The 72089-nt window shown below is 36.7% G+C and overlaps 2 protein-coding genes and 1 non-coding gene across 3 annotated transcripts; 1 reads left to right on the top strand and 2 right to left on the bottom strand.

Annotated features, from left to right (window-relative positions):
• The first annotated feature begins 34187 nt into the window (after nucleotides 1–34187).
• On the top strand, nucleotides 34188–34295 carry LOC147516520 (small nucleolar RNA R71). The gene has a single exon (XR_015214638.1). It is a non-coding gene; the product is annotated as a small nucleolar RNA R71 (small nucleolar RNA).
• Nucleotides 34296–52317: 18022 nt separating this feature from the next.
• LOC147516519 (polygalacturonase-like) lies at nucleotides 52318–54483 on the bottom strand. The gene is made up of 5 exons (XM_086594584.1): nucleotides 54311–54483; nucleotides 53770–54054; nucleotides 53319–53608; nucleotides 52870–53101; nucleotides 52318–52785 (listed from the first exon to the last, which is right to left on the bottom strand). The coding sequence occupies exons 1-5, from the start codon at nucleotides 54440–54442 to the stop codon at nucleotides 52534–52536; spliced, it is 1191 nt and encodes a 396-aa protein (XP_086450710.1). The 5' UTR covers nucleotides 54443–54483; the 3' UTR covers nucleotides 52318–52533.
• Nucleotides 54484–55105: 622 nt separating this feature from the next.
• Nucleotides 55106–56797, bottom strand: LOC147516518 (uncharacterized). The gene is made up of 2 exons (XM_086593303.1): nucleotides 56401–56797; nucleotides 55106–55281 (listed from the first exon to the last, which is right to left on the bottom strand). Exons 1-2 carry the CDS (start codon nucleotides 56795–56797, stop codon nucleotides 55106–55108), a joined length of 573 nt encoding a protein of 190 aa, XP_086449429.1.
• Between the last annotated feature and the right edge of the window lie 15292 nt (nucleotides 56798–72089).

Below are 72089 nucleotides of genomic sequence, written 5' to 3'. Positions count from 1 at the left end.
TTTACCAATGCATGCATACAAAAAGCATAAGCCTTTGCGTGCTGCTATCTTGCAATTGTCGCTATTCTTCAATGTCTTGTGTTCAAAAGTTATTCGCCGTGAGACGCTCGAGATCATGAAAAAATGTGCTGTGGAAACTTTATGTGTGTTTGAAAAGTACTTCCCTCCTTCATTTTTTGTTCCCATGCATGATACACCTTGTTGTGCACTTGGCGGAGGAGGCACTAACTAATGGACCTGTTCCATTTCGATGGATGTACCATTTTGAGCGGTATGTGATATATATATATCTCATTTTACGCTATTCATATATGAAATTATTGTGTGTCTCTTATTTATTTTATGTAATAGGATGATGAGAATATACAAAGGGAACGTGACGAATAAGACACATGTAGAAGGGTGTATCGCGGAACGGTACATTATGGAAGAATTAGTAAGATATTGCATGGAGTACATGCCTAAAGCGAGAAAAGGAAGCCATAAAAGAGGAAAGTTCACTACTAATAAAAAGTGGACAAGGTACATTTTGTCCAATTTGCAATACGAACAAGTGCGCAAATTGCTTTTGCAACATTGTCCTCAAAATGCTGAATGGGAGGCGTAAGTAAAATCTGATTTTTTTTTCTTCATTACTTTCAGATATTTGACATGTAAATTTATTCAAATCTAAATTAAGATGTTTAAATTAAAGGAAGTACCAGTTATACGTTGAACCCTATACAGGAAGTACCAGTTATACGTCGAAAAAGGAATGTAGCAACTGAAAAGCCATTGGAATACGTTCCTTGGTTAAGACAACAACTACAAAATCAGAAGATGATGAAATTGAAAAGGCTTGCTATGGGTCCGAGCTTTGAAGTCAAGTTGTATGACAAATATGAGCACAATGGATACATGTTTTGTACCGCAGGGTCCGAAACGGCCAAGTCAACCTAAAATAGTGGGGTTTCAATGAATTCTTTTACTAATTTTAGAGCAAGTGCGAAGGATCGGAACCTCGTGAAACAAGCTACTTATTACGGCATCATTAGGCAAATACTAGAAGTGGATTACTCTGATTTCAAAGAAGTGGTCTTCTATTGCGATTGGGTGCTTATTGGAGATAAAGTAAATGGATGTGTGCTTGATCCAGAAACAAATTTAGTATTTGTTAACCTTGGGAGGTTCCAAGGAAAATATAAGGAAAATGACGAGCCATTTATTCGTGCATATGAAGCTTCTCAAGTTTTATATTGCAAGGATCCAACAAGGGACAATTGGTAAGTTGTCTTGGATGCTCCAAAGAGGTTAATTCAAGGTGTGGATGCGTTAGGATCCTTTGGTTTTTTAGGCAAGATTGAGTGAAGAGGAAATGATATCAGAATTAGTAAATGACATTGTGGAAGAAGTAGATACCACAGATGGTTCTTGGGTTTAGATTGTTTTTTTTTTTGTTGTGTTTTGTCTTTTGTGTTTTTGTGTTTTTGTTATTATTATTTTATATATATATATATATATATATATATATATATATATATATATATATATACAATCAATTCCTTCAAAAGAAACTTAGAACATAAAATATATGGATATATATATATATATACATATATTTTATGTTCTAAGTTTCTTTTGAAGGAATTGATTGTCAGAATTAGTAAATGGATGTTTTGTGTTTTGTGAAGAGGAATTGATTGTCAAAACTAGTAATAGTAAATGGATGTTTTGTTTTAAGCATGATATTAAGTTAAATTGCTATGTTTTGAGCATGATATTAGGTATAGATGTCGCATCCAACATTTGATCAAATGCTAATGTCAAAGGAGCAATCTAGTGAGTCTGAGCATGAGCATGAGCCTGAGCCTGAGAGTGAGATTTTTAATATTTGGAAGTCTTATCACTCTAGTTTATTTTATTTCTACTATGTTTATAATTAAGAATCTACTATGTTGTTATGTAGCCCCACCTCGTGTGAGAATAGAAGTTCAATTCAATACTGATGGGAAGGCGATTGGACCAAATGCAGCGAAATATGCTTCACGACTAGGGAAGTTTACAAGACAACATTGTCCTCCACTCTACTCTGAATGGACCCTTGTTCCTGTAGAAGCGATAAATCTTTTGTGGAATGGTATCTTGGTGAGTATGTCTTTCATTTGAAATTTTATATATATATATATATATATATATATATATATATATATATATATATATATATAGGCTGATTTCTAAATCTGTTTTGGTAGAGCTGGTTTGATGTCCCAGTGGAATATCGAAGCCAATAACTACACAAAGCAAATAACATGTGGAGGAATTGGAAGTCTTGTCTTCGGAAGCATTGTCACCAATATGATACAATCCTAGAGAGAGTGGAATCGTAAAAGTGGTGTGAAGAAAGAAGAGTGGGATCTATTTGTTGAGATAGAGTCAACTGAGCTCGCATGCCTTCGTAGTGAAAGGGGGAAATAAAACAGAGAAATGATGAAGAATCCACACACGATGGGTAGGCGAGGATCAGCCATGACTGTAGATGAAATGGTAAGTTATAGTCAATTAGTACTATGAATGTCGTGTAGGCGAGGATCAGCCATGACTGTAGATGAAATGGTAAGTTATAGTCAATTAGTACTATGAATCCTTAAATGTTATTGCATTTTCTCTGTAGATTAATCAGGTAAGATCAATCAGGTATACAGAAAATGCTTTAGCTCATTCTTTTTTCTTTTGTTATTTCTTGATCATAAATAAGCAGATTGCTTGGTTTGTTTGTCTACCATACTTTTGTCCTTCTTTTAGTTGAGTAAGATCCAAGTTTTAACAATTAAACATATAGGTCACAGTTGTGGATATTAGGACATGTGCCTCTAGATGTTCTCCTTCATTCTCTAGTCGACAGATGCACTTAGTATATTGGAACAAGTATGAAATTCTTCAATATTATCATTTATTCTAAACTATTGAAAAAGCTATGTATTTTTTTCTTTTCCTTTTTGGATACAAAAAGGATGAAGACATTCTTCTATGCCCTTCCTTTATTGCTTCTAGTGATTTGATAGAATTTAGTGCTTGCCCTTGAAGTTTACCTCATTATTATGACACTCCGAAATAGTCTCATGCCTATATTTGAAATCAAAAGTAGTTCAAGCTAGTTAGTCAATAGGTTCCTACACTCCAAATTTAATTATGAACCTGTGATTCTTTACAATCATTTTGTGTTATACTAGATAGATCGTGATACTTTCTTGAGCATCCAAGGCGGAGATTTGAGTTGTTGGTCCGTTGGGTAACATATGACTCTGGCTTATATTAGCTTTTGCTTAGGTAACTTTTGGTTGTGTTTGTGTGCTGGTTTTGCAAGGAGAAGGATAGTAGATGCTGTGAGAGGTAAATATGACAAGAGGTCCTTATATGGGACAGTTTCAAGAATTGACATTGGATCGATACTGTCAAATGGTTGGCAGAGTTACATTCATCCTCATTTCCTTTTGGTTTGTAGAGAAATGCTATAACATTCTTAAAATTTTTAATGATATGTTATTAATGCTAGAAGATGTCTGATTAGTAAACTAAAGCAAAGTAAAATATTCACTCGCTGAGTTTTGATTAAACTACGGCTATTCTATGATCAGTTGTATTAAGTGTTATTGTGGAACAATTTTTGTTTTATTTTATCTTACTGAATTCCTGTTCGCAGAAGGATGCATTTTTGTATGAGCTATATAACTGATAGCTCTTATTCATGTGACTAAAGGGATGATATATTCTTATTCATAGGTTGTTAATGATCCTGCTAATCCCCCCTCCCGAACTGATATATTCGTGGTGACTCATACTAGAAAGAATGGAACATTTGTTTCAGAGGAAGTCAGACAGAAAATGGTATGAAATATATATTTACTATTCTTATATTCAAGGGAAGTAAGTTTAACTGATTTTACTTTTGGCTCGCTTTATAGATAAAAATCAATGAAATTGTTGCTCGTGACCCAAGTAGCAAACACAAGGATTTGGACCATGACCCTATTACAGAGGTGTGTTTCTTGTTTAATATATACTTTTTATATATTAATTTTACAATTATTCTTCTAAAATTAATCCCAATGTGGGTAAAAATGAGTTTGTAGGTCTTTGGAAAGGATGGAAGGGGTCGAGTACTAGGCTTGGGTAGTGGTGCCTCCAAGACCACTCTTATGGCTGCAGCTCTTTATAAGAGGAAAGCCGAAGAAGCGGAGAGATCAAAGTTTGAATTCCAAAGCCAAATAGATGATTTGAAACAACAGGTGATTGATGGGAAGAAGACACAAATGGAGATACAGTCACAAGTGAATGCAATGCTCGCAATGGAAGGAATTAATCAGGGAGCACAAACGCGAATCTCTACGAACTTTCCATCTGATTAAGTATTTGGTTAAAATTAGTGTACCATTTTAACTTGTAAATTGCAAATCGTAAAGATGCTATCACTACATAATCCCACTCTGAAATACTTAAGAACACATACTCTAAAAACTGTAGTCGACTGGCCGGGATAAGGGGCCATTTGTAAGCCAAGGATGATGCCAAAAACTGACCAAGGTTCCGTCTCCAATTTGATAGCGAACTACATCCATTACATCATCTCTTATTAGGATAATATACCAAAACCGAATCAGAGTCTTTAGGCCTGTTCACCTGCCAAAGAGAATTCCGGCGAAGAAATTTCCTCTTAACCCAAGACAACCAGAGAGGCTTATTCTGGGTATAAGATCGAGAGTATGAAACTCTCTTTGTAGCAGAAGGAGAATAAAATCTTTGAGGAAAGCTTTAAGTTATCTTTCGACTTCTCCTGCCTTGTCTTTCTCTTTCTGGGGAAAGTCCCCCAGGGTAGTCTATAGCTCCTGTTAAAGAAAAGCTAGCGGAATGTATAAAATCAGCTTCTTGAGGAGACACTACTAAAAAGTTGATGTGTCGGTTTCCTACATCCCGACACACCAAAAACCGACACTAGAACCCCTTTTTTTAGTAGTGAGATAAGTCTTATACTAAGCCAAGGAAGAAATTTATTAACAATCTAGCAATCATTGAGACAAAGACTTAGCGCATGAGTGGGATTAGGAGGCTTAGGCACCTAAGGGGCGTAGCATTCGTTACCCTGCGCGGAGGGATAGAGGAAGCCTATGTCTAATATCTAGTAAGGGAAGGAACTTCTTATGTAAGAACTGAGCGAGATTTGTTTCTAATGGAAGTTGGAATGTGGATAAAGAATGAATAATTTCGTACTAGAAGCTCTTTGATTACCGAAGGCGAGGAACCTTCCACTCTCAGGCCTTATCCAAACTAATCAAAGAGAGTAGGCGGCACCCTCGGTCGCCTCTAAAAGTGTTTTGAGAAACTCTATCTCAAGGTGAGTAGAGAGCATGTATTCATCCATATATATACTTACAACGTTGGCTATGTTTCCCTTAATATAAAAATTGTAATCTCTACAATAAGAAAATAAAATATACAATAGAAATATGCTAGGAATATACATAGATTATATTACCTAGAATCTTCACGAGATGAGTTGGAATTGTCATCTAGAATATTCATTCGATGAGCTGGAGTGTCAACTCTTTCACTCCCCCTCAAACTGGGCGTAGGAGATGGTATGAGGCCCAATTTGTTTCGCAATAGTAAAAACTGATTTTTGAGAAGTGGTTTAGTGAATATATATATGCAAGTTGTTGTGATGAAGGAACAAATTGTGTGATAAGTCGTCCATAGGCAACTTTCTCACGGACGTAATGATAATCTAACTCAATGTGCTTGGACCTTCCATGAAATACTGGATTGACAGTCATGTGCAAAGCACTAATGTTGTCACAGTGAAGAGTTGGTGGTTGAGATAGTCAAACACCAATGTCTCATAAAATATATGATAACCATGTCAATTCAGTAGCTGTGGAGGCCATCAAGCTCATCGAATGAAGATTCTGATAGGTTTATATACTAAAAGCATTACTTTTGTATTAACACTAATTCTTTATATTTTGAATGAGAATCATATGGGCAAATGTTATGCATATTATATATGTTATTAGTTATATGCATGTGTCTAATACTTTATGTTGTAGATGATATGGTGTGTGGTGACACACAGAAGATCATATCATCAGTACCTTATAAAGTATAAGTAATCGTTCACAACCTAAATAGATTTGGACAAACCATTGGTATGGTTGTAGTATAATCTGGTATTAGTCTATCTTGACTATATGATTACACTAGTACACTTTGTGTGTATTGAACAGGACCAAGTGAGGTTGTTTCTCTTTTTACTGACTATATAAGAGAACAAACACCTCTGTTATTATGGATGCTTGTCCTCTTAATCCAGATATAATAATGGGCACTTATGTGCATTGTACATTGTTTTAAATCATCAATGAGTGAGATTCATTTGTGAATCAACAAACTCAATGGATTGGGTAATGACATTGTATGTAAGGTGTGATGTTGATTATAGAAGGAATCTGTGACCCGCAGGAAGTTGGGTTGATGATGTCTCCTTGAGGAGCTTAAAAAGATTGTCATGTAAACCCTGTAGGTGGATTTATTCCGACATGACAATGATGTTGAGTGGTACTACTCAAGGACATAAGAAGTTGATTAATGCAGTTGTCAGTAACTTGACTTAATCAAAGGACATTCGATATCTTAAACACGGGGAGATCCATAAGCATATAATATGGAGCGCATAAACATTGACACGTAATTTGGGATTAGGGAGGTAGTGCAACAATGGCCTTTAGTTGAATAAGCCATTTGTTGAAGGACTTGGGCCGTGTGTTCTGGGCGAACATGGGAAGCCCAAGCCCAACTTCTCCTCATGGTCCCTATTGTAGCCTATATAAAGAAAACCTCTTTCTCTGGCCATTTACTACACAAGAAAAATCAAGGTTTGGCTCAAGAAAAATAGATCTAGAAATCGGATCCATTTTTGAGAATGATAGAGGCCAAGTGAGAAAGGAGAGGTTGGTAGATCGTTACCCACACAACGTCTACTTTGTGCATAGGAATACAACAGAAGATCAAGAGGTTGATTCGAATTCATAGCTATTGGATTCTCAGAGTTATCTTAACCGGATTTACAGGTATGTTTTCCAATCCAAAATCGTGAGAACTATTAATTCCACTGGGCGTGGTTTTCACAGTTTGTAGAAATATTCATTCTAAAATAACGGATCCTACAGATTCTAGCTCATCGAATGACGATTCTAGATGACAATTCCAACTCCATGTTGAGCATGTGCCCTGTATTTAATATTGGACATATTTCCTCCATGTCCTTTGTTAGAGAAAATTTCACCTTGGAAGAATCCTTTTCATTTGGAGTTGAATTTGTTTCTTCCATTTCCAATTTTTTTGTTCTACACATTATTTTTCTAGCTATAGAAAGCCATATGAGAAGCACCAGATTCTCCGAAACCATGAATCTTAGTTCGAGCATCACGGCTTTGGAGGAGAGGGACAACATCAATGTAGGAAGGCACAAGAGGTTTCAACATAGTTGTAACAAAATTTTCATATTCTGGGCCAAGTCCATTTAAGAGCCAAAAAACTTTACTGCGATCATCAACAGGTTTCCCAATAGCTACTAAATCATCACAAATTCGTTTGAACTTACGAATATAATCAGGTAAGGAATCATTACCTTTGCGAATTAAGGTCATTTCCTGTGTAAGAGCGAACTCTCTCTCTTGAGAGCCATGAGCAAATGCATGTTCCAAGGCCTGCCAGACTTTGGCAGCAGTGTCTAGTCTAACAACAAGGCCTAGAACATCTTCAGACAAAGTAGTGGTGATCCATCCTTTTAAAAGACGATCTGATTTCTTCCACGCTAAATACTCGGGGTTTAGCGCCTTTTTCACTTCTCCGGCAGTAGTGCCTTGTGAAGAAATGGTAAGCTTAGGTGTTGGAATTTCTCCCGTGATAAAACCTTAGAGATCCTGACTTTCAACCAAAACCAACAGTTGAGTACGCCATAATAGAAAATTGGTCTGGTTTAGTTTCAAGGAAACAAAATTTCCCACATTTAGAGTAGATGGGTAAAGGTAGGTATTGGATGTGGTGGCCATTGAAAAAAAATAGGATGAAGATGATTCTCTCTTTACTCACCTAAGCTCTAATACCATAAAAGTGTTTTGAGAAACTCTATCTCAAGGTGAGTAGAGAGCATGTATTCATCCATATATATACTTAAAATGTTGGTTGTGTTTCCTTTAATATAAAGATTGTAATCTCTACAATAAGGAAAGAAAATATACAATAGAAATATACTAGGAATATACATAGATTATATTATCTAGAATCTTCAACAGATGAGTTGGAATTGTCATCTAGAATCTTCATTTGATGAGCTAGAGTGTCATCTCTTTCAACCTCTACTTTGGAATTTCCTCACCTTCTCCATACAAAGGAGGCCGATCTGAACTTGCTCGGGAACTAAGTTGCTAACTTGTTAGAATGAGGATCTTAGTGCATAGGAAAGCAGGAGGATCATGAATGGTCCAGTAATTTATTTTTGAACATCCTATTCTGACTGTCATTGGCATTGTTGTTTATGCTCTCTTCTAGTGGTTCAAGCTTCAGTTAGTAGTCATTTGGTGTTGTTCCATATAATATTGTTAAGGCTTGTTTGAATGAAATTCATGGTTAATTGAGTAGAGAGGATGTTGATATATTTTGTTTTGTTTAAAAACAAACAAAAGAACAAAAGGGAATATGCTTTCTTTTATATGTTTACGTTTGGTGAGCTGTTAACTATTGTCATTCTTTACTCTGTGTCCTTTATGCTCTGAAAGTTTCACTTTCTTGTCTGTGAGTCTTTTTCTTGTACTAGTGTAAGTTTGATCTTATGAGATTAAGAGAAGTAGAGGTAAGTAGATGGTGAGGGGTTAGATTATATGCCTAGCATATTTGATTTCTTTATTTTTCTTTTAGTGTTTGGGATGTTGTAAATGACTTGGTTTCTTTTGCTTTAATTCCCTCTTGCTTATATATAAAGCTGCCAAGTTTACTTGTTCATTGTTCAGTCTACAAGAAATTATCAACTATAAATATATAATATTGCTATATATTTGTTATACAACTCTTGATTTTACACATGAAATTGCTAGTTGGCATGTTTGTCATATTGAGGTTTTCTTATTACTTCATATCTTGTTTGTCACAGACAACTGGTCATTCATTGTCTAGGCGACCAATGGTATCACGTTCTACACAAACGTGTGAGCTGCAAAGAATGGGGGGCAGAGTGGTTGCCATTGGAAGAATGCTTGGTGATAGAGAGGATGTACCTGAGAATGCATATCGGATTATAGTGGATGAGATCTTGGAATTTAACGCTGAGTTGTTTGGTGCTAGAGGAAAGACCTTTAGTGACATTGATGTGGGATCTTCTATTACATGGCCTAAAGCCTTTACTAATATAATATAAACTACTTTCTTAAGTTATATAAAAGACTTGGCTGTGTACAAAGTTGTAAGATAGGATTTGTTCAAGTTGTTGGATGGGATTTTTTTGTTAAAGTTTCAAGTATCCAATGAAAATATTTTGGTTTGATTTAGGTTCTTGTTCTTGTTTTATATTTTGTTACTTTTATTTAGTTATAGCTTTACAGGAATATATTTTGTTTCTATCAGGTACAAAAAATAAAATAAAAAAAAAGATGCTAAATATATAAATGATAGCAAGAACCACTGAAATATTTCTCCTATAAACAACGGTTTGAGTCTGTTGTTCTATTCTAAATATAGGTGGGACGAATTTAAAGGGAAACATGGACTGACGACCGTCGTTATTTTACAAGTGTTAAAAGTCATCGTTGTTTTTTAAACTTTACAAGTGCCCCAAGCAGTCGTATTTCAAAAACTACAGCGGTTTTTATGACGGCCCTAACAACAGAATATAACACATATTTTCTTCTTAAACAACAGCTATGGGTCGTTGTTTCTTGACTGCTTTTTTGTAGTGGATTTTCCCTTCTCCCTTACAATTGAGACACCTCACACTTTACTTTACGCTTTTGCTTTTTGATTTCTTCTTGATCAAGATAGGTTTTAGAGAATGCCATATTTTGAGATAAGGACATCCATCTCTGGTCTTCTGAGTTTAGGGCTTCGACATTTGACTTTGACTTTTTCAGCAATTTTTCATAGCGGCTTCTGGTCTTCATAATAAACATGATTAAGGCTCATTTTGGTGCTAAGACGCAGCTTTTATGATAAGTGGTCTGAAATTCTCTATAACTTGAAAAATGCAATAAAAGCTATAAGTTGTCTTTTCATTAAACGTAAGAAGGGCTGTAATGCAGTAATATAAGGATAATAAAACGCACATTTGGGAGCTGATCACTACCCCTAAATAGCATCTTGCTTGTCCTCAGGCAAGGATAAGAGAAAAAACTAAGATCACAAATGAGTGATTTATTATAAGTTATACTAATCTCGTTTCGCAGAGTGCGATTGCATTGACCATATACAACAAGGCCTTAAACCACTATGAATTCCCTAGTGGACGAGTTTTAAACCTCGTGAGAGTTTTCTAGTGAAGGTACTCACAAACTTCTTCTATTTAGTACAATGGATATTGTTTCCTTATTTATTCTTAGAAGTTCATACATCTCATTAGGGAGGAATAAGGACAAGCTCCTTTGAACTTAGAATAACATATGTACAGTAATTTAATCATTTAAAGATAAATGTGCAAAATATGAGTAATAAAATGCAAAAGTAGAGTCGTTTCCGAGACTTTTGGAGAGCGTCCTTAAAGTGAGTTCTCATAGGGGTGTGCTACAATCACAACTCTCTGATGTATTCACTAAAGGTTCATTCTCTCAAGTGCAGTAGGCACTTATATATTCCTCGTATACTCAAATGAAGTCCAAAGAAACCAGGGTCGATTGATCACGCTTGCTACTTACTATCACACCATCCTATTCCTAATTGAGCTAGAGGTCTTTTATTAGGAGTTATGGGGATAGGGTGATGATTTAGAAAGAAAAATGAAGGGAAAACAAAATATGATAAGTTGAGAAACTTGGTTTTCAAGATACTTGTAACCAGAGAAGAACCTCGTTTTGTTCTTTGCTTCCGAATTGTGATACATTCTTTTAGCCCTTTGGCTTTGTGACTCCATATGATTTTGAATTTTGGGAGTTCTAACTTTTCTTTTGTTTCTTTTTGTTTTTGATTATGATATCGTCTCCTTTTCATTTTGAACTTTTGGGAGATTCGATTTTTGACTCATTTGATTTTTTTTGGAGTTTTTGTTTTTGATGAGTCTTTCTTTTCTTTTCTTTTTGAAGAAAATAACTTATCTATATTTGTACAAGGTCTCTCTTCTCTTTTTTTGATATCCACCCAGTTCTAAACTTATCAGTTGGGTAAGCTTTTTATTGTGTGTTGTGACGGGTTAGGAATTTTTGGTGAAGAATAAAAAAACTTTTTAGAAAAGGTTGAAGGCTCAAGAGGGGTAATTAGAGGAAAACTATCTTTTTGGGGTTTTAACGTTTATTTGGCTATATCGATAAAAAAAAAGAGTCTAAATTCTCTCTTATGATATGGTGTGGTGATCAAGCAAATGGACGTGTGGTCTTTCTATCCGGACATCCTTTCTGTCATCAGTCAATAAGCATTCAGATGAGGCTTTTAGCTATATTCTCATAGGATATAGAATGTAATTGTTCTAACCTTGGTCTCGGGAACTTACTGCTATATATACAAACAAATGTTGATGCATGTCATTCATGAAAAGATGCAGAAACTATTGTACGTATATTAGTCTAAGTACGAAGAATGAATCCTTACTCTATTGTTATAATGAGACTTCTAAACTTTTTATTCATCATAGAAAAAGGAAACAAGATTTTTTTAATATTAAACAGAAAAATATTTTTGGTCTATTTCGAAAAAAGTTTTAGAAAGGAAGAAATATACTATTATATCTACTATATAGAAAATGTCTAGTTTTTGCAAAATGTTACTATATCACCCCCAAATATAACTATGCTTTGTCCTCAATGTATGAAGAGATAAAAAAAGAGATTACCATAAAACATGAGCAAAAACGGCGATGCACCTGTATTCTGTTCTTCATGAAGAAAATACACCACCCCTAAATAAATTTTTGGCGAGAGTTGTTTGATATAGAACGAGAAATACATGGTTTATTATACTAGGGATAATTATTCTACTATGAAATCTTTTTGGGTTTTTGTATTTTTGAAAACATATAAAAATGCAGAAAAGAAAAATGGAAAATTTTGGCATGATATATCTGTTTTACTTTCTACTCATATACCAAATTCCACAAGAAAATTAAAACAAGCATATATAATATTAAACATATAATTAAACGTCATAATAAAGAAAATAAACAACAATAAAACATAATAAACTATCTATACAAACACTAGGGAGCTGCCTAGTCAGAATCCGTGTGAGACTCGTCACGACGTCTAGAAGATCTTTTTCCTTGATGACGTCGGGTCCTAGCGTGTCTATCACTACACCTTGATTACTCTATTTGTTTAATTCTCGTTTGGAGATGCTTCGCCTTTTTTTTTTTAGTTGGTTTTCTTAAGCAAAATATATCTCTAACCATATAGAGATTTTGACAAGAAGATAAAATTATACATGAATCCGGTATTATTTTGGTTACTCTGGGACGTATAACTTTCATTTTTATATCCTCTAGTTTTGAAAACTATGGAAAGATGTTTTAAGAAACTCATACTCAAAGCTGTGATTCTAGATGCTACTACTTGAAAACAAACCATAACAGATAATCTTAGGCAACTTTCGTGTCGGCTCTATGGCAAACCCAATCTAGACAGACAGAGCTTCAGCTACGCAAGTTGGAAAAGTTACTGTGCAAGACATAGAATGTCCTGACTCGGGTGAATAGCTCGGTGATATAGGCGACCATAATAACTAAAGCTAATCTCAAACCGGTTGTTCTAGGGGTTGGTCTATGTAAAATTCATTGTCAGTTTTGTTTTTGGAAAAATCACAAAACTATTGATGTATCGAAAATCATCTATTATAAGCGCGGTGAAAACAAACAATTTTATTAAAGAAAGAAAGAAACATTTGTTTTGGCTTTTTAGTTTTTATGTTCCTAAATTACTATGACAGAAAAATATAAACTATAAAACTACTAAGAAAACAAAAGTGATCCTCCCAATAGAAGGTGCTTGAAATTAAGTGATTCTAAGTAAGAACCTACGTGGGGTTTGGCTTGCCCTAGATTGTGCACTTCCTTGTTTTGCAAGAAAGAGAATCTAATGAAGATGACTAACTCTATTACTAGATAATCTAGTCTATCCTCTCCTACTCTCTAGTTGACCCTATTTGGTAGCTATTCCAACCAGAGAGAAAGACGAAGCTCGAAACAATTAGAAATCACCCATAGAAGGAAAAAGTTTTCGAAATCAAGGGCTCCAGCCGCTAACCATCCCACGATATAACATGCCTATAGAAGACGAGACATGCTAAACAACCATAAAAGACAACCGTAAAACACTATCACTCAATCCTCATCACCCTATGCTTTGTTTCACATCTCTTCTTTATAGCGGAAAGACTACTCAGCGTCAAAGGTGAATATTGAAAGAAAAATGCTTACGTAAAAATAGAAAACGTAAAAACATAAAACAGGGAAATGAAAATAAAGAAAGGAATTGTAAATGACAGGAATAGAAAAGCTATTCTAAAAACAAATGTAAAATAAAGAAAAGAAAAATTGTATACTTGCTCCATAGGGGTACACTACTCAAACAACGAGTAAAAGTGCAAACGTGGAATGCACAAGATATACTGTGGACTTAAAGCTCTGACACTTACAACCACACCCTATAAGTAGAGAGATCCGGTTACCTTATTGATGTATTCCCTTTAAAGAAAAAGATGAAATAGAATGGGAAAGGAATACATCGGAAATGAGGATTTAATCCTCGCAGATGGGATGAATAAGAAAGAGTTTTTAGCGCTCTAACTTCGTTCACGTCACTTGTTGCTTCAAAGGTTGTGTTTGTCGGTTTAGGATTTGGAATAGCTTGTCCTCGAAACATACCTTTTTAGGTTTTATCTTGGACTAACAAGTTCAAAGATTGTTGCATGGATGCTAGGATTTAGGTTTGTTATTGCATGACAGATAACATTATTTTGGTGGACTTATCTGTTTGGACACTAGTGTAATGAGAACTAGGTCTCTTTGGTTATTGATAGGTGGGTTTTGATAGTTCTGGTTAAAATGGGATGGAACCAATGCTCTGTTCAGATTGTAATAGGTCCCTTGTCTGAATGTATTTGGTGGTTTGTTGAAATCTGGAGGTGGTTGGTTTTGTGGAATGTTTGTCCATGCGAAGTTTTGTTGTTGTCTCTATGATGCATTTGGTACATTGAAAGCACATACTTCTTCTGGCTAAAGTGATGATAGGTTTGTGATCAAGAGACAGGTGGTGATAAGAGCCCAAAACTGTAGGTTCAACCCCTTAATAGTATTATATTTAGGCCAATTATGTTTATAATAAATAACAGTTAGTAATATTTACGTGTTTTTGTGTATTTCAGGTCTTGGAATCAATTATGTGAAGAAATACATCACTTTTGCAAGAGAAAGGAGTCAAATTACTTGCTAGAGAAATTATATGATTAAAGCTCAAGTTTCAAGGAGAAAAAGCCTTTTTAAAGCCTAGTCAAAGTCAATACGGGTAGAAAAAGAGCAGAAAAGTCAATAGAACTTCCGTAGGTCGTATCTTTGGACACAGACCTCGGAATTAGGCCAATTATATGTCAAAACGACCAGCCCAGAAAGAGTCTTTTAATGGTCTAAGTTGTGACCCAATCTAAGTAGTAAAAGTGGACGAAAAAGGTGTTGCAGTAAATTCCCACAGAAAAACCCTTTTTAGACTTAAGTAGTTAGGCTTTGGGCTTGATTTAGTGGCCCAAAACACAGCTCCAAATCCCATGCACGAAATTGTAAACCTAACCTTCTCCTATATAAAGAGGATAAAGGAAAAACTCTATTCTCTCTCCCTCCCATTAGTTAAAATAATTTAGCTCTCTCTCTCTCTCCCTTTTCTTTAGTTTAGTATAGTTTAAGTATTTAAGGTTTATAATTGTAGCCTCCATAAAATCTCCATTAAAAATACCTTTAAATTATTATTATTATTCAATTCAATTGCTTCTCTTTCTATTATGTCTTCTTCTCATTCTTTTATTCATGATAGTCCCATGAATCAAAGTTAAACCTCCATTAAAGAGAGTTTGAATGAAGTTTTGATGAGAACTTGATTTGTTAGTATATAATTGTTGGTTAGAACTTCAAGTTTAGGTTTTTCTTGACTTAGAAATAAGAAAAATTTAATCTAAACTAGAGAATAGTGAGTTTTGCCATGAGAATGGAAAACAAACTTTCTCTCATGATAATTAGTTATGACTAGAGATACCATAATTGATTAGGGATCCTTATGATAGGGTTATATACTAAAATCATTACTTTTGTAATAGCTCTAATTCTTTATATTTTGAATGAGAATCATATGGACAAATGTTATGCATATTATATAAGTTATTAGTTATATGCATGTGTCTAATACTTTATGTTGTAGATGATATGGTGTGGACACACAAAAGATTATATCATCAGTACCTTATAAAGTATAAGAAATCGTTCACAACCTAGATGGATTTGGACAAACCATTGGTACGGTTGTAGTATAATCTGGTATTAGTCTATCTTGACTATATGATTACACTAGTACACTTTGTGTGTATTGAACAGAACCAAGTGAGGTTGTTTCTCTCTATACTGACTATATAAGAGAACAAATGCCTCTGTTATTATGGATGTTTGTCCTCTTAATCCGGATATAATAACGGGCACTTACCTGCATTGTACATTCCTTTAAATCATCAATGAGTGAGATTCATTTGTGAATCAACAAACTCGATGGATTGGATAATGGCATTGTATGTAAGGTGTGTTGTTGATTATAGAAGGAATTCGTGACCCGCAGGAAGTCGGGTTGATGATGTCCCCTTGAGGAGCTCATAAGGATTGTCATGTAAACCCTGCAGGTGGATTTAATCCGACATGACAATGAGGTTGAGTGGTACTACTCAAGGACATAAGAAGTTGATTAATGTAGTTGTCAGTAACTTTACTTAATCAACGGACATTCGATATCTTAAACACAAGGAGATCAACAAGCATATAATATGGAGCCCATAAACGCTGACATGTAATTTGGGATTAGGGCGGTAGTGCAACAATGGCCTTTAGTGGAATAAGTCATTTGTTGACGGACTTCGGCTGTGTGTTCTGGGCGAACATGGGAAGCCCAAGCCCGTCAGGAGGCCCAACCCTAATTTATCCTCATGGTCCCTGTTGTAGCCTATAAATAGAAACCTTTCTTCTTGGCCGAAATTCACTATTCATCTTGATTGAAAAGAGAGGCAAGGAAAGATAGATCCAAATCAGTTCTAGCTTTGTGAGAAAAAAAGGGTTAGTAGATCGTTGCCCACACAACGTCCAATCTATTGAAAGGAATACAACAGAAGATCGATGGGTTGATTTCGGATTTCATAAAGCTTGGATTCTCAGAGTCATCTCAACCGGATTTACAGGTATGTTTTCCAATCCAAAATCGTGAGAACCATTAATTCTGTTATGCGTGGTTTTCACGATTTGTAGAAATATTCATTCTGAAATAATGGTTCCTACACATTAAAGATCTAATCTTTATGTTTGAACCTTGTGTTTAAATGTAAAGATTAGGGTTTCGCAACAAACTCTATGCTAGCATGTTAAGTATTAATTAAAGTGGATTTCAATCTCTCTCTATTCTTCTTCATATTTTATTCAAGTCATATTCAATTGCTTTAATTAAATTAGTATAAGTTAAATTCATATATTTAGTTTCGTAGTATAAATTCACATCCATAAATATTGCTCTCACTAATGTTTCTTTGTGTTTGATTAGTTGAATTCGTTTAAGTCTGGAGAGTTAAGAGTGGAACGATTCTGTACTCTATATATTGCATGAATATATATGTGAGAGTAGGAAATAAATAATTGATAACATAAGAATAAATTAGAGAAATTCCATTATTGTTTTTACGAATTATCAGGTGGCATCTATATGATTTAAGCTTAAACAGAAATTGCATGGTGAGGTATTTATGTTCATGATATGATGAGGGGTTTGGCCTTTTTGTTTGTTTGTGAGGGCATCTATCTTTCTTGTGAGGGTTTTGATTAAAGTTTTGATTTCAGGATCAGATTTCACCTCAAAAATACCACTAGCCTTAAATATACTTGGTTGGGCTATTCTGGAATTGTTTATATTTCCCTAATGGGTAATCTTTTTAGCTTGGTTTTCTAGAAAGGTTAAGGCTTCGGTTGCACCTCTATCCAAAAAATTACCATTACTCATGATGTCGAGGGTTACTTTGTGTTATGGGAGAAGACCTTCGAAGAAACATTGGACAACAGTGAATTTTTCTAGTTTATGGTAAGGACATGAATGGAGTAGGTCAGAAAATCTATCCCATTCTTTGAAAAATGTCTTACTCATACTTTGTCTGAAGAACTGTATCTTTCTTCGGCGGAAAGTACTTTTTCATGAAGGAGAACACAACACTTTCCCATGTATCAAAAGAATCGGGCTTCTGAGAAATAAACCAAGCGTGACTCTTACCAGCTAGAGTGAAAGGAAACACTCGTAGCTTAACCTGATCGTCGGTGATGCCCGGATGGTGGAAAGTATTACATACTTCATGTATTTGGCTTAAATGCTCATACGGTAACTCGTGTTCTAACCCGTGGAAGATGGGTAGAAGATTGAACATGTTCGGTGGAATGCAAAAATCGCTCATGAGCGGTGTGAGTCATATACAAGATGAAAGTCCATCTTGCAACGGTGTTTAGAAGTTGGAGAGAGGCTCTTCAGCTTGCACTACTTCATCAGCTATCTTAGTAGATGGAGGACTAGAAATAGGAGATTATCGATGATGACGTGCTCTCCTACGTGAGTAAGTTTTATTCTTGCTAATACCAGTAGTGTCTGAACACAGTATCATGCACTTTTAGCAAGACCCCAAAACTATCCTAACATGCGCAAACGATGCAAAGTATGCTCAAGCAATCGAAATTCATTTTTGCAAGTATGGAGTTTTGAAAACTTTGCTTTGGTCTATAATTTACTATGCCCTATTCAAGGGAACAATTGGGCGCGAGACTAGGATGGCTCTACTACACGTCTCAGAAGAGTAGGTAGTCACTTCACCAAGTGGTGTGCTACCAAGAATCTCACTCACGATAAATCTGGGGGAGGGGAGTGAGAAAGGTAGTTAGTCCATCGAAATCTGGTAACTGATTACTCTAAATCCTCGTGGTTATATTTTTGTCATTTTCTGGAGGAGCGCGACTACTTAAGGCTCTAGTTGATTGATTTTAACTCATTTTTTTGGTCTAGGGCTCAAAGAATCAAGCAACGTCCAATTTACCTACATTGGTGAATGACTTCCCAATGGTTGTTATGTGGCTCGGGTTCAGCCTTATGCGTGAATGTAAATTGTAGTGTGGAAATTAAATTTCAATCAATCACATAAGCATGCTTGAACACACAAGGTATTCTCTTACGTGGGCTTCGAGGAGGTTTATAATTTATCTCTCAAACCGTGCTTACACGCAGCTTGAAGAGAAGGCGACGTCGATTGGCGCGTGATCTGAGAATCCGGCCCAACCTTTCGAGCTTTATCCTGTTTTAAATTACAATAAATGTTTCTTTAATAACTTTTTAAGTGGACTTTTTAATAATTAAACAACTTTACCTTCAAGGGCCCAAAACTTAAAACTAAACTACTACTATACTAATCTAATAGATTAACTAGTTTAGATTGATTATCTAGATTAACTAGAGTTAAATGGACTTAGAGTGTTGATTACCAAGTTTATTCAAAGTGTGCAAGCGATGATTCATGACTTGCCTCGGACACTTGAACTTCCCAAGGCAATGAAAACTCTAATCTCTTGGTAAGTTTACAACTTCAACCAAGTTTCAACTCATGTTCATCCACAAAAATCAATTAAAAACCATTTTTTTTTCTTTTCTTTTTATCTCTAACTATTACAAACAAGTTCCACTGATTTATCCTACTTTATTACAAAATCCAGGTGTGGAGTTCAACTACACATCAAAAATCAACTGGAACTGGAAAAAACTGGACACACGTGTATGGAGGTGCCTGCGCGGTCGCCCACCGGCTCCAATGAAAGTTCATTGATTTTCTTCCACAGCTTCAGCTCCTCTCCAGTATATTGATCTTGAACCTGAATTTGCATAAAAGTAAGTCAGTAATGAAAAACAATGAAAATTAAAAAAATAAGAAATAGAAAGGTGATAATGGTGCTTCATCCTCAGATGCTCAACCAAGTACTCTTGCTCATTCAATCCATGACGGAGATGTCATTTAAAGTAGACTAGTTTAGAGTATCTCAAAGTTTGTTTTTTATGTGGTTCATCCTAAATTGTTTAGAGTTTGAATGTTGGGAGTTTGAAGGAAGAAGGTAGACTCTTAGTATATAACTTGTTTAGTTTTTAGTTTATGAATGAAGAACATTGAAAACTTAGGTTGATGAAGATTGAAATAACTCAAAACATTGAAATAAAGTGATTGAAACAAAGAACAACAAAAGAAGATTGATTGATTGATTGAAATAAAGAAAAATAACAAGATTGAAATGAAAATGAAGAACAATAAAGTAAAAATGACTTGAAAAATAAATGACTAGAAATTAAATCCTACATAACACTAGATTAAGTCTAGGTGCATTCTCTCTCCCTAACTTTTGGATTATATACCCCTACTTTATGTCTTATACTGATTTACCCTTCTCCATTACAATTGAGACACCTTACACTTTACTTTATGCTTTTGCTTTTCCTTTTGCTTTTTGATTTCTTCTTGATCAAGATAGGTTTTGGAGAATGCCATATTTTGAGATAAGGACCTCCATCTCTGGTCTTCTGAGTTGAGGGCTTTGACCTTTAACTTTGACTTTTTCAACACTTTTTCATAGTAGCTTCTGGTCTTCATAATAAGCGTGATTAAGGCTCCTTTTGGTGTTAAGATGTAGCTTTTATGATAAGTGGTCTGAAATTCTCTGTAACCTGAAAAAGGCAATAAAATCTATGAGTTGTCTTTTCATTAAACGTAAAAAGGGCTATAATGCAGTAATATAAGGGTAATAAAACGCACATTTGGGAGCTGATCACCAGTAAAGAGACTTTGCCCAATATACGAACACAAGAGTCAATCATTTCAGTAGTAGAGAAACCCGATATGTCCTATTGCCTATCAATTGAGGCTCATGAAGGATATATACTACGAACCTCTCACTCTTTTAGACAATTCAAACATGACGGGTTATTGCATAAGTTTCATGATGAGTTACACAAATATTCTCTTATCATTATGCATCTTACACTCTAAATACGTCATTTCATTTTGTTTGGGGGTGTATGCTTTCATATGTTTTTCTATAAAGATCTCTAACTATTTAGACAATTAGTATATTGTTAACAACATATCATAGTCTTGGGGAATCTGACTTAAAATGACCCCATGAATAGTCTTGAATATATGAATATAAAATATTCTTGTTATGTTTTATCGATGCATTCCATGGGAGTGCATCCTTAAGGTAACCGGACCCTCCCCTTGGAGTGTGTGGTTGTAAGTGTCGGAGCCTTAGTCCACTTATATCTCGTATATTCTTTGTGAAACATTTTTTACTCGTCATTTGAGTAAGTGTGACCCTGTAGAAGGAGTATACAATTTTTCTTTTCTTTATATTACATTTCTTTGTCAAAATAGTTGTTTTTCTCCGTTCTCATTATGAAAGATTCTCAATACACCAAGAGTTATGTGAGATTCTAAAACTAAAAACACGGGTAATGGATTCCACATAGACCAACCCTTAGAAGTACACAATCTCCATTCTTCTAAGGGTGGTTTGAGGATCAGTTATGTGTTGCTAAAGGTCGCCCATATCACCATGCACTTTCTGTCTCAGCTTAAACCACATAGATACCAATTGTCCCTTACTCAACAACATATTATCACTTTACCTAAAAGAAGTTTGTACTTTCAATTTACCAAATGCATCGTGGATGCAACACCCAAATTATACATGGAGTACTAATCCATAAACCCAACCACCTTCAGGGTTCACTAATCACATTAAACCACCAAATACATTCAAACAAGGACAAGGTACCTACAACAATCAGAATAGAGCATTGGTTCCATCCCATTTTAATCAGAGCTACCAAAGTCCACCAAAGAGACCTAGTTCCACCACCCACTAGTATCCAATCAGCTAAACCCTTCCAAGATATCTTGCGCAGTAAATCCCCCAACTCGCGTACCTGAAGCTTTGTCTGTCTCGATTGGGTTCAATAAAGAGTCGACACAAAAGTTACCTGAGATCACCAATTATGGTTTGTTTTCAAAAACTAGCATTAAGAATCACGGTTTTTGAGTACGAGTATCTTAAAACATCTCTCCATAATTTTCAAAACTATAGGATATAAAAATGAAAATTATATGCCCTGGAGTAACCAAAATGATACCGGATTCACGAATAATTTTATCTTCTTGTCAAACCCTCTATATGGTTATATGTTTCCTAGGATATGACGTGGTGATCAAGCAAGTGGACGTGTGTTCTTTCTATCCGGACATCCTTTGTGTCATCACTCAATAATCATTTAGATGAGGCTTTTGGCTAGATTCTCATGGGATATGGAACTTAATTGTTCTAATTAACCTTGGTCGCGGAAACTCACTGCTATATACAACCGAATGCTTATGCATGTCATTCATGAAAAGATGCATAAACTATTGTACGAATATTAGTCTAAGTTCGAAGAACAAATCCTTACTCTATTGCTATAATATGACTTCTAAACTTTTTATTCATCATAGAAAAAGGAAACAAGACTTTTAATACTAAACGTAAAAATATTTTTGCTTTATTTCAAAAAACTTTTTTAGAAAGGAAGAAACATACTACTATATCTAATATAAAAAATGCCTATCTTTTGCAAAATATTACTATGCCACCCCCAAATAGAAATATGTTTTGTCATCAAAGTATGACAAGATAAGGAAAGAGATTACCATAGAAACATGAGCAAAAACAGTGATACACCTATATTTTGTTCTTCATGATGAAAATACGCCACCCCAAAATAAGTTTGGGACGTGGGTTGTTTGATATAGAACGAGAAATACATGGTTTATTGTACTAGGGATAATTATTCTACCATGAATTTTTTGGGTTTTTGTATTTTTATAAAACATATGACATGCAGAAAAGAAAAATGGAAAATTTTGGCATGATGTATTTGTATTACTTTCTACTCATATACCAAATTCCATAAAAAAAAACAAATAAAACAAACATATATAGAATTAATATTATACTAACGTCATAAAAAAGAAAAATAAAACAACAGAAAATACAATAAAAAAAAAGTCCAACTATATGGACACTAGGGAACTTCCTAGTTAGAATCCATGCGTGACTCATCATGATGTCGAGAAGATCCTTTTCCTGGCTGACGTCGGTCCTAGTGTGTCTATCGCTACACGGGAGTGCATCTCTAATGCTCTGCAATGTTCTTGTGACACTATGCTGGAAATGTCACTGCTCCTGCTGGAAAGACTACTGCTCCTCTCTAAGGTTCTGCTGGGCCGTCCTGATAACTTGTTGACCTTGCCTAAGGTGGTGGATGTGCTGGTGCAGAATCCTCTGGCCCTCATGGAGGAAGTGAATTCCTTCCATGGGATGAGTGTACTGTCGAGTGGCACCTTCAGCAAAGTAATCCACTAGCTCGATAGGGCGTTCTTGCCCGGTGGCTCTGGCTGCAGGTGGATGCCAAAGTTTCTGGATGCAGTGGGTATAGATATGACCTATATAAGTGTCTCTTACCTCCATTAAAGCATCTATAGCATCGAATCCCCTGTGATGCATGATGATCCTGGTGACCAACACTGATAGAGGGGCAGTGGACCTCCTGGGTTTGCAGAGTTGCTCCCAAATGAAGGTGACAATGCATATCGAAGTTGTTCTTCTGCTCCTAAAGAATCCATAGGATGTGAACCATTGCCTTCCCGATATCAGAAGGCTTGGTTAAGCTTATCAAGTTGAAGGTTGTCCACTGAGATACCGCCAACTAATTCCTTTGTAGCAACTTCTGAAACGCGCAGTGTGACATAGGGTTTTTCCTACCCTCGAGAAGCGTTTCTGCCATTATCACATCGATGGTCTTGTTGTCTGGGGACTGTTCCGTCTAAATATGAGCCTTCAGAGGAATCCCTAGAACTAGATGGTTGGATTACTCTCATCAGCTCTGCTCGGTGTGCAGGTGGCTGGCACATGAAAACTTTGAAAACTGAATTTTCACTATGAGGTTGAAGACTGGGACAGGTTGGTGTTTGATAGTTCGAGCACCAACCTTCTCTCAAAGCTTGTCTCTTACGTGCGCATAAACTCTTATCCAAACTAGAAATGGTTTTTGGTATCTGTTCATATCTCCAGTTACACTCTGGGAAGTGCTTGTACACGATCATTGAAACTGATCCATCTAGTCTTGCTAGATGGAGGGTTTTTGTTCATTACAGAAGACATTTTTGAAAGTTTTTAGAAAGAGAGAGATTGAGAAGGGGGAAAGATTTAGAAGGGAAAATATTTTTAGAAGAAATAAAAAAAAATTGAAAATTTGTACAAGTTTGAGTCTTTTAAGGTCAGATTCTTGAGACAAAAAGAAAGGTGAAGGCAAAAGATAAAATTAAATAGAGAATGTATCACTTTGGGTTAGTCTATTTGTTTAATTTTCATTTGGAGACGCCTCGTCTTTTTTTTTTAGTTGGTTTTCTCAAGCAAAAGATATCTCTAAGCATATAGAGGTTTTGACAAAAAGATAAAATTATACGTGAGTCTGATATCATTTTGGTTACTCCAGGGAGTATAATTTTCATTTTTATATCCTTTAGTTTTGAAAACTATGGAGAGATGTTTTAAGATAATAGTACTCAAAAGTTGTGATTCTAAATGCTAATTTTTGAAAAACAAACCATAACATGTAATCTCAGGCAACTTTCGTGTCGGTTCTGGGGCGAACCCAATCTAGACAGACAGAGCTTCAACTACGCGAGTTGGGGGATTTACTGCACAAGACATGGAATATCCTAACCTGTGCGAATAGCGCGGTGATATCGGTGACCTTTAGTAAGCAAAACTGATCTCAAACCGCCCCTAGATTGCGTTGTTCTAGCGGTTGGTTTGTGTAGAATCCATTGCCCTTTTTGTTTTTGTAAAATCACATAATTTATTGATGTATCGAGAATCTAGCATTAACAGAACAGAGAAAACAACTGTTTTGAAAAAGAAATGTAAAATAAAGAAAAGAAAATTTATATACTCGCTCCACAAGTTCACACTTACTCAAATGACGAGTAAAATATATTTTACAAAGAATATGCGAGATATACGTTGACTAAGGCTACGACACTTACAACCACACACTCAAAATGGAGGGTTCAGTTACCTTATTGATGTATTCCTATTAAGGAAAAAGATGGAATTGAATGGGGAAGTAATACATCGAGGGAAAGAGGATTTCATCCTCGTAGATAGGATGATAATGAAAGAATTTTTAGCGCTCCCGCTTCGTTCACATCACTTGTTGCTTCAAAAGTTGTGTTTGTTGGTTTAGGGTTTAGAATAGTTTGTCTTGGGAACACACCTTTTTAGGTTTTGTCTTGGGCTAACAAGTTCAGAGATTGTTGCATGGAGGCTAGAATTTGGGTTTGTTGTTGCATGACAGATAGCATTATCTTTGTCGGCTTATCTGTTTGGACACTAGTTTATAGTGTAACTGGAACTAGGTCTCTTTGGTTGTTGATAGGTGGGTTTGGTAGTTCTAGTTAGACTAGGATGGAACCAATACTCTGTTCTGATTGTTATAGGTACTTTGTCCTTGTCTGAATGTATTTGGTGGTTTATTCAAACCTGGAGGTGGTTGGGTTTGTGGATTATTAGTTCATGCAAAGTTTGGATGTTCTTTCCATGGTTAATTGGGTACATTGAAAGCACATACTTCTTCTAGTTGAAGTGATGATAGGTGTATGATCAAGGAACAGGTGACATCTATATGATTTAAGCTTAAATAGAAATTCCATGATAAGGTATTTGTGTTCATGACAGGATGATGAGTTTGGTCTTTTTGTTTGGTTGTCAGGGCATCTATCTTTCTTGTGAGGGTTTCGATTAAAGTTTTGATTTCAAGATCGGATTTCATCTCAAAAATACCACTAGCCTTAGATGTACTGGGTTGGGCTGTTATTGAATTATTTATATCGCCCCAATTGGTACTCTTTACAGCTTGGTTTTTAAGAAAGGTTAATGCTTCGGTTGCACCTCTATCCAAAAAATTACCATTACTCATGATGTCGAGGGTTACTTTGTGTTCTTGGAGAAGACCTTTGAAGAAACATTGGACAAGAGTGCATTTTTCTAGTTTATGGTAAGGACATGAATAAAGTAGGTCAGAGAATCTATCCCATACTTCAGAAAATGTCTCACTCGGACTCTGTCTGAAGAACTGTATCTTACTTCTTATCTCTTCTGTTTCCTTCAGCATAAAGTACTTTTTCATGAAGGAAAACACAACCGTTTCCCATGTATTGAAAGAATTGGGCTTCTAAGAAAGACGTCATGCGTGACTTTTACCAGCTAGAGTGAAAGGAAAGACTCGTTGCTTCACTTGATCATTGGTGACGCCCAGATGGTGGAAAGTATTACATACTTCATGTATCTGGCGTAGATGTTCGTTCATACAGTCACTCGTGTTCAAACCCATGAAAGATGGGTAGAAGATTGAACACGTTTGGTGGAATGCGAAAATCGCTTGTGAGCGGTGTGAGTCGTATACAAGATGGAGGTCTATCTTGCAACAATGTGTAAAAGTTGGAGAGAGGCTCTTCAGCTTGCACTACTTCGTCGCCCATCTTAGTAGGTGGAGGAAGAGAAATTGGAGATTGTCTAGGACGACGTGCTCTCTAAAAAAGCGCGCAACACGTAATTATTTGTGTCGTTGTTTGTGTTACGTATCTTTTGCAAATCTTACTTAGCCTATTATATATTGATTAGTATAGTGGCTAGCAAGGTATCAATCCTACTCTAAATACCTAGTTGATAGTAATAGAAATTCCTAATCTAAATTACTCTAATAGATGCAAGTAAAAGATGTGGCTAAGTAATGATGAATATATAGTTGATTTGGTTTGAGATTTAAACTATGCATAAAATAAACTAAATTAAATATATGAATATGAATCAAGAGAGAGAATATCTTGGGAGAGATGAATCCACCAAAATCATAGAATTAGTCTAATAGATCTACCTATCATGCTTAATATAAATCACCAATAGAAACTCACCATACCTACAAACCTTATGCTCATAACCATGATGATAATATGTGGCTTTCAACGTGCTTTCTATCTTTCCATCAAATACTTGTTCAATTTCCAATGATATCTTCTATCTAACCAAATTGTGCTTTAAGTGGCATTCAATATACAACTCTAGGTGCCATGGAAAATCCACATGTGGCATTAAACATACAACTAATTGAGGTGCCATAAAGAATCCAATCATCACACTAGAACACAAAGAACTAGAAGAAAAGAATCTAGGGTTTGTGGTATTTGGCTCTACACAATCTTGAATTACCCTAAGACCTCCTATCCTCCACAGGAGCATTTGATCAATGGATGAATAAGAAGAAACTCAATGAGGGATTTAAACTAAAACATGATAGAAGAAGAACTAAACTAAAACATAAGAGAAATGCTTCATCTCCCCTCCCAAGAGAAGGGAGATTAGCTCCTCATACTATGCTATGAACACAATATGAAAAGGAATAATCTTTATAGCTATTAATGGTGAAAAGGTCTGAACTTTCTTCTCTTTAATTCTAGATCTAAGATGCAAACACTGAATTTCCTAGATGATTGTAAACTGAGGTTTTTGTGCCTTATATATTGGCTTACATGCTCGTCTGGATAAAGATCCGAATCCCATGTTTATTTGGTGTCAAACTCTCTATAATCTTTCTAGAAGCAATCCTTATAAAGTTGGATTCGGTTGGGCCAAAGTTGGACGTGGCCCACTTTGTTCTGCAGGCTATTTCGTAAGCTGCAGCTTCTGATAGCTTTCAGTTTCCTAATTCTTGTGAAACTAAGACTTCTTTTCCATGTTGATCTTCTCTTTCTATGAAGTCGAAATTAAGGCTTTGAGATCAGATTTAAGACTCTTCTAATTCAATTATTATCCTCTTTTAGAGTCCCATTAGGCTTGGCACTTATGGAGACAAATGTGACGTTTTTGCCCTAGGTCTTTAGCTATAATTCCCAGTGACTCCTTTTTGACTTGTTTGACTTCTTTTCCCTCCATATTTCACATTTAGGTTCTTTGACCTGCAAAACCTCAAATTGCATCATATTAGAATATTTAAATATAAAATGGAGACTAACATACACATAATTGGGGTTATAAATCATTACTTTTTAGCACTTCTCACAACCCCCAACTAGCATTTTGCTAGTCTCTTAGCAAATATGTGTTATACTAGAGAAGTGTTCAAAGCTAACAATACTAATTAAATAATAAACTAACTCACTTTCGCAGGCATCGCGGTTGCATTTACCATATGCAACAAGGCCTTAAACCTTTAAGTTACCCTTAAAGGACGAGTTATAGCCTCGTGAGGGTTTTCAGTTGATATACCCACAAAATCAATTTTATATATGAACTATGGTGAAATCTAGATAAAGCAATTTTTTCAGTTAAAATATCTAAATCAAAAGGTTACTACTTATCACACCCATGATCATAAAACATTAGGCTAAGGTTCTATTCATAAAGATAGAAAAGACTGACTAATCATCCTAACTAGAGCTTATTCATTTTTAACCATTTTGATTTCTACCTCACCTTTGGATTAGTATTTTGACTTCAAATCTCACCATTTCATACACTCACAAGAAAATCTCTCTCAGATAAGTTTTCTATTTTACCTCCATATGCAGTGAAATGAGTAAAAAGATAGAACATCCCACATATTTAGTCAGAAAGACGGAAATTTTCAAATATATAAACAAAGTCTCATGGAAAGAATGTCAATCACATTTGAAGTGTCAGGTCCTTCACTTTAGCATCCTCTCGCCTATTCTACACTTCATATCATACTTTAGTGATAAGTCTGGGTATTAAAATGGGGCTTAGGACAGGTTAACAAGAAAAAGGTAAAAATGATTCAAAAATGATTTTCTTCATTTGACTTTGGTAAAATTTCCTTCAAAATCTTCTTCGTTCTATCTTTCTCTTTAGTTCTTTAGAAATCCTTAGAAATATGGTAAGGCTAATAATATGGGGTATACTCCTTGTCTGGAGTTAGGTTTGAGGTGATTGGTTTAAGAATAAGGGGCTTAATATATAAGGCTCAAAAGTGGTTAATATGATAATCCTACTAGGTGGGATAAAGGCTGATTGGTTTACTACTTGACTTATCAGTATGATATTCCGCTTTGAATAGACTACAAGACCTAATGGCTATCTCCCCAGTTGATGCCACCTCGTGATTGACCAAATCAAGAATAAATGAGACTACACAACGAATTTAAGCATTGAAAAATGGTTGAGTCAACTTGGACTCAGATTTACGTAAAGACTCTCCAAGAAATTAAAATTGAAAGGCTCAAGTCTCACAGGTCAAGTCTCTGTACTAATCATCTAGTTTGGTAGAAGTTTAAGTTGCTCTTTCATTTGAAATTCCTCTAGTGGTGTATTATATGAACTTACTTTAGACTAAGACTTTTATCAGTGAGATCTATTTCTAGTAATAGAAACTTAGTCTAAAAGTCTTACTAATCCTGATTATGACTTATAATTTCCAATTTTCATTAGTCAGTTTAAATGATAAAAATATATTTTTCATCTAGAATCACCATAATTCACATATAAACTTTCTAAATATTGTAATTAAAATATTGCAAAATTTTAATTCTCACCCCCCTAACTAAATTAGGCAATGTCCTCAATGACTAAATAAAATAACTTAAAGCTTACCATAATTGAAATAATCAGAGAAGGAGGGATATTACCTTAAATGCGTGCAAAATTACATCAGCTAAAATCTGTAGAATTTATATCCTTAACAAAAGAAATAGGAGAAATGATTCGTGAGGATTAAAATTACTACAACGACTAAATATTTGTCATGTGCATGTCTATAGAGTTATACGTCTCCAAAAAGGTGGAGGTAGAATGTAAGAGTCACATGTACAAATGACACGACTGAAAATTTTAAACAATGAATAACAGTAATAATAATAATAATAATAATAACTTAAAATACGGAATACAAGATTTGTCTTTGCCTACAAGGCTACAAATAAGAGTGATAAAACCATAATAGACAATCAAGTACATGAGTGATCATATTAAGAAGTACTGGAATACATAATCTTAGATAAAGGATTCTATTTTGATTTCGGACGACCTCTCTTTTGAACGGATGTTTCAGCTTTGTTATTCTGGAGCGTAAGAATATGTTCTATCAACTCCTTATGTCATCTCCTCCTTGTTTTTCTGATAATTATACAATTTGTGCATACCCCTAAACAGTGTTAAACCCATGTCTCACACATTCGGATCCATCTGAGCATCAAAGACACTAGAGTTTTCAAAATAAGGAGGTGGGGAATCAGGGTCGTGATGAGCTGGTGTCATACCAAAAACTGGTTCACCCTCGTCTGTCAATAAACTAGGCTCCCAAAATTCAGGTGGACAGTGTAAAATCTGCCTAGGAATCTGTCCTTCTTTAAGTTCTATTCCTTCCGCCTCAACTATTTCTGCACTAAACAATTCTAACTCGCACAAAAGCCTAGTGATAAAAGCTGGAAGGATGAGATGCCCATGATTTGCATTCTTCCTCTCCATAATATTCTTCATTATAGTCTTTCCCAAACAAATTTTGCTATCCCTCTTCATTAGCATAAAAAGGATATGACCACCAGGTTCATAGATCGTAGAAAAATTACTCGACCCAATGACATTATCACAAATCCAACGATATGTCAAAATTTGATTCACCTGAAGGGAGCAAACTCGGGCACGATTTGCAGAATCTACTTCTACTCTTTCTCCAAGCACGGCTCTATAATCACATGATTGCTTCGCCTTTATTTGTGGTCCATAGTGTGCTGAAATTCCCATTTTTTCGACTAGAAAATCAGGAGTGATGATGGTGGGTTTAGAGTCATTATCCCAATACAATGTCATTTTCCCATTCATCTCTTCATAATCAATTCTGTAGTCATAGAAACGTCGAACAATGCCTTCATGATATTTGTCTCCTTTAGAATAAAAGAGACAGTCCCAACCCCGAGTTTCGCATTCTTCTTTAAAAAATCCGTTCATGGCATTGTTATCAAACAACTCTCCATTACAGAGTTCGGCGTGAATCTTTCGTTCGGTCGTCATATTCGACTGTTTGCGAACTTATCCTAGGGCTGTCGTAATGGAGATGGCCAAACAGAGGGTAAAATAACACAACAACACTACTGCAAACAGTTGCTCAGTAAACCCAAAAAATCGTCCTGTACAAAAAATAACTTGTTTCTCTGAAATTTTTTTTTCAAGCCTAACTACAACACCCTTCCTTCTTCACAATTCAACACCCATTACTACCTTCATGTTTTTCCCATTCTCCTCAATCAACAGCCAACAAAAAAAAAAGAAAACAAACTGAAAAATTAATTCAAAATGAATTTCAGCCACCCTTAATCAAGCCGGCGGTGATACATTCATCGTGGTTAATATGGGAATCAGGACGTCCCATTATGCTTGACCGGCGGTCGATCTTGCCAGTGAGCAAGTGTTGAACACGACGATAAGTGCGTTTGATCGGCTGGAAGTTGCGAGTTGTGGTGGGGGCGGCTGGAAGTGTGCAACTTGTGGTGGGTGCGGCTGGAAGTGTGTCTGGAAGAAGAAGAAAAAGTGTGGAAGGGTGCGGCTGGAAGAAGATGAAGTCGTTTTTTTTTTTCTTTTTTCTTTTTTTTTTTTGGTTGTTGGGCTTTTTTGAGTTTTAAGGCCCAAAATCGATTTTAGAGAGTTTTACTAGGATTGGGATTTAAAACAAAGTGGGATTCTAACTTACTGGTCAGGAATAGAGATCTAGTCCGTAATGGAGAAGAATTCCACCTTACTAAAGCACAACTTAACATATATATATGTGTCGCGCATACACTTCAAAGCTCATATCAATTTCATTCTTATTCATAAAAACTAATCACTCACTCCATAAACTATTGATATTTTAAGAAAACAACTAATCCCATGACAGTAGAAAATAAAATTAACTTCTACGTAAATTCTTCCAAATACTATACCATAACGAGTAAAAATAGATTAATTCTCCGTACTCTCGATACTTCAAGCTCCTTCCCGAACCTTGTCATTGCTATCAATGTGCTCAAAAATTATCTTCCAAACTTCCTTGTCGGTACAATTTTTGTAAATATCTTCATTACTTCAATAACACCTCGACAATAACTCTCTTCCGTATTTGATGTCCAATTTAACCTTGTAAACATGGGATTTTGCTGTGAATTTTCAGCACAAGGTCAGGTACGCATCTTTTTATTTATTTATTTATTATTATTTTTTTTTATAAGGAATAATTTACTATCTATTTAAACTACTTGGGTTGCCTCCCATAAGCGCTAAGTTTAATGTCGCCAGCCGACATAGAGGGAGGAAACTTAAGGTTACCCCCCTAACTAGCTTAGGTAATTAATTTTATAAATTTGTGGGTCTTTTATAGTCAGATTCCCTAGACTTAAAACTTGTTTGTAATCCGATTTCTGCTCTTTTTATCTTCCTTCTTTTCCATGCGTGACCCATACATTTTAGTAGAGGGCAAGTTATCTTAATTAAATCTTTGATAAATCTACGATTAAAAGTATCTTGACATAAAGATGCTCGAATGTCTTCTATTTTTTCATGAGGTTGACCAGTGTCTAGTGGATGGGTTGCATCTAGCAATGCATTAGTCTGGTGTATAACACTATCCTTGTTATAATTCATGCCTAATTGTGATACACATGATAAAAATGGATCTTTGTAGTGAGTGTTCCTAAAACTTTTATTAGCTATTGTGTGTACTACACATAGATCATCCATCTTTTCCGTATCATCGTCAGGATTTCTAAATAGTGTAAATATGTTTACATCTACTCTCATATTCCCGAAAGTGATAGACATGTTCCCATTCCAACAATTAATTAAAGCTTCTGCTGTAGCTAAGAATGGTCTACCCAAGATGATAGGAATTTGGTTTCCATTTGTAGGTAAAGTGTCAAGAACTATAAAATCAACGGGGTAATAAAAATCAGAGACCTTGATAATCACATCCTTTATTACCCCTCGTGGAATCTTAATAGATCTATCAGCTAACTGTAGTCTAACATTTGTTGGTTTCAAGTCTTTTAAACCTAGTAGTTTATAAACTGAGTAAGGTAACAAATTCACACTAGCACCTAAATCCAATAATGCTTGATCAGTGTAGTCCTTTTCTATTCTACACATAACTGTAGGACTACCGGGGTCCTTATGTTTTACTACGACTTTGTTCTGTAGAAAGGATGAACAACTTTGTGCAATAAAAGCGTCCTTAGGAATATTTGTTTTCTTCTTTACTAGGTCTTTTATAAATTTAGCATATGAAGGTATTTGTTTAATTGCACTTAGAAAAGGAATATTGATATGTAGATTTTTAAAAATATTCATGATCTCATTATATTGTGCTTCCTTTTTGTTATCTTTTAACCTAGAGGGGAATGGTGCGGGTGGAATTTTTTCAGTTACCTGCTATTTAGTTTTCTCAGTTTCAACTGGCTTTTCCTTATCTTTTGTTATAACAACTTCATTATAATCAGGTATGTCCACTTTGTTATCTACTTTCTTTCCTGACCTAAGGGTATATATTGAGTTAACTGCCTCTGTGGGTGTGGATGAAGGGGTGGTTTCAACTTGATAAACATTTCTATCTTTAGGGTTTTGTTCAGGTTGACTTGGTAGAGTTCCCTGGGATTTGTCTGCTAGACTAGCTAGTATCTGATTGAATTGTTAGCTCATCTGTTGAGTTATTTGTTGAGTTACTTGAGAAATTTGTTGTGTTACTTGTTGAGCCATAATATCAAATTTTTTATCAATTCTTTTGAATTCATTCTCGGTTTTGGTGGCTAAAGCTTTCATGGTTTCATCTATGGTATTGGGTTGGGTTTGGTAATTAGCCATAGGATGAATAGCTAATTCTCTATTCATTTTTGTTTGTTGTTGTTGTTGCTATTGTGGTTGTGGATAATACTGTGGAGAAGGTACTACCGCGCCTCTATTATTCATGTATTGTTGCCTATTGTTCCCTTGATTACCTTGAAAACCATATTGGTTTTGCTGTGGAGACATATTCTGTCTCCATGAATTGTTTGAGTTATTCCTAAGATCTGGGTTATAGCTGCTGTTGTTGTTGTTACTAAAATTATTTTGACAACCCTGTCTTTTGAATGTATTAAAAGCACAAACATCATCAGTACCTTGAGCAACAAACATAGAGCAAACTGAGGTGTCGTGATCTATAGTAAGACAATTTTCACAAAATTGATTGACACTCATTGCTTGTTGAGGTTGATTATTCTTTGAAGGGTTTAAAGTGAATGAATCAAATTTCTTGTTTAAGTTTTCGATTCCTGTGGTTAAACTAGCAATGGCACCTTCAAGTTTCTCATTAAGTTCATTTTTAACCTCATACATACCTGGTTTACTAAAACTTATCCCCCCATCTACCCATGCCATGTCCTCATGGTCACTACTATTGGCCCAATCCTTAGAACTCTCAGAAAAGTTTTGCAAAAAATTGTAGGCTTCATCAGGAGTAAAACTAGTAAATCTTCCTCCATTCATTGATTCAATTAACTGACGGTTCATAGGTGAAAGACCTTTTATAAAGTAATGTACGATATTAAGTATGTCAAAACCGTGATGTGGACAACGGACAAGTAAATCATTAAATCTATCCCATGTTGTATGAAACTCTTCATTAGGTTTTCCTTTGAAGGTTGAAATAGCCAATTGCATGGCTTCAGTTTTACGTAAAGGGTAATATTGTTTCATAAACTTTTGTGATAGTTGCTCCCAAGTAGTTATAGAATTAGAGGGTAGGGATCTATACCAACATAGTGCAGCATCCTCAAAAGTCAAGGGGAACAACCTTAATCTTGTTTCTTCAGGTGAAAGATGAGGTGCTTTAAAAGTACTTAATATGCTCAAGAACTTACTCAGATGATTATACGGTTCTTCATTTGTTTTTCCATAATATCTTGGCAGCATATTAAGAATGGTTGGTTTAATCTCATAGTTATTGTTATTGTTATTGTCTGGCATCACTATGCAGTTCGGTGGTTGAACTGCGATAGGTTGAAACAAGGTGCTAAGAGTTCTTTGATCAGCCATAGCGGCTAATGGTACTCTCTTTGGTGTATCCTCTAAGTTTACTAGTGGTGTGTGTGTTTCAGAATCAGAATCAGATCCTGAGTTTGATGGTGTGGTCTCCTCCAAAACCAGAATTGGAAGATTGTTACAAGAATTAGCTCTTTTGATTAAGCGTTTACGAGGTGAATCACGAAACCAAGTTTTCATGCACTAGATAATAAAGCTATATAAATAATCTAATATGAACTTAATTAACTAAATTATATTATAAAACTATATGATGCTAACTATTAATGCTAATTAGGAAACCGCTAACAGGGGATTCACGGTGGAAGAGAAGTACTTACTGTTACAGCAAGCAAAACAAGTCCAAAAAATTTGAAATTTTTATGGAAGCTACCTGATACGTCCAGAAAGTAGCCTGTAAAATTTCAGAGCAATCAGAGCTTGCTAAGTCCCTCTTCTGTACTATTAAATCCTGCAGAGTCCAGTGAAGAAGTTTTCTGCACACACTGTAAACAATCGATTGAATAAATAAGTAAAAGAGTACTAAAAATCACGAAATTTTTACTGGAGTCTCCTGACGTATCAGGAATGATCCTGTAAAAAGTTTGGATTATTTGGAGTTTAACAGATCCTTCTTCTCGACTGTTCTTCCAGATACCTTGGTCCTGAAAAGCTGCAGAAACACACTGAAAACAAGCAACTAGTTAAGTGGTCAAAACAGGTTAAACATTACTCAAATTTTTACTGGAAGCTCCGGACGTGTCGAGGTTCCTCCTGTAAAAACTTTAGAATTTTTGATATTGTGCAAATAACTCTTCTCAACTGTTTTTACAGATGCTTGCGTCCTGAAAAACTGAAAACGGGGTACTGCAAAGACGATGTTAGTTACCCAGGTAAGACAAGTACTAAAAATTCAAAAAAATTTCAATAAATTACCAATACTGTACAGATCAACTCTGTAAAATTTCAGAATTTTTTGAAATTTAAAAATACGTTTTCTGCACTGTTCTTTTCTATTAAACAAACACTAAACTTTATGAAAATACTTTCTACTATGCAAATCTAATTGAATTATGCTAAATTAATCTAATTATGCTAAATATGAAATTTATACTATATGAATTCCTAAATTAAAGTAATCTAAACTAAATATTCTATCACCTAATCAATTTAGATGGCATGCCATGAAAAAAGCCAAGAACACGTAATTATTTGTGTCGTTGTTTGTGTTACGTATCTTTTGCAAATCTAACTTAGCCTATTATATATTGATTAGTATAGTGGCTAGCAAGGTATCATTCCTACTCTAAATAACTAGTTGATAGTAATAGAAATTCCTAATCTAAATTACTCTAATAGATTCAAGTAAAAGATGTGGCTAAGTAATGATGAATATATAGTTGATTTGGTTTGAGATTTAAACTATGCATAAAATAAACTAAATTAAATATATGAATATGAATCAAGAGAGAGAATATATTGGGAGAGATGAATCCACCAAAATCATAGAATTAGTCTAATAGATCTACCTATCATGCTTAATATAAATCACCAATAGAAACTCACCATATCTACAAACCTTATGCTCATAACCATGATGATAATATGTGGCTTTCAACGTGCTTTCTATCTTTCCATCAAATACTTCTTCAATCTCCAATGATATCTTCTATCTAACCAAATTGTGCTTTAAGTGGCATTCAATATACAACTCTAGGTGCCATGGAAAATCCACATGTGGCATTAACCATACAACTAATTGAGGTGCCATAAAGAATCCAATCATCACACTAGAACACTAAGAACTAGAAGAAAAGAATCTAGGGTTTGTGGTATTTGGCTTTACACAATCTTGAATTACCCTAAGACCTCCTATCCTCCACAGGAGCATTAGATCAATGGATGAATAAGAAGAAACTCAATGAGGGATTTAAACTAAAACATGATAGAAGAAGAACTAAACTAAAACATAAGAGAAATGCTTCATCTCCCCTCCCAAGAGAAGGGAGATTAGCTCCTCATACTATGCTATGAACACAATATGAAAAGGAATAATCTTTATAGCTATTAATGGTGAAAAGGTCTGAACTTTCTTCTCTCTTAATTCTAGATCTAAGATGCAAACACTGAATTTCCTAGATGATTGTAAACTGAGGTTTTTGTGCCTTATATATTGGCTTACATGCTCGTCTGGATAAAGATCCGAATCCCATGTTTATTTGGTGTCAAACTCTCTATAATCTTTCTAGAAGCAATCCTTATAAAGTTGGATTCGGTTGGGCCAAAGTTGGACGTGGCCCACTTTGTTCTGTAGGCTATTTCGTAAGCTGCAGCTTCTGATAGCTTTCAGTTTCCTAATTCTTGTGAAACTCTGACTTCTTTTCTATGTTGATCTTCTCTTTCTATGAAGTCAAAATTAAGGCTTTGAGATCAGATTTAAGACTCTTCTAATTCAATTATTATCCTCTTTTAGAGTCCCATTAGGCTTGGCACTTATGGAGACAAATGTGATGTTTTTGCCCTAAGCCTTTAGCTGTAATTCCCAGTGACTCCTTTTTGACTTGTTTGACTTCTTTTCCCTCCATATTTCACATATAGGTTCTTTGACCTGCAAAACCTCAAATTGTATCATATTAGAATATTTAAATATAAAATGGAGACTAACATACACATAATTGGGGTTATAAATCATTACTTTTTAGCACTTATCACTCTCCTACATGACTAAGTTTTATTCTCGCTAATACTTGTATTGCCTTAATGCAGTATCATGTACTTTTAGCAAGACAACAAAACTATCCTAACATGTGCAAACTATGTAGTGTATGCTCATGCAATCGAAATTCTTTTTTGCAAGTTTGGCGTTGTAAAATCTTTGCTGGTCTATAATTTACTATGCCCTGTTCAAGGGAACAATTGGGTGCGAGACTAGAATGGATCTACTACACGTCTTAGAAGAGTAAGTAATCACTTCGCCAAGTGGCGTGCTACCAAGAATCTCACTCACGATGAATCTAGAGGATGGGAGTGAGGAAGGTAGTTGGTCCACCGGAATCTGGTAACTGATTACTCTAAATCCTTATGTTTTTTTTCTTTTATGGATGAGTGTGACTAATTTAGGCTTTAGTTGATTGATTTTAATTTGTTTGTTTGGTCTAGGGCTTCAAGAATCAAGCAACGTCCGATTTATCTACATTGGGGAATGACTTCCTAATGGTTGTTATGTGGCTCGGGTTTAGCCTTATGCGTGAATGTAAATTGTAGTGCGGAAATTAAAATTCAAACAATCACGTAAGTATGCTTGAACACACAAGGTATCCTCTTACATGGGCTTCGAGAAGGTTTAGAATTTACGTCTCAAACCGTGCTTACATGCTGCTTGAGGAGAAGGCGACGTTGGTTGGCACGTGATCTGAGAATCAAACCCAACCGTTCGAGTGTTCCTTGTTTTAGGTTCCAAAAAAGGTCCACTTAAAAAGCCCACAATCCGGGTTTTTAATAATTAAACAACTTTGCCTTCAAGGGCCCAAAACATAAAAGTAAATTAACTATTTTAACTAGATTACCTAGATTAACTAGAGTCAATCGTAATTAGAGTGTTGATTACCAAGTTGATTCAAAGTGCGCGAGCATATGATTCACGACTCATCTCGCACACTTGAACTTCCCAAGGCAATGAAAACTCTAACTCTTGGTAAATTTCACAACTTCAACCAAGTGGTCATCAACATAATCAACCAAAACTATTTTTTTTTTCTTTTCGTTTTTCTCTTTTTTTTTTTTTTTTTTTACTTTATTTATTTTTTATCTCTATCTATTACAACAAAGTCCACTGATTTATACTACTTTATTACAAAATCCAGGTTCTTAGTTGCAACCACGATTCAAAAATTTTTGAACTGTGAAAAAACTGGACACCACTGTGTTGAGGTGGTTAGGATGTCGGGCGGTCACCCGGTCTGTTCTGGCCAATGTCGTTCGTCTTCCAGCAGTAGCTTAATTCAGCTCCTATCTAGAGGTTAAATGTTGAACCTGGATTTGGAATAAAACAGATTAGTATTGAAAAATAACGAAAAATATCAACTAAAATTAAAAAAACAATAAATGAAATGGTGAGAGTGATGTTTCCCTCCTTAGATGCTCAACCAAATTTCATGCTCCTCCAATCCATGACGGCGGTGCCATTTGAAGTAGATCTAGTGTTGAGTATTTCAAAGTTTTTGAGTGAAGTTCACCATAAATTGTTTGGAGCTTGAAGAATGGGAGTTTAGAAGGAAGGAAGGTAGGTTTCTTAGATTTTAGGACTAGTTTTGCTAACTATAGTTATATTGAAGAACATTAGAAAAGGCTTTGTTGATTGAAAGATTGAAACACAACTTGAAAGAAAGAAATAACTTGATTGAAAGGAAGAACAAACAAAGAAATAACTTGATCAAAATGAAGAACAAAGAAAGAAATAACTTGATATAATTGAAGAACAAAAAGTAAACAACTTAAATGTAAATGACTTGAAAAATAAAATCCTACAGTACTCCTATATGACACTAGAATAAGTCTAGGTGCATTCTCTTATCCTACTTTTGAGTTCTTATACCCCTACATTTACAAAAGACTGATTTGCCCTCTCCCTCTACGATCAAGACACCTCACCAAGTTTGCTTTATGTTTTTCCTTTTTCCTTTTTCTTTTTCTTCTTGACCAAACTAGGTTTTAGAGAAAGCCTTCTTTTGTATCAAGGACATCTATCTCTTGTCTTCTGAGTTAAAGACTTGACTTTCAGCTTTTTGGTTTTGAGTCCTTGACCTTTGACCTTTGACTTTGATTTTAACTTTTTTAGCATTTTTTCATAGCAGCTTCGAGTCTTCATAATAAGCGTAAATAAGGTTCATTTTGGTGCTAAGACGCAGCTTTTATGATAAGTGGTCTGAATTGCTCTGTAACATGAAAAAGGCAATAAAAGCTATGCGTTGTCTTTTCATTATGCATAAAAAGGGTTATAATGCAATAATATAAGGGTAATAAAACGCACATTTGAGAGCTGATCACATCACTAATAACAGACTAACAGAGTAACCCAACCTTTAATTTTTTTTTAATTAAAGATTTGTTTGACCAAACATATAGCACATAGGAAACTTGACTTTGCAGTCTCTGATAACCCATAAAAACTAAACTAGATTACTCTAACCTCATTCTTACGGTATCAATTATTTATTTCCTACTCTCACATATATATTCATGCAATATATAGAGTACGGAATCGTTCCACTCCTAAACTACCAAGATATAAAGAAATCAATTAATCAACACAAGGGAACAATGGTGAGAGCAATATTTATAGATGTGAATTTATACTATGATGGGAAACTAGAAAACAATATGCAAATAACGAAATGATGGAATTCAAATACTAACTTGACAATAGAGAATGAATTAGGGGAATTCGATTCCACCTTAATTCGACTTAATCAACTAACAAAGAAATGTCGTAATCCAAATGTCAATGCTTTCGCATAACAACTGGTATTCTAATCCCTAGTTATTCATGACAATCTATACCAAATAATAACTAGCATGTGAAGCGATCAAACCCATTCTCATGGTGAACTAATTACTTTCTAGAATTGAATAAATTATCACGATGATTTCTAAGCTAATAAAATCAAGTTTTTATCAAGGCTTCATCAAACCCCTCTAATGGAGGTTTTAGCCTTGAATCATCATGCTATAATTTCCCAATGAAATTAAACAAGACATTAATAAAAGATTGTGAATTTACTTATATCAATTCAAATGGAAATCTAATTATGCAAGAATCGATTGAAACTAACAATGATAATAACTAAATCTAGGAATCGAAACTACAATGATTAATGAAATGAAACTATATTATCAAGAATTAATTTACTTTATTAATCTAATGAATGAATAACAATTGATTCAAACTACTAAATTTAAAACAAGGTATGAAACTAATTAATAGAATGAAAACTAGATCGAGGACTATCTCTAATGGCAACTTGCTACCTAAAACTCCTTTTTTTTCTTAAGAGTTAAGTCTTCTCTATACAAATGGAGGAGACAAGATCCACATTTTCGTGCATGGGCTGAGGATCCATGTTTGGGGCCGGAAAATCGAACCCAAAGCCCAATTTCTTCAGTCCACAGACCCCTTTACAGCCATATTTTACTTCAGCAGACTTTTCGTCTACTTCTGCTCCTCTTATTGGGTCAAATCTTGGACCATTGGAAAGATTTTTCCGAGTCGGTTGTTTTGACATAAAGTAGCCCCAATTTCGAGATCTGAGCCCAAAGATACGATCTTCAGAAGTTCTGCTAACTTTTGTGTTCTGTTTCTGCCCGCGTTGAATTTGACTTTTCAGCTTTGACCGGGCTTTTTAAAGGCTTTTTCCCCTTGAATCTTGGCCTTTAATCACAGAACTTCTTAGCAACCAACCCTTGCTCCTTTATCTCGCCAAAGTGGCACATTTCTACACATAATTGACTTCAAAGCCTGAAATACATAAAAACACATAATCAGCATTAACTCTTATTTATTACTCGCATAATTGGTCTAAAAGTATTATTGTTAAAGGAAAACTATAGTTTTAGACTCTTATCAGTCTCTTCTTTGAAATTGGAGCAAGCTAATTAAAGGTGTATAACTTCTTGTAAAATGAACAAAGCATGCGTAAGACGTCGCCACTCATTTAAAACTGTTGAACCTATGTAGGGACTAATTTTTCAAAGATGTAGACAGAGCCCACTAAGTATAAACGAATAGGCACCTATGCCTGCTTCCTGTTAAACACTAGGTAATAGACGTGCCTTCGGCATAGAAGTTCTTGGGTTTTCTTGATTTGAATTACTTTAGGAATGAAAATCTGCACCAAATAAATTATGTCTTGGCACATAACTAGCACTATTTTTAAGCACCCAGGAACACAAAATGTGCATGTCCCAAAATATTATGGCATAAACTTTTGTCATTCTAATATTTTGGATCTTGTTATAGACCTACGTAGACAAAATCCAACTCAAAGGAACAGTAGTTCCAGAAAAGAAGCAAGATGACCAACAAATTAAAACACATATAGTCTATTAGTTTGTGTATGATAACATATGAAGAAAACTATGTAGACCGTTTCACTTGCTATAGATTAATATTACATAAAAATGAAAGAAGAGAAATGGTAGACAACAAACACCTTTTTTCTTTTTGGGAATGAGCTAGATCAGTACAGATAGCATGGAGGAGCTTCAAGCTAGTTCGATCTCAAGTTCCTGGTGCAAACACTGGCATGCATGGAGGAGCTTCAAACTTGTATTTGATCTGAATAACCTCATATGGTCTGATACAACTCGAGCAAACTTCTTTATCACCCAAAATCCCTAACAAAGATTAATAGAACAACTCATTAGTAAAGATAAAAGTTGAAAGAACAAATGAAAATAATCAATATGCAACACATGCAACAGTTAGCATTGAGAATCTTAGAGTTAGGATATTGTTGAGAACACAATGAGGTTCTTGAGCAAAAACTATGTGAGGCTTACAATATGAAGTTGAAAAGAACAAATTAAAAAAATGAAAAAAATCACACAAAATCAAGACTGCCGAGAACATGAAGGGGTTATTAACCAAAAAATTAATTGATGTTGACAATCTAAACAAACATTGTGCATTTATTTAGATTGTCCAAGAAAATATTATGTAGCCCATGGTAGAACTCAAAATGCAATAGAAGCACAACCAATGAAGCAATCCCGGCACACTTTGAAGCATGAAAGAAACATAATTTTATTAAGTACATATTGACATACATTTTTAGGTCAGAAAATTGAAATTAAAACGCAGAGAGTCCTATTGAGGTGTTACTTACAACTTTTAAGTGTTTTAGTCTTTAACAATAATTGAGCAGAACAGCTCTGCTATCTGTTAGTTAGCAACCAATATTCCTATTCCATAAAAAAAAAATGATGCAAGAAAATAAAACTAAGAAAAAACCGTTAAAACTACTTTAAAAAGAAAATAAAATGCCATATCTAAATTAGTGAATTGAAAAGAGCATTGATCTAAAAGAGTGGCATGCAAAAGAATCAGCAAAGCCGATGAATTAGGTAAATATTGAACGAAAGGAACCTGAATTACTAAAAAAAAAAAAAAAATCGTTCCTTCAAAAAAGAAACTATTATTTTAATTTTAATTTTTTTTATTGGTAAGTGAGAATATATTAAAACTTGAAACAAAAACAAAAGATGTTGTATAGGGTGGCCAACATGTTTATCCCATATTATTTTAATTGAATGCATAGAAGATACTACAAAGATTTCATTCGATGAAGTACTGGGCAAAACTGAGGATAAGTTCCATGCGTTTGCACAAAGTCAATTTATGTGAAAAGAAACTAATCATTTGAATTTTATGGAAGATATAACATGATTTGAACAATAATCCACATAAACTACGACACAATGGATTAGTTCCTTATGCTTGGATAGTCAAGTACCAAACTGAATTAGAAAGATACTATTTAGTATTTACAATTACATACTCTAGAGTATATATTACTTTAATAACTTGGCATGAAAGTGTAGTTCACTATTAATGATCTACCCGCTAAACATAATGTAATGGAAAATTCAAAAAAGTGATTCCATCTACTTAAGCTTCTACATAGAAAGAAGAACACTTAATTTTTAGTGTACACATCGGTAGAACGGCTTAAAAAATAACCATGAATCGAATACAAAAAAAGATACAACCAGAAATGCTTCAAGTGTCAAAAGAGAAATAATTACCATTTTAGGGGAGTTAGGCGCCCTGGCAGAATGAAAAGATGATATTCAATCTAGTGTAATAATCGATCGTCTAAATTAAAAGTATAAAATATAAGGATTTCATTGAGAGCCAAATGTAGAATTTGCATGAGGAAATGTAGAATTTTAAAGGCAATTGATAAGTGCTCAAAAAGTTTCCCTCGATTATGCCTCTTGTTTAGCCATCTTAGTGGACTAATAGTGTTTGTAAATTATGTTTTATGATTCTACAGGTGAAAAAGAGAGTTTAGTAGAATATTAGAGAAAAAGGGGTAAAACGGAGTAATTCGGAGCATTAAGGATCACATGGGAAGCCCGGGGATAATCATGGAGAAGGCCAAGGAATTAAAGCTATTAAATATGTGACTTGGACCTATTTTAAAGCCTATTTGGAAGCGCAAGGCAAAAGGATTCGTTGCTTGGACCAAAGCCCATAAAAGAGGAAAAAAGGATGGAGCAAAAGAGGAAAAATAGAGTCTCGCGTCTGAGACGCGACTATCATGCGTCCATACAAGACTCTCGCATCTGTGATGCATGGATCATGCGTCCAGACGCATGAAACGACACTGTAGCCAATTCCTTTTCAGTTTTGGAGACGAAGTTGGACTCTGAAAGAAGTTAATTTGTATTAGGAAACAAATGGCGGTTTGGAATGTTTCTAGAACTCATTGTAACCCCTATAAATAGAGGACCTAAGTGCCTCATGTAATTTGCTAATTCACTTATACTCTTGTCTCTAGAACTTGAGGCAAAGAGAGATTAATAATAAAATATTCGGTTTTAACTAGCCGAGTCATAATAAGTTAGTCTTTCTAGTCTTATGTTCTTCGACTCTTCTTCTTCTCGTTCTTCGTGTTCTTCTTTCTTTATGGAAGGCTAATCTTCTCCTTCAAGGGAGTAGATGAAGCCGGTGCTTAGGGTTTAATGATGATTCTTCTGGTTCATGGTATTCTCCAATCAGATTAGTTCTTTATGTTTTTAGTTATTAGTTCCATTGCCCAGACCAGGGGATGGAAGTATAGATTAAGTTTTTTATTTATTGCAATCGAATATCATGCTAGTTTAGGGTTTTATTTATTGTAATTGAATATTTGCTAGTGACATGTTTTTATTTATTGTAATTGAATATAATGCTAGAATAGGGTTATTTATTGTAATTGAATATTATACTATTATTCTCTACTTTTCTTTTAGTTGTGTATTGTTTTAGAGTAAAGGAAGTATTCCTTGTGTTTGCCTTAGATGGTGACCCATTGAATAGCTGCCCAAGCTCACATAAAATGGGCTCACATAAAAGGAAAGAAGATATTAATAGCATAAACATAGGAACAACCTTAAGTAGAGTTATTCGTTAATGATGTTTTGTCCAAGAGGGCATCGACACTCGCTCGATTGCCTAATTGTAGTCTACTTATGAGAACAACCATAAAGCAAGGTCACAGATCAAAGGTATCGGTGGATTCTAATCTCTTAAATTCCCTCTCTTATAAATTCTTAATAGTTTAGTTAGTTTAGTTTAGTTCAGCATTAGAACCTACAATATCTATAATCATAGTTTTTAATCCCTCAAACCCCTTTTTCAGTCATGTCCTTCATATAAACATACACTTAAAAGGGGAATGATACCCTACTCATCCTTTACTTATTGAGGGATAATTAGGTTTTGATACGCTTCTATTTTGTTCAACGACCATCATCTATCTACATCATCCATATACCATCTCATCTAAACACAAAAGGAGCGCGTGTCAACAATCCTAAAAATTGAAGTAAATAATCAAATGGCCCATTAGTTATTGTATTATTATAGGTTACTTCTGTTAATATGTTGCAAGTTCTAAAATGGTACTCCAAAACATAATGCCTTTATGAGAGTTTGATGTGATTCCAAATCCATCCCTCTATTACTTGGACAATCACAATCCTAAATCAGCCACTCAAATACTCTAAATCACAAAATGAAGCTATAGATAGTAGAGTGAAGAGTATCACAACAAGAACACAAATTGGGTATTGATACAGACAAAATCACAATTATATGAGAAACTAAAACTTTGTTAAGAATGAAAAAACATGAAAAGAAAAAGTCGTATTAAGAAAGTACGAGTACAATAAATTAATTGTTCAGTCAAAACTCTGGACCAATTCATATCAATATAATTGTGGTCACTACTTACAGTAATCTCTGTAAACAACAATGTTTGTGGCAATGAAGATCTGACAATTTATTCCATTGTAGAAACCGCACCTCCCAATTGACTTGCAGAAACCCAAATTAATGAAGCAGAAACCTAAAAAATTTACACGGAAAGGAAATTACTAAAAAAGATGTGAAGACAAATGTTTAAAAAGGGGACAAAAACTTAGCCTATTTTCAAGCAAAGGCAAAGATTATAAAAAATAAGGCACTGACATAGGAACTGAAAATAAATGATGGGGCTACTCTGTAGTAACAACATCAGATAAAAAATTACATGATTACCATTGAATTTATGTCCCACTTTAACACTTAATTTGACACTTTAACACTTAATTTGAATGTCCCACTTTAACACTTAATTTGAAAATTTATGTTTGCTCTTTTACCAATATAACATTTTTTTTTTTTTAAATGGGAAAGGAGATACCTGCCTAATAATCTGTATATTTGATTTCCATTGATGACAGTGAAGAGAGATGGAGAAGGTACCTAGTTCGGTGCACAAAAATGAAGAGTTGAGAATTTAGATCACCCAGAGATAAGAGATGGAGGAAGAGAGAACGAAGAAGGTTTTGAAAAACCTTTAGGTTTCTTTTCTTTGAAAGGCTTTCCAACTTCAATTAATATTTCTCTAATTAATTTCCTAATCTTGCTCACACTGTGCTCGAAAGCATCTTAACCCCTACTCAGCCTACCGTAGGATGGAATCCTAGCCGTGGGTCATAAAACTTCTCTCCCTTGTTATATAGATATTGATAAGTGGGTGTTTGGATAATTGGATCTCATTTTTTCAAAAAATCATTTTTTCTTAAAAAGTATTTTTCTGAAAAAAAAATATTTATTCTAAAAACAGTTTTTGAATAAACATGTGGGTGTGATTTTTCTTAAAAGCTATTTTATCAAACCAACATATTTCACGTGATATTTTTCGACATATCGCGGCATTTAGTACTAAAACATCGAGTAGTTCATTTTCCTTGAGGCACCCCAAGTGAAAAACCCCAAAAAAAACAATTTTTTAATTTGAAAAACAAGTTTTTGCTATTTATCCTAAAACATGTTTTTTGTTCAGACAAATGCTATTTATCTCACAGACAAATGCTATAGAGTTCCAAGGAATACATAGACAAATACAACCACTGTTACTAGTTAGAGCAATGTGTGGGTTCCGAGCAGAAGTGAATTGTTAGTAGACAAAGAAACAGAAACAGAAGCTGGAACTAGCGATACCAGAGAAGATGCAGTAGAGAATATTGAGGGTGAGAATACTGAAATGAGAGCTAAAATAGAAAGCCCAATTAGAACAAGTCTAGTGTAGCAGGAGGAGAATATGGATGCACTGAATTGTTGTTCTAGGGTTGATGAGGTAGAAAGAGATGGTACTCTAGTGGTTCAAGAACAGGCTAATCAACCACTTGAGCCTAAAGGGAACTAGTTTGAAGTGGTTGAAAATATTATAGTATCTGCTTTATCGCTAGTGCCTTATGTAGAAGTTGTGGATCATGTAACTTTGTCAGCAGAACCAGGTTTGATGTCAAAGTTTGAGGAGGCACAGTTTGGGTTTGGTAGCCTACCAGAAGAAATCAGGGAAGGAGACTTATCTGATGATGTTGTGTTTGTGGAGGAGACTCCATATTTCAGCGACAGAACAGAAGGGGTAATGGCTATTATGGACACCCCTATGCAACAAAAGGAGACTCTTACCACTGATGAATCAAAACACGAGGAGAAAAGGAACTGCTAAGCAACAACAAATAGAGACAGAAAATAGAGCTCAGGCTGTAGTAATAAGAACAAGCATGGTAAACGGAGTAGGGGCAGGCCCAAGGGATCCAAAAACAAAAAATATTAATCGATGATAGCTCCAATAAGTGTGTGGAATGTGAGAGATACTAATGACGTTCACAAAGCTGCAAAGATTAATAAGGTTCGAGTAGCTAAGAAGATTAGTATTTTTGGGCTGTTGGAAACAAAGGTTAAAGAGCAGAAGAGTTATTCTATTAGAAATATATGTTGTCCTCAATGGAATAGCATTGATAACTATGCTCATAGTCCTGCTGGCCGAATATGGGTATGTTGGGAGCCGTGAGTGGTGTATGTTCAAACATTGAAGGAGTCAGATCAATATATTCACTACAAGATGAAGTTTATGCCGAGTAATGAAGTCTTTTGTTTGATAGTGGTGTATGCAAGTAATAGTTATAAAGAGAGATTGGTTTTGTGGAATGATCTTATCAGAATAAGTAAAGGGGTCCAGGGCCCATGGTATGTGGCAGGGGATTTCAATAATTTTTTAGCATCAAATGGGAGAGTAGGAGGAGACCTTATGCATCCTAGAGAAGTATATGATTTTAGTCTTTGGTTGCAGAATACAGGGTTGTCTAACATAAATTCCATTGGCTTCTTTTTTACTTGGTGGAATAAATCCATAGGAATAGGAAGCATTATGTCAAGGATTGATAGATGTTTAGTGAACAAAGCATGGTACACTGCCTATCCATATACCTTTGCTAAGTTCCTACCATATGGCATATCTGACCATTCTCTAATGCTCTTGAGTTCGAGTGATTATATGAGGAAAGCCCCTCCGTTCAGGTTCTGCAACTTCTGGGCCTTACAGGGAGAGTTTAAATGCATTTTGGAATAAGTGTGGAAAATGCCCATTTATAATAATCCCATGTATGTATTGGTTGAGAAACTAAAGACGTTAAAACAGAAGGTAAAACCATGGGCCAGAGCAAAATTTTCCCACCTTCATGAAATAGTAGAAGCTACTAAGCAAGAACTATATGATGCGCATATTTTACTTTAGAGTAGCCCAGGGAATACAGTATTGGGGGAAAGAGAAAAGCTTTCTATGGAAAGATACAACACTTTAGCGAGAGCCAAAGCAATGGACATGGAACAGAAAAGCGAAGGCATGTGGACGAAAGATGGGGATAAGTGTACGAAATACTTTTTCAGTTGTATAAAAGAAAAGGTATCAAGAAGAGGTATATGGGCTCTGGCAAATGAACATGGACTCACTGTCAAAAGGCAGAATGAAGTAGCGAAGACAATAGTAGAGTATTATACCCAACTTCTGGGTACAAATGCAATGCCAGTGAGTGACGCAGAGTTCTTTCTAAACTTGAAGGTAAGGAATGGCATCTAGGAACCTATGGCACGAAATTTGGAGGTAGAGATCACCGATGAAGAGGTCAAAGTAGCGCTCTTTGACATGGATGATAATAAAGTTCCTGGGCCAGATGGATTCAATCTTTTTTTCTTCAAAGTCTGCTAGGAAATAGTTGGGAAAGATTTCACTAGAGTAGTAATGAATTTTTTCAGTAGTTACAAGCTTCCAAGGGCAGTAAATTCAACCTTTCTTTGCCTCATTCCAAAAGTTGATAACCCTACTAAGGTGGAAGATTTTAGACCTATAGCGATGTGCAACACCATTTATAAGTGTGTTACAATGTCATTACCAACAGGCTCAAGACATGCATCAATGATTTAGTACATCTAAATCAATCTACATTCATACCAGATAGATACATTCAAGACAATAAACTTTTATCACATGAGTTATTGAGAGGGTATGAACGAAAGCATGGAACTCCTTGGTGTTCAGTGAAGCTTGACATCCGGAAGGCATATGATATGGTCAGCTGGGAGACTATAGAGTTCATGATGGAGAGATTTGGTTTTCCGAAGAAACTCATGAAGTGGATAAAACTATGTATAAGCTCTCTTTTTTTCTCAGTCTTAGTAAATGGGGCTCCAGAGGGCTTTTTCCAGGGTAAAAGAGGTTTAAGGCAGGGGGATCCCATATCTCCGAACCTGTTTGTGCTTATCGTGGAAATACTTGAAAGTACTGTGAAAGAAAAGATAGAAGTAAAGTAGATCAAGTATCACTCTAAATGTAAAAAAACTAATCTGTCCCGTCTTGCGTTTGCAGACGATGTCTTGTTCTTTTGTAGAAGGGAAGAGGAGTCTATCAGAAGCCTCAAAGAATGTATAGAGTTGTTTGGGTAGGCAACTGGTCTATAGATTAATAAACACAAGACTACTCTGATGACAGGCTCTATCAGTGTTTATGAGGCTCAAGTGCTGGCAACAATCTTGGAAGTTGAATTGGTTAGACCTCTGGTCAAATATTTGGGATTGCCACTCTTTCCAGGTAGACTTGGGATCAAAGAGTGTCAACCATTGGTGGAAAGGGTAACAGCCAAGCTCAAAGATTGAAAAGCTAGGATGTTGTCACATGCAGGAAGACTTTAACTTATTTTATCCGTTCTCACTACTATGCCCATATATTAGTACAGAACTTTCATTATACCAAAGACAGTGATTGAGCAGATAGAAAAAGTTTGTGCTAGATTTTTATGGAGTGGAGTTGAACTCAAAAGGTGCCATCATCAAGCTAGTTTCTCCACCTTATGCAAGAGAAAGGAAGAACGTGGATTGGGCATCATGAATATGGGACTGTGGAACAAAGGGGCATATTGTGGTCTAGTGTACAGGATAGCTGCCAGGGAAGAAAGTGTGTGGGTTGATTAGGTTTGGCGAAATCTGATCCAAAATAAGTTTTTTTGGACAATGGAGGTTCCAAGTGATTGTGGTTGGGAATGGAGGAGTATTATCAAGAGTAGGAAATAAGTAAAGCAGTTTGTACTCAATAACATTGCAAATGGAGAGTCCACACTTCTGTGGCATGATATTTGGTGTCCATCCAACCCACTGATACACAATGCTCAAGCAGTAGCAGAGATGCAACTACTTTTGGATGCAAAGGTAAGTATTTTAATTGGGGATGGAAGCTGGAATAGCATAGTGGGTAATATATAGTGTAATAACCTCAAGGAAGTCATACTAGGCACTCCTATCAATTCCCATTTGTCGGAGGATAGAGTCATATTGGTGCCGCATCCTAGTGGTCGCCTCTCAGCCAGCAGCGCATACAAAATTTTGTCTCCAGCAAGACCGAAAGTTCGATGACAGAGATTGGTATGGGGTAAGTTAGTGATCCCAAGACACTCTTTTACTTGTTGGCAGTTGTTCTCAAACTGTCTACCCATGCAGGATAGACTAGTGCAAAAGAAGATTCTGACTCACTCATCTTGTTGTCTGTGTGAACAAAGTCGGGAAAACTCCAATCATCTTTTTTTTTAATGTGGATATTCGAGAGAAATCATTGATGGAATCAAAGCAGTTTTAGGTTTTATGTCTGACACAAGATCGTCAAATAGGGAGTGGTCTTTGCTGCTGAAACTCTACAAAAGGAAAGCAAAGATCAGATATGTATATAAAGCTTTTATATGTGCTGCAGTAGATGCGATATGGAAAGAAACGAATGTCAGAAGGTTCAAGAGCAGCTCAAAGCCTGCGACACTAGTCTTGGGGAGAACAATGAGGGAGATGAGGGCTTATCTCCAACTTCAAGTCAATGCGCTGCAAGATACAACTGACAATCGAGTACTCTGTCAGAGAATAGGCATTCAAATTCAGTTTAAGCCTTTAGAAAGAAAGTGGTGCCAATGGCATACTCAGGCAAACCCAAGGAAAAAATTGAATGCAGATAGGGCTTTAACACCACTAGGAATAGGGCATAGGGGATTGATTAGAGATTAAAATGGCTCAATGATTGAAGCTTTCTCAGGTTCTGGGGGGATGCAATCGGTGATTTTTCAAGAACTTAAGGCTATCGAAATAGGTATGATCAGATGTGGTGCCTTAGGGGTTCAGGAAGTGGAAATTTAATCAGACTCTCTCTGGGCGACTCAAATCATTAAGAGAGTAGTTGAAATTCCTTGGTATTGTCTGGACATTGTTACCCATATCCAAGAGTTGGCTACCAAATTTGTTTTTTGTTCATTTTCTTATGTATACAGAGAGTGCAACAAACCTGCTGACTTGCTAGCAGGTTTAAGCATCTCTAATTGCACTAGTTCCATGCATCAGGGTAATCCTCAAAGTAGATAGCTCCATAGACTAGTAGAGGATGATGCAGTGGGAAAATTGTATGAACGATTTTGATTTAATACATGTGGGGGTCTGCTTAACCCTAGCTTACTTCTTTAAAAAAAAAGTTTTTTGGACCAACAAATATTTTTTGGATGAAAAATACTTTTTAGAAAAATGGATACCAAACATGTTTATTTTTTCGAAAAACATTTTTTTACTAATAAATATTTATTGGCAGTAAATAAATAAGATCCAAAGTCCAAACACCCCTAATACTTGCATGTAAAGCTACGACATTGGTTTACCATAATTACATTGTTGGTTGCTTAACTAGTTTTAATCGAAAGATTTGGGAGCGTACTAGCAATGTTTACTTTCAAGTTTGAGCATAATAAATTTATTGGTGAAGTGCAACCAATAAATTTATTGAGCATAATAAATGTTTAACGAGGACTTTAAACAGAAACCGTTTCTTTGGATACACAGAGATCGATACTTGGGTCTCTTTGTAAAATTAAATCCTAAAAGATGTCCTAATGATCTTGACACACACTGACACACACACACATACACCATTAAGAACAACAAAAAGAATCATAAAAACACATAATTTGGATTTCTTTGGGATAAGTGGTAATCTATAGAAATGAGAATAATGCAAAATGCAACATTCAGTCATGTAGAACAAAAAAATTCGATGGACCAAAAGAGCAAGTTCAAAAAAGTATTGTTTATCATCTTTCGTATAATAACCATACAATCAATAGTATACATTTTGTAAGGCTAGCATACAGTACATAGAAGCATCCAACACAACTCCTGTTGAAGCAGATGGTATTTTGTGGTACCAAGAATTCTTGCTGAAGCAAACTTACTGGTGGTTAGCAAGCTAGCAAATAACCAAATACAAACTCGTCTATGAGATCCTAGTTGAGCTAAGGCAGGGTGGTGGGTTTAGTATGCCACCACAGCCTACTTTAACATTAGAGCATTCCGACAAAGCAGACAAACCAGGTAACACGGCACCAACATACTTCAAATCGATGTCAAACAACTCAACATTACTGCAAGGAACTTCTGGGCTGCACCTCATGTTAACTGCAACTTTTGATGTAGAGGTACCTCTAATGTTTTTGAACTTAACATTGCTGATCTTCACTTTAGAGGCCTGGATATGATACAAGTAACAACACATTAATTAGGATTTGTGACATTGCAATTTTTCAGCTGTAAAAGTTAGACGATGGTCTACCTTACTGGCTTTGCCACAAGAACCCGCAGCACAGTATTCTTGATCAATGATGATAGGGTTTTTAACATTCTTCATAATTATATCTTCAAAATTGATGTTGGAAGCTGCGGATGGAGGTGATCCAGGCCAAGTTTTGATCCTAACTCCATTTGTAGTTTCAGACAATGTGCAATTCGTCACGAAGATGTCACTGACATCCTCTTCATTTTGGTATTTGCCAAGGCTGCCCACACTGAACAGAAAAATGAAACACGGTGTTAGTTAATATGCCGAGACACACACTTATCGATTATTCCAAATATTTCTGACTTATAGCTTTTGATGCCCATTTGACATTTTTGAGATCTCATATCATATATTGCTTGTAATCATACTTTTTATACAACATAACACTGTTATGGAGTTAGAAGGGCACAATGTAAAGATGGCAAATGATACTATGTACTTACCTAATACCATGCCCAGGTCCACAGGTAACATCTGTAATATGAAGGCCAGTATCGCCTTGAATTATAGATATGCAATCGTCACCGGTACTAATCAAACTTTTGGATATGGTCACATTATTTGAACTGCTGATATGCATGCCATCAGTGTTTGGGCTGTCTCCTGGGGCAAGGATTTTGATTTGTGTTGCCTCAAAGAAATGGCAATTATTAATGCACATATGGAATCCCTTCGGATTCAATGAAGTGATTTGTGTAACCGTTCCATTTGTTATGTGTCTGAACTTCAAGTTCTGCAGAACAAACTACAATTAGTTTCCGGCCTTTTGAGGAATACCAATACCTTTTCAGAATTTTCAACTGATACTTGGTGAATATTGTTGATAAATCCTAACATTTTTTGGACCATGGATTTTAACTCACAAAAGATTATCAAATTCCTTGAAATACTCACTACTGCTTTCTTTGATGAATTGTGCTCCCAAACTTTTTGGCCCTGTCCATCGAAAGTTCCTCCACCAGTAAGAAGAAATCCTGTAAGCTTTTCAAAACCGAGCCATTCTGGTTCTTTGTACTGGGTGCCAGTTGTTGCTTGGATGGTTCCAATCAATTGAACGGTTATAAAGCCCGTGCATGGGCCTGTAAACATAGCCTCGCTTACGACAAATGTACCTTCGGGGATTACAAGCCTTGCGCTTCCAGGGCTATGGCATGCTGCTTGCCATGCCTCTAGGAATGCCTGCATGCGCACAAGATTACATATGGTTAATCAGTCTGTATTTTGCTGGAATGGATATAAGCATCACGTTGCTACGTAAATAGATATAAAACCATGAGACAGGAAAAATACACATTCAACATATCTGTCTAATGTGAAATATGCCGTAATAAATCAATTTAATTTGAGTTGAATGCTCCAAATCTTTAAGAAATATAAGTGCCTACAAACAAAATTAAATTGTTGGAATACAAAAAGATTGGCATCTCAAACTGACCTTGGCACAGTCCGATTTACCGTCTGATTTAGCGCCGTGGTCTAAAACGTTGAAATCTGTACCCTCGACTAGACAAGAAAGCAAAGCCAAACACAAGACAGAAACAATTCTAAAATCTATTGAGGCCGCCATTGTTTGTGTAGCAAATAGCAACCTCAGAATGTAGTGCAAATGATGGTAGAGAATGAGCATTATTTGGCCTATTTATATCCTTGATTTAGTAACAAATTAACTACCACTAAATCTATCTATAGAGACTCTAACTATAAGGCAAAATGTCGTTAGCCTAGTTAGTTTACTTCCCTAAACTTAGCCATAGTTGAGTGGTTTTTGGAAAATTAGTTGGAATTTTGTCCATCCATCACGAATTTCTCCCTAAATATCTCCTATCCATTATCAAAACCAACTATAGTTAGCAAATTCACTGTAGTGGTTATAACGAAATTAAATTGAAATCGGTTTTTTCTTCTCCTGAATTGGTGAAAGTACTCTAGGACATAGGGCAGCTAGGATTTGATGTTGCAGATCAATCACCTCGTGATGGACCTAAATGCATAATAGCGGCCTAGATGGCGTGCGGTGTTCTCCAATTGAGTTGTATATTTTCTTTTATTTGTTCTATTAAATTGGAGTGAGTAATAATTCATTACAGCTTCATTTCATAATTATAAGTCGACAAATTTGAGTAGCTCAAAATTTTTAACTTATTCTTAAGCAGGTTAGATTAGCAGATTTGCCTATAATTACTGTTTTGCATATGACTTATCCCTAGCTAGTCTTTAAAACCATTTAACATTAATGTCTACAATCATCACTACGTAGATCGCCTTCAAGGATGACACCCAAACGAAGGTTCATTTGTAGTTCAGCTCTAAAGACAAACTCTGACTCTCCTATTGCTTGTGCAACTTCCCATATACAAATTCTATTACGCAGCATAAAAATTTCAGCTTCAACATCATTGCTACGTACTGTAAAGTAGCAAAGATCATTCTAATCTCTTTGGTTTTCAAGAACCATACACAATTATTATCTAACTTCCAATGCAAACAACAGATCGAGTAATTTCCATGGACATAGATTTTTGATCTAGCAAACTATTTCTACCCACCCATATGGATTCAATACTCCAAGATCCCGCATGTTAGTGTGATCCGATTTGTCAAACGACAAACACGTATATGAGCATTCATGTAAATTACGTAAAACAATTTATGCCTTTGTAAGATTATCTTTACCAAAAAAAAAATATTAAGTCTTTTGTCAATCAGAACCTTCAAAAGTTATACTAAAATTAAAGTACATATCCGGCCTACTTCAATCAACAAATCAATATTGTTGTTTTTCTACGAAATCAAAATGGACATAATCGTTCTTTTCCATCACACATTCACACCCCCTCATCAGATGAAGCATCACAAATGACAAATGGCAAATGGCATGCTACACTTTCTACTTTCTAAAACAGAAAACAGAACTTTCTAACTGTTTGCAGATTGGATCACCAATCATACTATATATCATCATAACAAAAGCATATACCATCTTATCCATTTTTTTTTTGTTAATTTCAAGAAATACAAAAGACCCAATCCCACGTACCATTATCAAATCACATATTTGCGGGCACTTTTCACTTTTCACATTTGCGAGCAAAACCTATGCATCCTTTTGCATGTAAGGCCAAAAGTATCCTTGCCTTAGGATCTTGAGAGCTAGTGTTCTTCCCCCAGCATGGTTGCCACATATTCCTTCATGAACCTCTCACATAAAAGGCTTTTTGTACAAATCATCTTCAATGAGGGTGAATCTTTGTATCTTTGCAAGTAGTAGCCTTGCTACATTCTTATCCTCAGGGAGTGTCCCATCTTTGAGGTAGGATTTGTATGGATCCATCCAATTTGGAGTGATGGCTGGAATAACACAAACTATTGTAATTGTGAGTGCTTGGATGCTTGATTTCTCTTGGAGCTCTATCGGGATAGAATGAGACTTGCTATTGCCCAACATCGAGGCAACATATGCCAAAACATCTATGTATCGATTTTCTGATCGAGGCAGCTGATAGAACTGAATGTTCTTAAACTTGCCTTGTAGACCCCTTACCAGTTGCAGGTATTTGGCCATTCGCTCGCCTATGGCCTCATATCCTCCATTAACTTGGAACACAACCAGTTGTGAGTCTCTAAACACTGTGAGGTGTGTCAGGCCTAGGTCGAGAGCCATTGTGAGGCCAACAAGTGTCACCTCATATTCTGCCTCGTTGTTAGAGGCGTTCCAACCCAACCAGATGGATTTCTCCAGTCGCATGTTGTCAGGAGTAACTAATACAGCTCCAACTCCTACACCTCTGTCATTTGAAAACCCATCCACAAACAGTCGCCATCCGGAGCTCGACTCCCATGGGTCTGGATGGGCATTTGGAGGTTCAGGCAGGATGCCCTCATCCGAATAGGGGGTTGTTGAGTCGTACCCAATGTAGGTCATTGGGAAATCTCCCAAGAATTTTGCTAGTGCCTGACCCTCTCTGAGATTCGTGGAACATATATAATATCATATTTTGATAGTTGCACGAACCACTTAGCTAACCTCCCTGATCTATTCGGCCTTTCCAGAACTAATCGTAACTAGTTTTCAGTAATTACCCTGACAGTGTGGGACTGGAAGTATGGTCCTAACTTCTCTGCTATAAAAACAAGGGCTAAAGCAACTCTTACGAGTTTAGGATATTTTGTTTTTGCTGGTAGGAGCGTTCGGCTCAAGAAATAGATAGGTTTTTCAACCTTCTTTTCATCCACGCGTATCAGTACAAAACTGATACCGTAGTAAGATGAACAGAGATAAAGACCCAAAACTTCTCCCTCAATTGGCTTGGAGAGGATTGGTGGTGCCCCCAGGTATCTTTTGAGCTGATTGAATGCTTTTTGGCATTCTTCCGTCCATGCAAAGGAGGTATTTTTTCTGAGTAACTGAAATAGAGGTTTACAGTTATATGAACTCTTAGAGATGAACCTGTTCAGAGTTGCTAACCTACCTGTAATCTTTTGAACCTCTTTCATATTCTTGGGTGAAAGCATTTCTATGAGCACCCAGATCTGATCTGGGTTTGCCTCTATTCCTCGCTTCGTAACCAGATATCCTCAAAACTTCCCTGACGATACGGCAAAAGCACATTTTGCAGGGTTGAGTTTCATGCGATACTCTCGGAGAACATCAAATGCACGCTTCAAGTGGGATAGTTGATCTCCCTATTTTAGACTCTTGATCAGGAGATCATCTACATACACTTCCATAATGTCTCCCATTAATTTTTCAAACATTTTGTTCACCTGGCGCCAGTGGCGGCAAACCGCGATTTTTCGGTCCCGAATGGCATGACGATAGCGATCTGAGGCCATCCTCGGTTGTGAAACTTTCATGCTTGTGGTCTTCCTTATGCAATGTGATCTGGTTGTAGCCAGATGACCCATCTATGAAAGATAATAGTATAGGAACTGTTATGGTCGCAATTTACAAACTGTGAAAACCATGCGTAGCGGAATAAAGTTTCTCATGATTTTGTTTAGAATTATACCTTTAGATCACCTATGATATCTCTGAGAATCCAAGATCTACGAAATTAGCAACCTCTTGATCTTCTATTGTATTCCTATCCTTAGAATGGACATTGTGTGGGCAACGATCTTCCAACCTCTTCCTTCTCTCTTGGTCTCTCTCACTTTCAATGTTGGAACCAAATTTGGATCTCACTTTTCTTGAGCAAAACCTTGGAATTTTGGCCAGAGAAAGAGGGTTTCTATTTATAGGCTACAACAGGGACCATGAGGAGAAATCAGGGTTAGGTCTCCTGACGAGCTTGGGCTTCCCATGTTTGCCCAGAACACACGGCCCCAGTCCGTCAACAAATGACTTATTCCACTAAAGGTCATTGTTGCACTACCGCCCTAATCCCAAATTACGTGTTACGTTTATGGGCTCCATATTATATGCTCGTTGATCTCCCCGTGTTTAAGATATCGAATGCCTGTTGATTAAGTCAAGTTACTGACAACTACATTAGTCAACTTCTTATATCCTTGAGTAGTACTACTCAACCTCATTGTCATGTCGGATTAAATCCACCTGCAGGGTTTACATGACAATCCTTATGAGCTCCTCAAGGGAACATCATCAACCCGACTTCCTGCGGGTCACGGATTCCTTCTATAATCAACAGCACACCTTACATATAATGTCATTACCCAATCCATTGAGTTTGTTGATTCACAAATGAATCTCACTCATTGATAATTTAAAACAATGTACAATGCGCGTAAGTGCCCATTATTATATCCGGATTAAGAGAACAAGCATCCATAATAACAGAGGTGTTTGTTCTCTTATATAGTCAGTATAAAGAGAAAGAACCTCACTTGGTCCTATTCAATACACACAAAGTGTACTAGTGTAATCCTATAGTCAAGATAGGCTAATACCAGATTATACTACAATCGTACCAATGGTTTGTCCAAATCCATCTAGGTTGTGAACGTTTACTTATACTTTATAAGGTACTGATGATATGATCTTTTGTGTGTTACCACACACCATATCATCTACAACATGAAGTATTAGATACATGCATATAACTAACAACATATATAATATGCATAACATTTGGCCATATGATTCTCATTCAAAATATAAAGAATTAGAGTTAATACAAAAGTAATGCTTTTAGTATATAACCCTATCAAATAGTTCATGTCCAACCGTCGCATCTACCAATTTGTCAATCCGCGGTAGAAGGTAACTGTCTTTTGGACATGTGAAGTCAATACATATTCTCCATGACCCATTATTTTTATGTACTAGGACAATATTAGAGATCCAAGTGGGGAAATTGATCTCCCTGACAAAATTAGCTTCCTTTAGTTTTTCAACCTCGGCTTTTACCGCTTTGGACCTGTCAGCACCTATCCTTCTCAATTTCTACTTGACTACTACTGCATCACTGCGAACATTGAGCTGGTGGCATGCCACGTGGGGGTCAATTCCTGGCATTTTTTCGAATGACCAAGCAAACACATCTGTGTGTTCTCGGAGGAACTGTATTAGAGCCTGATGCTCTTCAGAACTCAACAAGGTGCCGATGAAAGTGGTTTTTGGTGAGCTGCCTCCCAAAATTTCCACTTCCTCTAACGGTTATAGTGAGGGGGAACCCTCCCTCTCTCTTGGGACCAGATCTGGGAAAGGGGGATCCAACTGTAATTGCTATTTGGTAGGTTGTCCTAAATAGCAACCTACCAAATTTTCCTATTGTGTGGGAACTTCAGACATTGGTGATAGGTGCTTGGGACAGCTCAGAGTCTATGTAGCTAGGTACTGCCTAAGATCATGTGATAGGGTGTATTAGATTTTACCACAACAAAGTTTATGACGAGAGTTACTAGACCAGTAGCAATGGGTAGTTGGATTTAATTTCCCCAACCGTCAGAGCTTTGTCCCTACTAAATCTATATAGATTGGAGTTGGTGGCGACCATCTCAGAATCAGGAATCTGCAGCTCCTTGAATGGGTCGTAGTATATCACATCTGCTAAGCTGCCTGGATCAACCAATATGCGATACAAATTATAATCTCCAAAAAGGAGTGTCAGAACAAGTACATCTTCATGTGAGCTTTAGATGCTACAACAGTCGGCCTCAGTGAAGAGGATAAGTAGATCTTTATGGGGTACCGCATTCACGATCCTCATTTGCTTGGCAATGCACATTTGATGATGCGCGCCCTTTTCAGTGACCTGCCCACTTCGTTTGTTTGCCTTTCCAGAAATCATATTTAGCTGGAGGCAGCCATTGAGCGGTCCAGTTCCTTGGAAATCCTAAACTGACGTACTGATCTTTTCAGGTTGTACTACGTTAACCTGTTCATATGCTACAAACTGCTTTAAATATCCCCTTTCAATCAGATTTTGTAGTTCATTTTTCAGGGTCTTGCAGGCTCTGGTGCTATGACCCTTACTCTTATGGAACTTGCAGCAGGTCCTTTGGTCCCTGGTACCCAAGGAGCCTGGCTTAAGCGGAGCTGGCCATTTGAGGTAACTCTGATTCTTGATGGAGTCTAGAACCTCATCTGGCATTTTGTTCAGAGAGGCGAAGTTTTTGTCCATTGAGGGAAGAGCTTCTTCAGCTCCTTCCACTCATGGCTTCTTCTAAGGTTTTCCATCAGCGCCATTAGTTACATTCTGGTACTAACCTCTAGGCATCTGTCCCTTTGATGGGGATTCAACCCTTTGGCGGCCACAATTACGATCTCTTTTCAACTTTTGAGGAGAAGAGTTCCCTTCTCAATGGGCCACATGAGCTGTCTGACTAGCCTTTTTTGCTTCCTGACATCTATTTAGGACATCCTCTTCCCACCCTGCATGAGTCTCAACCCTATCTAGGAGTTCCTCTAAATCACAGGGTGGTTTCCTGGAGAGGGATCTGAAAAAGGCGTTGTTTTTATCCAACCCTTGTTTGAAAGCTATTATGGCAGTTTGTTCATCGCAAGACTCTATCTGGATTGAAATTTCCATGAATTGTTGCATGTAGTACCTCAATGCTTCTCTGTCCTTTTTCTTGATGTTGATCAATGCGTCATTCCGCTTTGGTTGGTGCTTGTTGCATGAGTGTCTATGAAGGTCCTAAACATTTCTTCTGAGGACCTGATCAGTCGCTCAGGTAACCTGTGGTACCACTGGAGCGTAGATCCAGATAGGGAAACTTTGAACTCTTGACACATGATGTGGTTATACCTTTCGTATTGTCCCATAGTTGCTCGATATCTGAATACGCGATCCACCGGATTTGACCTTCCATTGAAGACACTAAACTTCAGTTGCCAGTAGTCGCGGGGGTAAGGCTTTCTCATTATTCGAGATGCGAAAGGAGATCTGTCTGCCCCCAATATGGCGGATTGAACAAAGGAGTCTTGCATTTTTCTCCCCTTCCCTGTCATTCAATGCATCTGACGTATGAAGTCATTTTTCTCAGCTTCCCATGCAGCTTCTTTGGTGGAATGCTTCTTGGTCTGAGCTCTTTTCATGTGTCTAGGGTCGATGTCACGATCCTAGTCAGTGGACACTGGTTCAGATGTCGTATCCGAGTTCTCATCTGAGTTGTTGTATTCCGACTCAGATGTCTCGCGTCGAGCTGGGCCCCCACGCCTTGGGTTTTTTGCATGACCACCTTCTGGAAGGTCGTCATCATCAAGATCGATGAATGGCTCCTTCCCTGTGTCAAATTGATACAAATGCCTCAGCAGTTGTACTTCTCATTCAAGATTGCTTCTTTGTTATTCCGAAGCCTGTACTGCCTAGCTTGCCTAAAGAGACTTGGGGTTGGTGAGGATAGCATTCTCACCATATTGACGCTCATCTTGAGCGATATTCCTGGGGCCTGCACCGGAAGTAGCTAGTCCGTCGGTGCTGGTCATAGGTCTTTGGAGGGGGTTATTCGCGTCATGGTGACCGACGTTCTCCCCCCCCCCCCCCTTTCAGGTATCTCGTGCTCTTTTTCTCTCACAGCGACGCTGCGCGTGGTAGCGCCACCCTTTGTTTTCTTTACTCTAGCCATCATAATGGTAAGAGTTTTTAAACTAAATTAGTCATTTGAATGAATGTTTACCTGCTTTCGTCCCCATAGATGGCGCCATAAGATGTAGGGGAGTTTTCGAGTATCCCCTGATCTTTCTCTATGCCTTTTGATCCAGAAGCTTTGACTAAGTAGCGAATGGATGAGATGATTGTGAGTTTAGGGTTGAACCACCTGGTGGCTGCCTACATATCTTTTTCTTGATTTAGGAGAATCAAACCCTATTTTGCATAGTTCCTAAGAGTGAATCCCTCTCGTTCTTATAGGAAGAGTTACAAGAGTCCTAGGTTTAAGGCTATCCTCACCGCTTGTGAGTTCCCTTCCATCCTCGGACTCTACCTTCCTATTAGGATTCCTCTCCTCTTATGGAAGTCTGAATCTAGACCATATCTTATGAGAGGTAAGTTTCCTTGTTGATCATAATGTCCCATCGTATATATATGGGAAGATTATATCTAAAAGGTAACTCCTTAGATATGTCATCACGATTCCTTCCTTATCATCAGCGATCGCCCTCTCCAGTTTCCTTCTATTCAGGAACTATCTATATCAGTTCCTAATGACTTGGAGAACTGTCATACTTAAAGATGGTCAGGCACGTGCCTATCACATGTTTACTAAACACTCGTGCTAAGCACGAGATCACTTATTCACAGAACTGCTTCGATGGTCCTCGTCTCATTTTGGACATCTATAGTCTTAGGTTATTTCTCATACACGTGTCATTAGTTCAATGACGGGAAATCCCCCTTACAACCATCTTCGTGAAGGGTCTCATCCCCTTCGCTCTCACTCTTCAAACTCCATCATCATGCCCGCAAAGTGTCTCAACTCAGCCATAAGCTTTCCTTTATAGTACTCACTACCATCTCTACGAAGGGTCTCATCCCCTTCGCTCTCACTCCTCAAACTCAACATCATATCCACGAAGGGTCTCTGCCCCTCCGTTAGAATGTGGTCTTCTGAAATACGATACTAGAAATTTGATAAAACTCCATAGAATATCCAGTAGCAACTCAGTCTGCCCCCAAGTTTGATTCAGACACGAGGGTCTGCAGAGGGCTCATCCCCTTTGCACTCATTTGGATAGCCCCATGACATATCCGCGAAGGTTCTTCTTGAATCCCACCACTCTCCTTCGGAATGCACATCCGGGAACAACTCAGTCTGTCCCAAGTTTGATTCGGACACGAGGGTCCGCGGAGGGCTCATCCCCCTCCCCCGATACTCATTTGGATAGCCCCACAGCATATCCGCGAATGTTCTTCTCGAGCCCTTCCGCTCTCCTTCGGAATGCACATCCAGGAACATCTTAACCTGCTGATTCAGACACGAGGGTCCGCGGAGGGCTCATCCCCCCCTCCCCCGTACTCATTTGGATAGCCCCACGGCATATCCGCGAAGGGTCTTCTCAAACCCCTCCGCTTTCCTTTGGAAAGTGTAACAACATATCCAATCGCATTTGTTGTAGTTTTGTTATGGGACTGTAGGTTTTTTTCTCTCTCTATAACCTGAAACTTTCATGTTTGAGTGTTGTACAAATAACGCATGAGTTATAATACAGAACATTAATTCAGCATAAGTATTTGTATACAAATATAACGGTAGTCATATGCTCAAGACAATGTACAATCCGTCTTACCCTGAGGTGTACGACCATGTTTCTCATTCATGGTTTGCGGCCTCCTAGAGTGAATAGGTTCATGGGATACCACGAGGTCTGGGGATAATCCTAATCTGTCCCCACACAAATCTCTGCCAAGGACGGGGACAAGGTCTGCTTGCCCCCAGTGTAACTCTGGTTGACGGCCGAGTCACTACTCGTCCGTCTATTATGTACATGATGGTAAAAGAAACAAGTTACCTGCCGCGGTGTATGTATCTCCACCTTTTTTGTAATCACCTTACCATCCGTATTCGGACACTCCAAGCCATTGATCTCAGTCCCAACCTATTGATTTCATTGTTCCTCTGTCTCCAAACTTCATCACCGTCACTGTCGTTGAATATTTTCCGAACATGTTTGCTCCACCGTTGTAACTCGTCAATCCACTTACAAACGTCATGTTTCTTACGCATAGAGCTTTCTAAATACGTACACCTATGCTAGTATCTACTCTCAACTCCTCAAGCTTAATAGCTACTCTAACGCATAATGATATACACCAAAAAATATATATGCACAGTAAAGGTTTAGTTCACGGAATTATAATGTTAAAATTGCAAGCGGCATGCAGTGATGACCTATACAAAAGGGCACCTTCATTCTTCACTTGTTCCCTAATCTCAGTTGAGAATCTCAACTACTATATTCACCCAGTAGTCAACATCCAGAGTGTATTATTATACTATATCATGAACCCATAGAATGCAACGGTACAAAAAAATCATCTCTTTAGCTATGAGCCCTAAATCATCCAAGATAAGAAATAAAACAACTACATACCCACATGATTAATCTCAAAACAACACAACTCATGAACATGGTAAGCCATTTTACTTATGATCATATCACATGCTCAAAGTGGATATTGATTCACTCACAAATAATTAAATATATAAAACTTACCTCCGTGACCTTCATGATTTTAAGCAGTAAAATCATTGAGGAACTCTTCTGAGAAGTATGTCCAACTTATGAATTTTTTATGACCCACCCATCCACCATGCTCCAAAGACAATAAGCTCAATCAAATGGCAAGATTTGGCTCTTGTATACTAAAACATCTTCACTGGAAATAAATTTGTTGGTGTTTAAAGTAAATGGATAACTAAAGACTTATCTGTCCATAGCTCTTCATGCGCATTTCGTTGAACACTATGTGCACTGACTTTCGCTGTGAGGCAAGCTTGGATCTCTCTATCTTATACCTATCCACGTCACGGTACGACCTCAGTGTACTACACTATTAAGGATGTTACTCTTTCGATTTTGTCATTTCCGGTTCTCCGTCGTCGACAACCTACAATGTTCGGTGCCACTTCGATCTTTGCTCTATTTTGCTACCCTTTGTCAAACACCTATTGTTCCTATCTTGGTAATCGCAGAAAAACACCTTTGAATATTCTGCAAAAACTCAAGTTGTCAAGTCAAATTCCCCAAACAGTGGAAATCAATTTAACGAGTGATCAAAATAGATATCATGTTCCTTAAACACGGAATTAAGTTCTTCATTGAAGCCCATTAAGGAAAAGTTCATGGTGACTTATATTCAAGGGAAAAGTGAGACTTATCTTGTTGAATAGAAGTGACACCTCCATCTTCACCAGTCGACCACTAGCCACACAAAGACAACTCTCTCCTCACTCACTTGTTTCACCTCAAGCACACACAACACATCATTTTTACTGCACACTTTGGAGATGTAGAAGCAAGCACACTTCACCATTCTAACACTTCTACACAGGAGCACTAACACCGCTTAAAACGACTTCAACAAATGGCAGTATCACCACACTTCTAAGTGCTACCATAGTCTACACACAACAAAGATAGCACCACCTCCATCAGTCACCACATACACCAAACCAACAGTCAACACACCATTTCTTCCTCCACCGCTGACAGACATCATCACCTATCGGCCACCACCACAACAATGGACCGCACCCGAATTCACAGAGAACCAGTCAAGAGCATCACGCTTCTTCAGTCAGCACTACCAGTCAGTCACACCACTCATATCCACCATCAAAAATGACATGGGCATTCACTACAAGTATCACTAGTGACGAGCAATTAACCTCAACCACCAATACTATACTGAAGCACCAATCAAACAAACACCATGTATCAATTCAATGTTAGAATTGAATTGGCTAAATGACAAAGCCTAAAACATATCAAGACAAAACTTTGAATTACAAACTTTTGGAGGTATCAAATGGAATGAAAACAAAACATTTTAATGAGGGGGCTTCACGTGAAGGGTCTGGAGACTATTTATATGAGAAGGGGTCTCCAGCTTTTTCTCTCCTATTTTTTAGTTTAGTTTTAGCATGCATAGTTTTAGACTATAGTCGGTAGCTTTCATTCCAGTACATAGTTTCCTTTCTAGTAGCTTTCCCTTCTAGTAGCTTCAGTACTGTAAGTCTTCTTTCTTTATAAAAGTCATTTTTTTTCAAGTTAATTTCTATTCTACATTTCTTTATTTATTGTATACAGCAAGTTCAATTAATCATCCAATGACCATGAGTTAAACTCCCCCCCCCGGGGAGGGTTATGATGCTCGTGTGAGAATCTGGATTGACACTCTAATGTTCTAGAATCACTACTTAGGAATTAGGTGTAGATTATACATCTGGTCCAAAAATGATTGAGACTGTCCAAGTTTGGAGTGCTGATGCTCTAAAATAGTCTCGCGAGAGACCCAAAATGTCTCGAGCGCGACTCTATGGTGTCAAACAACTCTCTAATTTGTCTAGCCAACGTAGAATTGAACCAGGAGGTGAAATGATATTCCAGAGATGAAATATTAGTTCAACTCCTTATGCTAGTGAGATGCGCTCAGAGATTCGTACATTTTGCTAGGGATCAATACTCGATGTCGTCTCGGGTTTGTCTATGAACTCGAGACGGATTAGAGCTGTAGTGATGTGGTAGTATAAACTGTTGAAATTGATTCTTGTATGAGTATGATTAACCCTTTTCCTGTTTCTCTATCTTTGTTTATTTATGTCGAAATCACTGTTATTAATTTACATTGCTTGCGTTACCTCTAATTTAGTTAAACCAAGTAAATAACCTAAAAACCTACTCACCAAAACTTGTAAATCTAGTTGTAAACCTTGTCGAGCCCTAAGGTATGGACGATCCCTTACTCGACCTATCCTACCAAACCCACGTGAGTAAGATAACTTGACTAAACGGACGACTAACGGACTTTGGACTTTGGTCTTTGGACTTCGGACTGTAGACCTCGGACTTAAGTAAAATAAACCTGAAATTATCGTTTATCAAATGGGGCTGCTATACGCCAAAGGACTCTGGACATTCAACGTAATAACTGGAATACATCACGTAAAAACCCCCTCCCCTACCCCCTCATCTTTTTTATTTTCATTTCTTTTGCGATACTAACATGTTACATAACTGTTTGCCCCAACTTTTCTTTTTCTACTAACAGATATCTGTGAACCAGATCTTGTTTATCATTATTAGCATAGTCTAAGTATTCCGTAGGAAGTTGAAGTACTGAACTGATAAAATAGTCTCGGACGAGACTATATTAGCAGTGCACAAGACTAACCTCGAGTATCAACACTCCACTTTTCAGGTACAAGCCACTTTCCTTCTCAATACTATTTTGGACTCTCTAGTCCTGTTTATCCACCATCCAGTAAGTTCACGAGTTCAGGAGTTAGTTCAATCGTTATACGAGGAATCGCGGGACTCAAGGTTTCGAATTCTTAAACTCCTCAAACTTTGTCGAGGATATTATTTGGTTGATTGCCATAACCTGTTTTACCTCGCATATTTGCATGTTGGCATGAGAACTCTTTGACTTTTTGCATGTATAGAATTTTTCCTAAGTAAATGTGGTTCCTCATTACAAATTCACGTTAATACGATTAAAATGATTTGAATATATTTGGATGTCTGCGTAATTTCAAACCAACTGCTTAGATTATTTTTGTATGTGTATGTTACATCAATTCACGTACGCGGTATTCATTTGCATGAGTTCATTCTCGACATTCCCCTAGCTCGCATATAATTGCACGTATCGGTAGCTCTAGATTATTGCATATGTAGGACGTATTTATATTCACATATAAATAATATAGAGTTGCATGTGTAGACTTCCTGTGTAAAACTAGCATGTGTTAATTGTATGTTTAGTCTTCTATTTCGCATCTCTCATCTTTAATTACATGTTTCGTAATCACGTCTCTATAATACATTAATTATGTATACTAAAAATAAAAATAAAAAATCCTAGTAATAAAAATTTCATCATAATCATCTTAATAATACCCCGCATAATACACCATCATAAATCATCTTCCTATTCCATCAGTGTCTAGCAAATTTGCGAGAATGAGGTTACCTAATTAAGGAACGTGCTAACACGAACAACCTCCCGCAATTTTCTCAGGGTGACCTGGCTGCTGGAATATTCACATGTTATCCTAGCCTACCTGCTCAAGTTAACAATAGCTCAGGAAGACGTGCTTCACCTCCCTCGTACAAGCATTCATGATAAAGTTCTATACTCAAAAGTAAACTACAAAGATGCTTCAGAAGATTCAATTCTTTCGCCAGCATCCCCAGGAATCCTTTACGGAAGCATGGAGCAGATTTACAGATCTGCTTCTCTAATGTCCCCATCATCAACTCGACATTGCTGTCTTAGTCCGTTCATTCTTTAATGGTCTCTCTGACCATCAAAAGGAAACATTAGATATCATGAACTGCGGTTGTTTCATGGACAAAGGCGCTACTGAAGCATACACTTTTCTTGAGAAACAGACTTCATGAAGCACCCATTGGGGTAACACTGATTCTTCCAGATCTTCTAAAGACACTCCTACTAAAGTTACGTCTATGTTCGAGGTCAAACCCAATCTGGAATTAAAAACTCTGATTGAGTCCCTAACCAAAAAGGTCGATGCTCTTTCGGTTCAAGTAAATGATCAAAAACCCAAACAAGTCATGGCTGCCAACGCTTCCCCATGTCCTCTTTGCTTAAGTCGTCCTGAGCACGCCAATTATTATTGTCCTTTGGCATACGAGTGCCCTACCCAACCATCTGAAAAGGCTTATGCTTTCAACATCCCTAGTGCACCTTGGCGACAACATCCAAATTTGGCTTAGGGCCCCCCTGCCCAACAACAAGCTCCTCTGGGTGTCAACAACTCTCATGTATGACCACCCGCGAACTACAATTCCTACTGTCAAGGAAATCCTCCATAATTCCAGCAAGGGCAAAGTCATTTTCCCAACAACGCAAATATAGGGTACCAAAACAACCGCAACCTTGTTCCCGCTAATCAAGGATATGGCTACCAAAATTAACCCGTAAACAATAACCGTGAACTTGTTCCTGCTGCTCCACTGGTACAATCCACTGCCGATAAAATAACTGAAACTTTTCTGACTTACATGAATCAACATAATCAAATCCTAGCGTCTATCCAATAGTCTCTTCATCTATTATCACAGGATAAAAGTCAAAAGGGCATGTTTTCTGGCTAAGTAGTTCCAATCCCTAAGCCCACCAACATTGCCTTTAATCTCAACAATGCACCAGGATCTAGTAATCCTAGCCAGGGTGAGGTAAATGCCATCACCACTCTTCGTTCTGGCCGAACCATCGACAATCATATACATATGCCAGACATTGAACCGACGAAAGCCGCTGCTGACGTCCTTCCAACTCCTACTTCGCAACCTATAGTGGACGAAGTTGTTCCTTCCAAATCTACATCCACGTCCCTAGGGAAAGACGTCGTGGATCCATATACGCGATTCCACCCAAAAGCTTCGTTCCCTGCCCGTTTGGCAAAGAACAAACCTGACGAACATTTTGATGAGATCCGTGAAACCTTCAAAAATTTGACCATAAACCTACCTTTTCTAGATGCGCTTAAGCATTTGCCCAAGCATGCCAAGTTTTTTAAGGACATGTGCACCAACAAACGATGTACGAATGTTCCTCAACAAACGTTCCTCACAAAGCAATTTCCCTCGATTACTACTACTAATGGTGTGATTAAATACAAAAACCCAGGTCGACCAACTGTACCATGCACGTTGGGTGATAAGTATACCGCTACCGCTCTTTTAGACCTAGGCACCAGTGTTAACCTACTTCCCTAATACTTATTTAAGTAGTTAGGTCTTCATGAATTAAAACCTACTAATATGAGTCTGCAACTAGCAGATCGCTCCATCAAGTACCCAAAGGGCATAGTAGAAAACGTCATAGTCAAGGTCCAAGATTTTTACTACCCAATTGATTTTGTCATTCTAGATACCGAAGTAGCATGTGACTCCATTCCTATCATTTTGGGACGTCCATTTCTTGCAACTGTTAACGCTCTCATAAATTGTCGAGACGGTTTAGTGACATTGTCTTTCGGGAACCTTTTTGTCGATGTCAACATGTTCAAATCAATGAAACAATTTTCCGATCCTATAATGGAGGGTGAGATTAGCTTGGTTGATAGTTTGGCACACGGTTATTTCACAAACTCTTTTCCCCCAGACGAGGTACACCAATTTCTTTCTTTTGATAATCCTGAGTTTGACGATGACTTATACATTAAGGATGTTCAACCATTATTAGAATCAATACCACTTTTTGACCCTACTGCTGCAATACCAACCGATCCAGAAGAATCTGACTCATTCTTTTCCATTGAAGAGACAACCCCTCACGAATCCTTGATCCCCAATCCTCCAACTCTGGATTTAAAACCTCTGCCCTCTGATTTGAAGTATGTGCATCTCGATCCCGATGGTAGTCACCCTATAATAATTTCTTCTCACTTGACTACCGACGAAGAAGCACGTTTGATTCGTGTCATTCGTGAACACTGCTCCACTATCAGTTGGTTCTTAGATGATATCAAAGGAATAAACCCTAGTGTATGCACGCATTGCATATATCTAGATGACGGCACAAAGACATCGAGAGAACCGCAATGTCGCCTTAATCCCGCCATGAAAGAGGTAGTCAGGGAGGAAGTTTTACGTTTACTTGATGTGGGTATCATATACCCTATCTCTGGTAGTGACTGGGTTATTCCTGTCCATGTTGTTCCCAAAAAGTCCAGCATTCAAGTTGTACAAAATGAAAATGGAGAATGCATCTCCACTCGCATTCCATTGAAATGGAGAATTTGCATTGACTATCGCAAACTTAATGCCAGAACACATAAAGATCACTTCCCTTTTCCATTCATGGACCAGATGCTAGAACGTTTAGCCGGTCATGCTTACTACTATTTTCCTAACGGCTATTCCGGCTATTTCCAAATTGTCATTGACCCCGTCGATCAATAAAAGACAACTTTCACATGTCCCTTTGGAATCTTTGTATACAAACGAATGCCTTTTGGTCTTTGCAATGCTCCAGGCACTTTCCAACGCTGCATGCTTCACATTTTCAGTGATATAGTGGAACGTTATATGGAAGTCTTCATAGATGACTTTTCCATTTATGGAATTTCCATTGACAACTGCCTATCTAACATTTCTAAAGTGTTAACGCGTTGCGAAGAGAAAAATTTGGTACTTAATTGGAGAAGTGTCATTTCATGGTGACCAAAGGAATTGTTCTAGGTCATATCATTTCGAAAGACGGGATAGAGGTTGATAAAGCTAAAATTGTTAAAATTGCTTCACTACCTTTCCCCCGAACAGTTTATGACATCCGTGCCTTTTTAGGCCACGCTGGGTTTTACATGCAATTCATTCCGGATTTTTCTAAAGTTGCTTTACCCTTAACTAATCTCCTGCTTAAGAATACGGTCTTGGACTTCAATTTCAATTGCAAACAAGCTTTTGAAACTCTAAAAACTGCCCTGATTGGTCTCAACCATTCGAACTGATGTGTGACGCTAGCAACTTTGATATTGGAGCCGTACTAGGCCAACGACGTGATAACAAACCTATTTTCATTTACTATGCTAGTAAAACTCTTAATGACGCTCAACGTAATTACACAACAACTGAGAAAGAGTTCCTAGCTGTTGTCTATGCATTAGATAAGTTTCACCCTTACCTGGTTGGATCATCCACCATTGTATATACTGACCATGCCGCTCTTCAGTACCTACTCGCGAAAAAGGACGCGAAACAGCGATTGTTCCGCTGGATCCTTCTCTTGCAAGAATTCACCCTGGAAATCAAAGATAAGAAAGGAATTGAAAATGTCGTGGCCGACCATTTATCAAGGCTGGTTGGTGACATTGATAATGATTTTGAATGTGATTCCTTCCTAGATGAATATTTGTACTCCATTATCTCCTCTCCATGGTACGCGTATATCATTAACTACCTAGTTACTGAGGAAGTTCCTTCCTCTTGGTCACGTCCTGATCGTAAAAAGTTCTTATCCACTGTAAAATATTATTTCTGGGATGACCCATACCTCTTTAAGTATTGTTCTGACCAACTCATTCGCCATTTGCATTCTAACCGGGAACACACCGAC

Source organism: Coptis chinensis, chromosome 2, assembly GCF_015680905.1.
Source record: "Coptis chinensis isolate HL-2020 chromosome 2, ASM1568090v1, whole genome shotgun sequence".
Taxonomy (NCBI): Eukaryota; Viridiplantae; Streptophyta; class Magnoliopsida; order Ranunculales; family Ranunculaceae; genus Coptis; species Coptis chinensis.
Note: the sequence above shows the minus strand (reverse complement) of the source record. Positions and strands in the feature narration are given on the sequence as shown.

Bases quoted from the DNA above. Each gene is read 5' to 3' on its own strand.
- LOC147516518 (XM_086593303.1), bottom strand. From the start codon at position 56,797: ATGACCTACATTGGGTACGACTCAACAACCCCCTATTCGGATGAGGGC. The intron at 55,282-56,400 runs GCAAGTTTAAGA...GCTACTTTACAG, and splicing joins ACTGGTAAGGGGTCTACAAG to TACGTAGCAATGATGTTGAA.
- LOC147516519 (XM_086594584.1), bottom strand. From the start codon at position 54,442: ATGGCGGCCTCAATAGATTTTAGAATTGTTTCTGTCTTGTGTTTGGCT. The intron at 54,055-54,310 runs GTCAGTTTGAGA...GTGCGCATGCAG, and splicing joins GTAAATCGGACTGTGCCAAG to GCATTCCTAGAGGCATGGCA. The intron at 53,609-53,769 runs GTGAGTATTTCA...TTTGTTCTGCAG, and splicing joins ATTCATCAAAGAAAGCAGTA to AACTTGAAGTTCAGACACAT.